Here is a 71,163-nt window from a genome sequence, read left to right on the forward strand (position 1 = left end):
AATAAACATCGATCCAAGAACAGTGGAGTTTATATCCCCTCTGTCCCATTAGAACTGATGCTGTTCACAGATGTTATTGAGACTTAGACCATCAACATTTACTCCATAAAGGCTGATATGTTGTTAGGCAAGACTTATCTTGATTATATAATTCAATCTTCAAAACTGACATGATAATAAAAAAAACTGACTGTTGTGCTATTGAAATCAAAAGAATCACAAAACAGAACACTCACTAGAGGGCGCATAAACCCTCAGTCATACATCAGTACTGACAATTCTCAATGAACCACAGTGTAGACAGTGTTTGTCTTTTTCAGGCGTTTATTACTAAAAAATAGTTTTTCTGTTGGGATGTGAGTTGCTTGTTTCATGTAGAGTGTAAAAACGTCAGCGGGAGGGGGATTTGGGAGGGCTTTTGTAAAGAGTTATTAGAGGAGTTCAGCTGAAACGGACCCTGCGCATGGAGCCCACAGTGCTGCTCTGAGCGCCCCAGTCTGAATAGTTGTTGTAGTCTTTCTTCTCCAGGATGAAGTGTGGTCCTCTGTAGTTGGGCTCCTGGTACACCACCCAGCTACACATACAAACACAAATACAGACACATAAATACAAGCAAGTTTGAAAGAATTAGGCACACCCTACTTACATATAGACTGTAGCTGGAAAAATAGAAGTTTGTAGAAAAAATATGTAGACCTACGAGGCTAACAAGTAACAGAAGAAGTAATATAAACTTTAGAAAACTCACGCTCCACCCAGCACCCTGATTGAAGAGGCTCTGTTGAAGCTGTATCGGGTCATCATGTTGGGAATATCATCCTGAAGCTCGACCTTCTTCCCGGAGAAACCCGACCTTTCAAACAACTGGGCACGGGCAGGGTTTGTGTCCTGCATTGGTCACATGGGTTTGTTTGTTAGTGAGGTCAAGCAAGTCATCGCTGTCAAATTAAAAACTTGTAACTGCATCTTATGTTTTTTAAGGCAGCTTTTTCTTACATCATTTTCATGATGAATGGACTAATAGAAATTGTCCAACATTTCTTGGAAAGCTACCACTTTGGAAAAGAAGGGTTCAATATGAGCATTGACACTTGCAGTTGTGATCACATATCATTCGCACATTGGGTTTTTGTCAGTAGGGTCTCAGTATTTCTTCCACAAGTTTTTAACATTCAAAAGAAAACCAGAGCTATTTTTTTACATCTCACCTGTCTCACGGAGCGTACAGAAGAGATGCGGTCACCCTGGGCAGACCACTTTTCTGTGCAGTTATACTCTCCCCTGTCTGACATGTCCCACAAGTACTGCCGCCCACGGAAGTTCTCATGCTCGTAGCCCACCCAGCTACTCACAACAAACACACACCCCCACACACATTATAGCAGTTTATAAGCACTTCAGTAAATATGGCTGTAATGGCTCAGAGCACTCAACCTAAGAAAGATCAACAATACAAAGGCAAATGTAGTATAAAAAAAAACAAGAGGAGCAATAAATAAAAACAGATCAGATCTACAAATTCATAGTCGTCAAGAGAGTTACACATTTCTTGACTTAACAAGTGATGTTGCTAAGTAATAACTGACTGAAACCTATAACATTTTATTAGTCCCTTAATCAAGTATTTGTTAATAGTCTGTGTACTTGTTTGGTCTGTTATGCTACATGTTATAGATATGATTAAATTCTGAACATATAAACAGTTTACAACTGTCAACAATTAATGTAAAATAGTCTGTATGAGTGTGCTCTGATTAGCCTATTAGCTTACAGATTAGCTTTATACATTTGATGCCGATTCAATTCAAGTTCAAGTGAAAATTTCATTTCAATTTCTATTAGTGATGTGAAAGCCACCTTCAAATGTATTCACAGCGCTCAGTTTGTTTGTATGTGTGTGCTGTGTACTCACGCTCCACTCTCCACTTGCACAGAGTTGCATCTTTCAGGGAAGTTCTTGTCACTGAGTTTCTGACAGTCCGAGTTCAGGTCCAGCCGCCGGCCGGCAAAGTTCCTCTGCTCGAAAAGGGTCACCTGACACAGAATGCACAGAATTAAGTAAAAAATACTCCTTTCAGTAGAAATCAAGCCACAAGCTTTCTGAGAGTTCTAGGATCAGGATTTTATGGTATGTTGAATATGCACATGAATGACACCACAGCAAAATGTTTGCCTAACTTTAAGTCAAAAATTAGGAAAAGCAGAAGAGCCACACCACCAGGCATTTAACTTATGCAAATATAGAGAGATGACTCACCCTCCCGCTGGACCCGTAAAAGGCACGTTGGAGCACAGACCCCAGCTTGCTGTAAGACACATAAAAGAGGGACACAAATTAGTGCCAGAGCACATTCACGCACAACACCATGCTGAAACATATCTTAGAGGGACATATTTATCATTAAGAACAGAGTTTTACAATCATAGAGAACAGGATCGCATAGTATTCAATGAATTTGCCACAACGGATGAACAAAAAGATCTCTGCAAGTTAACATTGTTATACTAGGATTTTTTTCATGAAGATTTGACAGAAGTAGACATCTGTGAAATTTATTAGGCCTCATCTGGTCATTTTATCAAATTCCTCTGAAACTACGATAGTTGATCAAATTGAGAGGTCAACATTGTCAACATTGAATGAAGTAGGAAAGCGCAGATCACCCATACCAATTGTTTAAAGGTTTGGAAGTATTTTGGGAGATTTTTAGAGATTAAGAGATTTCAGAGGTTTGTTCAGAACTCAATATATAGCAACGTTTGGTGCTGCTGTTGCTTCCTAACACAGTGTAAACATACCTGGTTTGTTGGGCTAGTCCGGGGACCTTAGTAAAGATGTTCATTTCAGCTCGTGGAGGGCACAAAAATGCCCCTTAAATACAGCAGCTTAAGAGAATAAGGGAGTACTAGAACGCTCATTCTGTTTCGGCCTGTCTCTCTGCAGCCTCTCTCTGCATTGATATGCTAAACACAGTGCACAACACATACGGTGAACTGTGTTTTTGACAGAACCCAATGACCAGTATGAGCACACACACAAACAAATAAGGTACTGCATGCAAAAGAATTCACTCATACATACATTTACAGGCAATGGTGTATATTCCATAACCCTTTCTACACACGCACACACACATACACACAAGCCCACAGTTACACACCCATACAAAGCAGGGAGTGCAGTGTAAACACTTTTCCTCAACAATTCAGCATTTTTTCTGCAGTACTACAACAATGCTATCCTCTCTTCAAATGCACTAACAGTATTCAGTATGCACTGACACAAACTCAGTACTAACCATATTGGGCAACTCTGAAACATTATAGTATTACAGGGGATGCTCGTTTCACTAACAATATATCCACACTCATATGAGCAGCTTAGAGATGAATCAATTATTTAGTAATGAAAATAAATGCTTATGAGAATCAGACCGAAAGACCCTGGCCTGCAAGAAAGAAATGCATGAACGCATGATCTCAAATTGAGTTGCTTATGATGCTATTTGTCTTCCCTCTACATTTTATCTACTAAAATGCATTTATAATAGAATCTCAAACACAAGCCATTTTGTAACACTTCAGCAAGAGATTTCATATATGGAGTTCTGTCCCAAATACTCATAACATGTACCATTAGGTTGCTGTCAATTAACTCTATTTCACTGGGCAGTCCTGATTTCAGCTTTATGTAAACCATTTTATTCCAGCCTTTATTTTTGTGGAACATATTCATGAACATTTTCTCACAGATACCCAGGCGACTGACAATTCATAAAAGAACACTGTATGTGCAATATTAAAGTGAAAATTTGGCAGTGTGATTTATTTAACGCCCCGCTTACCCCAAGACATGTTTGGTCTGCAGTTTCCTTTTATAGTTTTACACTGGTGCTGCATGGCTAGCAGGTAACAGAAGCTTATGCTCCAACGAACTAAATGTGAAACACTTTACTTGAATTCTGCTACAAAACATTGACAAAATCATGTCACAAATATGTCATAGCATATGTCGTAAGCAGTCATGAATTATATGAGTCAGTACTACATTCAATGTTCAGTAATATGGATGCTAACACTTAGCAAAAATTAGTCTGTGATATAAACTCAAAGGCTAAGGAGTAAACTTCAGACACCAAACTTGGCTGATTGACTAAATTTTGAATAAGGGAAAAACACATTTTTATTGAACCACAGAGCTGTATCACAGAAATCAGGGGATATTGTATGTTATATCATTGTATACCAAGTGCTTCATGCTAAGAGTATTGCAGTATGACTTATTTTCAGTAGTTTGTATGTTTTTAGGTTTCACCTCTTGCAGGCCCCAAACATGGATCATCCACACTAACATTAACTTTGCTTACAGAGTCAAATCTCTGTTTCTATCGAACCTGTTTGCTGCAGCACTTTTTCCCTCTCACTCCATTGAGTCTGAATGGGGGGTATTTGTGGCCGTGTGTGGGTCACGGGGGGTCCTGAATAGGGCCCGTTGCTGCTGGATGCTTCGCTGCTGTTTTGTGGCTGTGGAACAGCGCCTCTGGAGAGCATTGTGAGGATGAATTAGGTTCAGAAGCTTGGACAACCTTCTGGTATTTTGGAGCAGATTCCAGTAGGGACAAATGCAAGGCGTGGAGCAGGTATGGCTGTATATGTGTTCAGAGTCGTCTGGGTCAGGGAGAGAGAGAGAGGGAGAGGGAGAGAAGGAGTGGAAGGAGACAGAGAGGAGATAAGACCTGGATACTGCAGTGACTGGAGTTAAAAGGGGACACCTAGATAGTCTACAAGTTATTTGTCCTTTTGATTACATCTAAAATTCCCTTGTTGAAGGATAAATACTTTTTGAGATGTCGTTCTTATTGGCTGCTCTGGATAAGCTCACCTACTTTCTGTCTCTGATAGCGTTTTGTGTCAGCGTGTCATACAGCTGGCTGAAATGAGAACTCGTTCACTTGGTCTAATCTGGGTTTGCAAAATGTATACCTCTTTTGCGCTTTTGACCGATTGCATATGAGAAGTGCTGGCCATTTGGTTTGGGATGTGTATGCCTTACACCTGCATGGTTTGGAAGCTGACCACTCTGAGTAAGTTACATAACTGAAATATATATATATATAGAGAGAGAGAGAGAGATAGATATATAGATATATAGATATAGATATAGATATAGATATATAGATATACACACACACACACACACACACATATCATGAGCTGCTTCAAATGAGAAGCGTTTCTTTTTCGGACAGCAGTGATATGTATGATTTGTGCTCATGATGGAAAAGCTACCAATAACATAAGATATTTAAAGTAGCTGTCATTGTCGTAGTAAAATATATCTCCAAAATCATAACTTTACCTTATAAAGTAATGACTTCATGAACTCATGTAAATATTTTGGGGCATTTCTTTTGGCTCATTTATCATGATGTGTTCACTCAATGTTAATGTAATGAAGTAAAAAATGTCAGAAAAATATTTTCATGCAGAAATAGTTAATCAAAATAACTTAAAAATAGAAGTGTAACTAGAGAGAATGTATATTAATTGTACAGGTTTAGCAGGAACAAAAGAAAACCCTCGGAAACAGTTTTTCTAAATGTGGAAAAAGATGCCAGGCGAGACTGTGTTGACTGATGAGTTGCAGCTCATAAGAGGGTGTTTTACTTCTGCAGACGTGAACAGTAAGGAGTTATTTTAACTTTGCAGGTGTAAATGACTAGAGATTGTTTTTACAGTGCTGTATGGAGTGCTAAATAGCCATACCATATAAACGTCAAGATCGTGTTAAATTAAAATTATTTAATTAAAAGATAAAATAACTAATGAGAGAAATACACAAAGAAATTTGATTTATTGAATGGTCTGTATACAGTCAAAAATCTTTCTTACAACAGATCTAGGCTGTTATCTTCTATGCAACAAACAAATATTTGTTAATAGATAATAAAAATATGCTTTTACAAAAATGTCCATGCAGTGTGCATGAGCTAGCTATAACCTGGGTAAGCTGTTTGAGCTGGGAGAGTGTTAGTCTATTGGAGAATGTGTTCATTTGTAAGCTTGTTTTCTGCTGTGTGTAGTAGCAAAAATTACACAGAGATGTTGGGGAATCATATTGGAGATAACATTTCAACTTGCAACAGAAACAGAAATCACACCAACTCCAGCAGAGTAAAGTACATCTATGTATTTCTGCTTTGTTAATATACGTTACTGCTGTTTTACTGTGTAGGTAAAATGGTGTTAATGTAAACAGCCACACATGTAGGCTGTTTCACCTGGGCAGGTGAACTGGTACAGTAGACTGTTTTACCTGTGCAGTTGAAACTGGTAGGACAGACTGTTTTACCTGTACAAGACAGGCTATTTACTTGTGCAAATGTAACTTGCAGGACAGATTGCATTACTTGTGCAGGCAAAACTGACAGATTTTACCTGTGCACATGTAACTGGTAGAACAGACTCTTTTATCTGTTCACTTGAAAACTGGTAGGACAGACTGTTTATCTGTGCAGGTGCAACTGATAGGACACAGACTGTTTGTTTTTTTTACCTGTGCAAGTGTCAGTGGTAACATAGATTTATTTACCTGTGTGTAACTGGTAGAAAACATTGTTTAACCTGTGAAGGTGTAAATGGAAGTCAGACATGTTTATCTTTGCAAGTTAACTGGTAAAATACACTGTTTTAGAAACTGTAGACAGACTTGTTCACTTATGCAGGTGTAACTTGTAAAACAGACTGTTTGTAACTGGTGGAACAAACTGTTTTACCTGTGTAGGTATAACTTTTGAGTGACTGCTTTACCTGTGCAGGTGTAGATTAGTGAGAGACTGACCCATATAAGAGGAAAAGGATGGCACAGTGCAGACTGCTGAGAGTGTGCCATGTTCTAGTGCTGGCACTGTGTGTGTCTGCTACTGAGGATTTTGACTGGACAAGGAATGAAAAGGGATCCTTCTACTATGGAACCTTCCCCACTGGTAACACACTCTAAGCTAATCATTACACTGTAACCGTAAAGACCGTTACTAATTATATAGTATTGATCTGTCATTACATGTTTTGTGATACATGAACTTATAGCACATAGGGACCATGTTAACATGTTTGATCTGATTAAGATGCTCAGTGCTCAAATTAGTAGTTGTTCTACTGTTATATTTGGATGTTAAAATACTCTTTGGCTCCCTCTGGTGGGTGAAGTGATATTTATCATCATATATCTATGATGTCAGTCAAAGATCAAATGCATGTTACACTACAGGATTCTCTTGGGGTGCTGGCAGCTCAGCGTATCAGACAGAGGGAGCATGGGACAAAGATGGCAAAGGGATGAGCATCTGGGATGCATTCTCCCATAAAAAAGGCAAAATCTATCTGAACGACACCGGCGACTCCTCCTGTGACGGCTACTACACAGTCAAGGTGATATGGCCTATAATGTATTAACATGTATACTGTATAATGTAACATTATCAAGGGCTTACTGACATTCCTACATTTACATTACAAAGACTAACATTCACACAAGCAACAACCCAAACGCACCTTAACTGCCTTACACATTTCTTTCTCATGTGCATCTAATGAGATTAGAAAAAACAGGAAATTCCAAAAATGGAGTTAAACATTTTTTAAGAAGTCACTATAAACGGTCAGAGAAAGAGTAAAACAGCCAAAATAGTAACTACAAGAGAATGCAAAAACACGCTTACCTTTTAATGTAAGTTGATGTAAAGAGGTTTTTATTCCAATTGATGTTAGAGCATTTCTATCAGTTCACTTACCATAAAAGTTTTCACACAATGTAAAGGACAGCTGGTGTGTTGAAATGATAAATAAAAATAAAAATCGACAAAATGGAGATACACTTTGGACAGCAACTAATTATATATAGTATAATCACAACACAGCTACATTTACAGGTGTATGCGCAAGACATTCTACTATAATGAATGTATTTATTTTTTTCTTTGTTTTCTACAGGAGGACATCAGGCTAATGAAGGACATGAAACTGAACCACTACCGCTTCTCTATTTCCTGGCCAAGGATAATGCCCAAAGGAATAAAGTGTGAGGGGAAAACAACTATTCTATCAAAATTAACTTATTATGTAATCTATATAATGTAATCTATATACGTATCAAGCCATTACTGACAGATTGTTCTGTTTATTAGCTGACCAAATCAATGAGAAGGGAATACAGTACTATGACAACCTGATCAGTATGCTGCTGGAGAATCAGATTACCCCTATTGTAACCCTCTATCACTGGGATCTGCCCCAGGTAACATTTTACAATAGAAGAAAACTGACTTGCATTGGTTTATCCAGGCTAATAACCATACACACTTTGAAAAGGTGCTGCAAGAAAAAGGTTTTTAAACATAACATTTTTGGTTCTTTAAAGAACATGTTTGAAAAAGAGATTTGTGAGGGTATCTTTTTAAAGGTTTATAGAACCTTCACATAATGTAAAGCGTCTATGCCAATTTAATGGTTAGTCCTAGAACATTTACATTCTTCTGAGAACGTTTATATCTTGGAAGGTTTTTAAGCTTTGTTTAAGAATGTTCTTCACACTCACTCATGTCTTGTGCAAAATTAAGTGTAGCAGTTACTTACTCAGTCCCTTCACTATTTGTATATACATTTTGGCTGGGAATGGAGATGATATTTACATCCAGAGCTCTGATTGCTTCTGAATTCTTCTGCATTCCCAGGTTCTAGAGGAGAAATATGGTGGGTGGCAGAACAGCAGCATGATCAATTTCTTTAATGATTATGCCAACCTGTGCTTTGAGAGATTTGGCAGTCGTGTAAAATATTGGATCACGTTCAACAACCCATGGGTAAGACTATCATTCACCTGAATGTCGACATTTTAGCTATCAGCTCCTTTATTGTAATCATTTCATTAACCAGAAACTGTAAAGGTGCCTAAGCATTATGTCTTGTATCATGACTAGCTTTATGCTGTGATGTGTTTGTCATGCTTTAGCTTCTGTGAAAACAAAGATGTCCAGCACTCAACAAAGAGCCAGTCATACCATATAACATGAAATACCCAAATAGCCAATCTCCTCAACTGTAAAACTAGTTGTTTACAAAGGATAAGGCTTTCAATGGACTGATACAGGGCCATTGTCTTTGTAGTCAATTGCAGTTGAGGGCTATGAGACTGGTGAACATGCTCCTGGACTGAAACTGAAAGGCACTGGCGCCTATAAGGCTGCCCACAACATCATTAAGGTAAATAATGATCTTTTTTCAAAGGAGGGATGCAATCAACATAAACTGGAAGATGGTTATCACGTTGTTATAATAATGTCTGATACTTTGCACTAAAGATCAGCTCACATTTCCTGTTTTTAAACCTACAGGCACATGCAAAAGTTTGGCACACTTACGACACCCAGTGGCGAAGCAAGCAAAAAGGTAATGGCCACTCAAAATTAGGGATGTAAATCTCAGACTTTAAAATAACTCAATTTAATTAAGATTCTTCATGAAATGATTCCTTGCGTTATACAATCTCAAATTTCACAACCATTCAGTTTGATTATTTTATTATTATCAAAAACACAACAGTGGAATATAGACAATGTGATCAATGCATATTATAACAGTCGATTATTATTAAACAATCAATGCATTTCTAAACCCTTCTCACCAAGCAAAGCCCCACTGTTAAGGCAAACAGCAAGGATACAGGATTCATTCCTCATTAAGATAATCTGGGTAATTGCACTTTCAAGAAAGTTGAAGGGTCTACCTGATTGCAGGTATGGTGGGCATCTCCCTATCTGGTGACTGGGGAGAGCCAGTGGACATCACAAACCAGAGGGACATTGAAGCAGCAGATCGATACATGCAGTTCTACTTGGGCTGGTTTGCAACACCACTCTTCAATGGAGACTATCCTCAAGTGATGAAAGACTATGTAGGCAAGTTAATATACAGTTGTATGCAAGTTTGGGTACCCTCAGTCAAACAAGTTAATGCTACAATACAAATTTAAGTATGGCAATTTTCTGCAAATGTTAGAGTATAATTTCTATTTATCTGCTAAAAAAATGACATAATGTATTATATGTGTCATAACCTTTGTACACGGCACATTTTAAAAGTGCATTTAAAGTGTGTTCTCTGAAAAGGATGTTCTTACATATTTTCACTTAGAAAATCAACAAAATATGTCATTTGAGCAGAAGCACCTAAACTCTTGCATATGACTGGATTGTAAGCCCTGTAACTAACTACAATGCTTTTTACTAACTACAGTGCTTTTTATTATATGAACATCATGACCAATCACAGTTCCAGATAAGTGATTATTTTGGTAAAAAAATTATGCAGACCTTTAAACATGTCATATGCCATATTGTGCACCCCCACCTGACAATGATTGATTAAAAGTGTTTTGACGATTGGCTCCATTTCTCCAGGCAGGAAGAGCGCTCAGCAGGGCCTTGGCAGCTCCCGCCTGCCCACTTTCAACCCACAGGAGAAGAGCTACATCAGAGGCACCTGTGACTTCCTGGGCATCGGCCACTTCACCACTCGCTACATCACACAAAAGAACTACCCATCTATCCGCGGGAACAGTTACTTCACTGACCGGGATTTGGCTGAGCTAGTGGATCCACAATGGCCTGATCCTGGATCTGAATGGCTCTACTCAGTGCCTTGGGGCTTCCGTCGCCTGCTCAACTTTGTGAAGGTACTAGAAATTATCAACGCCAGACACATGTATATATAGATATACATTATATTTCACCATATAATGGACCTTACATATGGGCAAATGCTATTCATCACTGCCTCACTGCTAGCTTGAGACTTTAGAGAGCAGCAGGGAGTAATGTTTGTTTATTTGAGCTCAAGCTGTTTCTTTTGTCAGTTCAGAGTTATTAAGTTTTGGTAACTAAAAAGTAAAATAGCTAATCAACTAGTTTGGCCATTTTTGGTTTATAACAGACAATTAACCTCTTAAACCCCGGGTTTATTACATACTAAGGCTTATTACTCTATATATTTTATATATATATACTTTATAACTACAGGGACAAACTGGTTGAGCTATTCTTAATTTAAAAATTCATGATCTTGACAGACCTAGTTGAGACTGGTCCAACACCCAAAAATATTCAGCCAAGAGCAGCTCTATGGTCAGAAACTGGGCTAGACTATAGCTAACACAAAGTATACATCAACAGATGCCTACAGCTTCTAACTGTACACAAACAATGTGACACCACCGCTTAAGAGTTTCTAATAAAGTGGAAACTGAGTGTTGCTCCACTGAAGACCTGGCTTGAACAGAGTAAAGTCTATGATTTAACCAGAAAAGTCTTCAAAAACAACTTTCTTTCTTTTTTATTTTTCTTAGAGTCAGTACGGAAACCCTATGATTTATGTGACAGAAAACGGCGTCTCAGAGAAGATGGTGTGCACAGATCTCTGTGATGAATGGAGAATGCAGTATTTTAAGGATTATATCAATGAAATGCTTAAAGGTCAGTGTCAAGCCTCAAGACATAGACCATCTGTTATACAATGACGGCCTCTAAAATATGTTCCAGTTTCACTAATTCAAGTGAATAAGCAGAGCAAATTCTAACTTCTTATCCCATCAGCGGTTAATGATGGCGTAAATGTGAAAGGATACACTGCGTGGTCTCTGCTTGACAAGTTTGAATGGGACGAGGGCTACTCTGAAAGATTTGGTCTGTATTATGTGGACTTCAGGAGCAAAAATAAACCACGCTACCCAAAAGCCTCTGTTCAGTACTACAAACGCATCATCAGCTCCAACGGCTTTCCCAATCAGAGAGAGGTATGGGTCTTGGTAATGGTTACTAACAAAATAAAATAAATAAATTAACACTAAATGTAGATGTAGCCATAAAACTTTTTATAATTACATGTATTTTTTGTCCACTTTTCAAATTAATGTTTTATGTATATGCTCTGTTTAAACTGTATTTATGTCCACCACAGATTGAGAGCTGGAAAAGGAAGGCAACAGAAACATGCACCTCCAGTAATCAGCTGCTAGCAGCAGGTCAGAACACTTTAGCAAACTTTAGCACACTTTGTAAGGTCAGTAATGCTCTAGCGGGGGCAAATAAAAGAAAACTCAACAGAGAATGGTGTACTCATTGGCAAATTTAGGTGGATAGTTGCCAGGAAGAGTATCAAGGATGGATAGGAACAATAAGGGGAAATCCTTGCAAAAAGTGCTAGCGCAACACTATATTTGAATTACATATTAGCATGTTAAGTGAAAAAGAGCTAGGGACTAGACATATAATTTAAAGAACATTATAGTCTAGATGAATTTTAGATGTCCATACACTACAAAGAGCAAAATCTCTAACAGGAATTTTCTTTTGTTTGCCCCTCCAGCTAGAAGAAAATCCAAGGAAAATAAGGAACATGCAGAAATGCCAAAGGTTTGGCCAGTGCATGATGAAGTTTAGGTACTAGGGACTACTTTACAGCATTTCACAATTTGCTTGTGCCAGAATTCAATCATTTTAATGCCTTAAAATGTTTTTCAGTTGTATGCTTTACTGTGTACTGAATGGTTTTTTTCTTTTTTAACCAAACTAACATATATATATATATATATATATATATATATATATATATATATATATATATATATATATATATACATATATATACACACATCCAGTGGATATCTCCTAAGTTTAAGTCTTGCTCTTATCTTCTCTTAGATCCACTGACCAGCCACATGGAGATGGTGACAGAGATTGTAGTTCCCACTGTGTGCACCCTCTGTATTCTCATCTGTGCTATTTTCCTCATGTTCCTGCTAAAAGGTCGCTTCTAAGCCACGTCTCCTCTTCACAACTGTTTCTATATCTCTTTCCTGTCTCTTCAGTACCTTCCTCCCTTATATGTGGTCTCTGAAGCTGAGTCCTTAAGCTAAGTCTTAAGTTATGCGTGATTCTGGTACTGAGACTGCTGTACGCCCATCAAGCAATAATGTCTTTATATGATATTACTGATGGCAAAGTAACGACAGGAGGCTACATGTGTACATGTTAATGCATTGCTGGAAAATGTCCTGTTGGAAAACAACCACAATACACTCCAGTTTCTCAGTGGATAGTTAGAGGTTTGGTGATATGAGGTGAAAATGGGTGGATGAACTAAACTGCATACATTAACAGCAAGTCTGTTTTTTGTTGTAAAGCACCTGAAGCACAGTGGGGAAAAGCAATTCTGTGACATAACACTGATAGTGGATATAAGTGGATGTAATGCATGGTAAAACATAATACTGGTAATAAGAAAATATATATCATCAATAAAGGTCTTAACCCTGTGATTCACTTTCTATGCATATGTATTGCATGACTGGACACAAGTGCACCCACTCAACGTATCCTTCAATCAGTTGGGTCAGTTATGACAGGTAGGCTACATTTCTCGGAGTAGTCTACACTGAGAAGTCCTGAAAATGGAAAATCCAAATATACCACGATGTTTACGTTACGTTTGCTTTAATAAAGGTAATGAACCCAATGCTTCTTGAGTGCAACTATTCTATGCAATAATAATGTCTTACAATCCAAACATAACTTGTTTTGTTCTTTTCTGATTTTTTTCTGTTTTATTTTTTTTCAACCTAAAGCGCTATCTAAGTTTCTGTTACCGGTCAATTGTTTTTTTACCACTGTGGGAAGGGACACTGTAGACTTACGCCATCTGCTGGTCGCGTTGAAATAATTTTGAGTCGCAAGACTTTTTGATAACTTAGTAAAGTTCACTTAAAGATGGAACTTTTGCGAAACAGACATTTTTCAAACATTTCAGACACATCACCAACTGATATAGAAAAAAAACAGCAGAACATTTCACTGAGAAATATAATTGTAAATGTCAAAACTACGATTGGACTACAAACCCCATGGCGCTATATGAAATGGGTGTGACGTTCTACGTGCGGCAGGCCGCTTTAGCAAATAGGAATAGGCCTATATTACACATTAAAAACAAAACTCCAAAGGAGTGTTTCAGCTCTAGTCCAGCTCATTTCAAATTTTCATTATTAAGTGCAGTCATACCCTTAATACCCTTAGGTACTAAGTCATTATTTTGAGATATTGTGTCATTAATAGGTGACGTTTTATCTTCATTTTGAGAAAAATTGTCGTTACTTTGATATGCTTTCTCACAATTTATATTTGTATATATATTTATTTGTATTTTCATCTCAAAAAAATGTTTTGACATGGAAATTTCTCAAAATAACAAAAACGTTTCTCAGAATAACGATAATATATATATTTTTTCAAATAATGAAAGTGCATTTTAAATTCATGAGAAAGTATCTCAAAGTAATAATTTAGTTACTCAAAATAATGGCACAGGTATTCACTTGATTGCGAAAAAAATAATTAGGTGCTGTATTATCCATCCATCCATCATCTTCCGCTTCTCCGGGGTTCGGGTCGCGGGGGCAGCATCCTGAGCAATGAAGCCCAGACCTCCCTTTCCCCAGCCACTTCCACTAGCTCCCTGGGAGGGATTCCGAGGCGCTCCCAGGCCAGCTGGGCGATATAGTCACGCCAGCGTGTCCTGGGTCTTCCCCGGGGTCTCCTCCCTGGTGGACTTGCCTGTGACACCTCCCAAGGGAGGCGTCCAGGAGGCATCCTAACAAGATGCCCGAACCACCTCAACTGGCTCCTCTCGACGTGAAGAAGCAGCGGCTCTACTCCGAGTCCCTCCCGGATGACCGAACTTCTCACCCTATCTCTAAGGGAGAGTCCAGCCACCCTGCGGAGGAAACTCATTATTATTATTATTATTATTATTATTATTACTTTGTTGTGGAAAGGGGGGAATGGGCTTCCGCAAGTCCAACAGGCTACATGCTTTTCTAAGAAATAGAGGAAAGCGACTTAGCGCTGTGTGGCGCTAGGTGGCGCCAGGTGATCTGGAAACCCAGTAAACGGCAGAAAGGAAGCAGCGCTGTCCTGTGTTTTGGTTGGCTCTGATAAACACCGACAGAAACAGGGAGGCCGATTCGCTCCGGCTCGGACTGAGGTAAATACAGTTTGCACTTTTCAAACTTGTTAAAAAGTTCTCAAGACAGTACTGCGACGAGACGGAGCAGGGCGAGATGGTTAAATCCCGTTTGTTTTTAATGCTTACCTTACTGGAGCCTGAGCGGGTGTGCAGTAATACGAATGAGGCTCGCTGCTGTTAGCTTACGTGTGACTGCAGTCACAGCGAAGTTACGGAGCTAATGTGAGAAGGAACGGGCTAAAATACACGCTCCCCGCTTACATATACAGAACAGCTGCCATTAGGAATAAAAATATAAATGTCTCGGAAGAACTCCAGACTGACCGCGTCCTGTCCTCTTAGCTCGCGCGTGCTGCTGATATTGGCGCCAAACAGGACTGACGGCCTGCCTTTGTATTGGACCAACGCTGAATGGGTGTTAGTTAGCTAACTTAGCGAGCTAACCATTGTGGTTAGAACGATTACCCATCATACAAAACTAATTACATTAAATTAAAACATAAGACGTACAAATTGTGTTGGTTCAACGGTTAACGTTAAGGGTGGGAAGGATTTCACAGTAACTCGCTAGTTATGTTACTACATGCTTACATGTGCATACTATACGAATAGGTTAAGCTACTAATATACTACATTAAGCTCTTTTTTTTTTTAATTGAGATTCATTTTTATATGATATGGGGCCTTTAAAGCTCATGTTATGAATGTCTTTAAGTTAATGGAAGATGGATTTCTCTCTCCAGGCTCTGTGTACTATGCTTGATCCATTAGAAAATGGTCTGTTCGACATCCCAGACTATGATCAAATAGAAGATGAAGCTTTCCCCCCTCTTCCGCCACCCCTGTCCCCTGGGGACGGTAACCTAGAGCAGGATCCATTTGCCAATGGAGAGGGTAAGATGTGTGCAGTCACTGGTCAGGGCAAACTTTTTATCATGACTGCTGAACTTTGTCATTAAATGTGCTTTGCATTTAGGTGAGGAGCAAGGAGAGGTGTCGAAGTTACCCGAGGTTCCAGTCGCTAAAAGGCGAACAGTCAGGAGACCCCAGCCTAAACTAGACTCTCAGAGGTATTATTATTTTGGAGTTGTCATTACTTTAATCAGATTTTTTATGTGGATAAACATGAAGCCTGATATACCAACTACTTTACCATTTTTTTTTTTTCTTTTTGTTATTACAGACTGCTATCTGAAAGAGGACTTCCAGCGTTACGTACCTTGTTTGATAATGTCAAGTTTAAAGGCAAAGAACATGAGGTGACTGAACAGTGTGGCATACTAAGTGTTTGTTGATTTGCCTTATTTGTCTTGCCTTATCTGTGAATAACAAGCATTCATACAAACGTGTCTGTTTCATCCCACTAATTTTTTTTAGGCTGAAGATCTTAAGGTTCTCATGCAGAAAATGGAGAACTGGGCGCACAGACTATATCCCAAACTTCAATTTGAGGACTTTATCGATAAACTAGAGGCTCTAGGTGGCAAGAAAGATGTACAGGTGAAGCCTGCTGACTGCTAGAATACCTCCAGATCAGTAGTAAATTTTCAGCAGCCTGTTTCCTCCAGTGTAACCCTTCACTCACATTGTCTTTATGAAGATCAGGGATCTTAAGATCTTCTTTTCAAATAATGTCATTATTGAAATTGTTTCAGTCAGTGACGCAAAAATTGATGTCTGTTTACCCTTTTCTCCCTAGACATGTCTTAAACGAATACGACTGGACATGCCTCTGATACATGAGGATTTCATTGGAAATAATGTTGGTGAGAAACGTGATGCTATGTTGTTAGCATTTGATTTTTACTAGTAGTTAATAGGAATGTGTTGTGGTTTGTGTTTTTCTGATATGTAATATTATTGCTCCTTTTAGTTGAAGCTGAGGACCACTTGCAGGAAGATGTAGAGCCGTTTGGAGATGGGGGCTTCTCTGAAGATCCTTTTATCCATTCCACTCCTGCCCCTGCACCTGCCCCAGTCACTCTTACTGAGGAGCAGCAGAGGCGCATTGAGCTCAACAAACAGCTGGCTCTGGAAAAGAGGTTGGCCCGGCAAAAAGAGCAAGGTGACTAATTATAATATATGCATAGAACTTGCATTATGTATTAGAAGAGTAATATAATGTAGTTGCGTTGCTTGTAACTAATATTGTAATGTTACAGTTATAACTGATGGTCTACTTTTAAATACATTATTGTATCAGATTACCTTGTAGGCATGTTATGCTTTATCTGATCTGCAGTATGAACATCAGTCATCTAAATTAGCTAGTTTATTGCTTGCAAGGCTGATTTGCTGATGTACTGTATGTTCTCAGAGTCCTTGCAGTCTACTTTACCTGACGAACCTGCCGCAAGCCCCCCACAACATTGCCTCAGCCAAGAAAACCAGGAAGACTGGGAAGAAAATACAGAAAAAAACGACATGCCTATAAAACAAGAACCTCCCGCATCACAGAGCTCCCCTCTGTATGACAATGAGAGCGAAAGCCCAGTTCCAGAACTGACTAACGGCAGAGATGATAATAGCAATTGATTCCTAGTCCTTGTATTTGTTCCAGCTTTTCTTATGTGACTGCAAAGTGACTGCCAACAAATCTTTCAGAGTTCTCTAAAGATTTTACCATTACAGCTATTGAATGGTGACATTTGCATTCTTTCTGTTAATCATGTTCAAGATAAGCCAAACATTCTGTTAAACTGTGCTTCTATTGTTCTTGACATTTAGTCGAACCAATTCCTCTTCATCCAATGTCAGACTTCAGCAGCTCATGGGGAGCTTTAGAAATGAGCCAAATCAACCAAGTCTGAAGTTCCCCTCTTGTGGCCTTAGAAATATCTAGAGTGTACCTGTCTCTTCCTTTTGACCTGCTTCTGAGTGTTGGTTTGCATAGGCCTCTGTCCTCTGTGAGGACCTGTATTTAGAAAATACTCACCTCCACTCCACCCCTCCACCATTCCTGTTCATCATCTTCTTATATATACTGTGCAGAACTCTATAAAGAGAACCAGCTGTACTCTTGAGGCTAGAGTTCAGCTTCATTCCCATTTGTGTAGTTCATAGTGATGTTACTCGAATGTCACATAACTGGGTTTCATTTATGGCATAACATACATGAAATGATACACATCATTTCTTTGTGATGTACAACAATAGCTAACAGTCTCCAAGTGCATGACCAGGGTTAGCGGCAAATGGGGTGTAGCACATGGTCATACAGGCAACTGATCCCCAATGTCAGAACCAACAGGAGGTCACTCCAATTCCATGTAAACATAGCCTTAGCTGACCATCTGGGTTTGAAGCCTAATTTAATGGTCATTGGTAGCTCTGAGAACGTTATTCAAGCCCATGTGAAAGCCTTCTGTCAAGTTTTTCTGTTTTCTATGGTTTTATCATTCTTGTTCACATGGCTTGCCTCAAGCACACTTTGTGTGTTAGTCATTTCTCTTTTTATCCTTTCATTTCAGTGTTCAAAATAAAGTGTTAACATACTGTAGTTTATTAAATATGCCTGAGTGTTGTTTATGTAACTCTTTGCTAGTCTTATATTGCCAGATGTTGAGATTCCGTAACGTTTCAGCATCTGGAATTCTTTACAAAGAAACTGTATATCTTTTATGGTCCAAACTCATGAGTCTATGTAAATATATAATCGTAGCCACTATCCTTCAACAGCTGCTTTTCTCCTAAACATCAGTTTAAGAGTTCTAAGGTCTTGCAGTATGACTTCCAAGCTCTATCAAAAGAAGCAGCCATCACCTGTTTTAAAAGAACCTCCTTAAAGCAGTCTTATTCATGGCATTATTTGATAGAATAAAATGGGTATGATACGAAAAAAGGCAGCAAACCTCTAAACGCTTCCATTTTTAGCTTTACAAGTCAATGGAAGGTGCCCTGGTCATTATACAAGGTTTTAACATTGTCATAAATCATTAGGGTTGGATGATATAAGTAGTTAAGTACATTTTTCATAATACAGGATAAGTATTCAATATTTAATTTACCTGAGGTTTGATAAACTGGAACAGAAAATAGAACCCACATTTAAAGAATACTATGCAATTGTTCAGTGTTAAGCACTGACGATATCTACAATATGCTCAGAAAAGCAAACTGTGACAATAATTTACCATAATAATGATGACTATTGTCATATTGCCCAGCCCTAGATGCATAATGATAACAGAATCATACTGGTATTGGCATTTCTTTGGTTAAAAATATATCAGGCAGGTGTTTAGAATTGACTGATACTTCAACCCAATGCTTTATGCCGTTTCTGGAAGAACAGAATGTTTAGGTGACGCTGGGCTAAAGTGCTTGCAATTCATTCCTTTCACTGCATCTGTAACTCAAAAAATGTTAAATGCCACTCTAGGTGGAATACAGTTTCTACATTTTATATATGTTTATGTATGGGCATTTCCAGACATGTACATGAAATTCCCACAACATTTTATTCCTACAAATTATCTAACATTTCAGCAATGATCTCTGACAGGAATCATTTGTGTCTGGTGATCCAATAGGCCCAACAGCCATCCATTCACTTTTGAACTTTTAAAGAAAAAATCATTTTTAATTCAACTCAGCAAAAAACATCTTAAAAATCTACAGTTTATACACCTTATAAATATACCTTGAACACCACAGCTAAACAAAAAAACAATATTTTTCTCGTTAATTTGATCAGTCTCTGGTTTATGTAATTCTCAGTGCAACTAACTGAGAGAATCAAACTAATTTAGGGAAATTCCTTAGTTTATAGGCAATTTCTGAGTAAAACATTGGCCGAAGGAGTTGAGTGATGAAGTGGATGTGCCAAATTTTAGAGTAAACAAAAATCATGCTCTGTAATGTTGGAGCAATGAAATCCACTATCCAAGTCTCTAGTAAACTAGCCCCAAGGGCCATTTCAACAAAGGTTTTGAGATCAGATACGTGATTCCGATTGGGTTTCAATCCTTGAAATAAACCTATGCTGAGGTACTGCACGTCTGTGCTTCAGTGTTGGGTAAGTGACAGACAGACAAGTCCAGCAGGGCCAGTTCACTGATCTCTTGCAGTAGGGAGTAAAGATTGGGCGTTTTGCTTTGTCTGAACTCCCTCTCTTCTCGGCTCAGTTTGGGTCTCCTCGCCTTCTGCTCCTCTGCTTGGAGGGATGCCTTCTCTTCCCTGCGCACCACCTCCTGAACCAACTCAGACTGGCCATGACCAGCAGGATGAGACTCAGCCCTTGCAGCCCGATGCGGCTTGTTACTGATGAGCTCCAGATGCATGCTGTCAGCATGGCAGCGGGAGGGCTCTACAGAGATGCGCACCTAAGAATTGATCAAGAAACAAGAGAAAGGAATATAGAGCAAAAAAACACTTTATAATTCTATATAATGTTTATATGATGCTTGTAGTCATTCCAACAGAAAAGACAATACAGAAATCACCAGAATCAACTTGGCTTCCATTGTTATGCTGCAGTAGAAAAGAATAAATCTGTATTTGCACTGACAGACCATAGTGGCAACAGGGGAGGAATTGAAAAACACCTGATCATCACCCATACACTATATTTCCAAAAGTATTCACTCATCTGCCTTCACACGCATATGAACTTGAGTGACATTCCATTCTTAATCCATAGGGTTTAATATGATGTTGGGCCACCCTCTGCAACTATAGCAGCTTCAGATGATCTGGAAAGGCTTTCCACAAGGTTTAGGAGTGTGTTTATAGGAATTTTTGAAGTGCATTTGTGAGGTCAGACACTGATGTTGGATGAGAAGGCCAGACTCGTCCATGGATTGCCAGAGAACACTTCTCCACTGCTCTAGAGTCCAGTGGCTTTGCATTGCGCTTGGTGATGTAAGGCTTGGATGCAGTTGCCCGGCCATGGAAACCTATTCCATGATGCTCTCTATGCACTGTTCTTTAGCTAATTTGAAGGCCACAAAGTTTGAAGGTCTGTAGTGATTGACTCTGCAGAAAGTTGGTGACCTCTGCAAACTAAGTGTCTCAGCATCTGCTGACCCTGCTCTGTCATTTTACACAGCCTACCACTTCGTGGCTGAGTTTCTGTCGTTCCCAATCGCTTCCACTTTGTTAACTGTGGAATATATAGTAATGAGGAAATTTCACGACATGGCATCCTATCACGGTACCACACTGCAATTCACTGAGCTCCCGAGAGCGACCTATTCTTTCACAAATGTTTGTAGAAGCAGTCTGCATGACTAGATGCTTGCGTTTATACTCCTGGAGCCAACGAAGTGACTGAAACACCTAAATTCAATTATTTGGATGGGTGATTGAATACTTTTGGCAATATAATGCTTGTTGGGCATCCCATTCCAAAATCATTGGCTATGTATATGGAGTTGGCCCCCTATCTGGGTGTTCTAATTCATTCCAAAGGTGTTCAGTGGGGCTGAGTTAGCTCAGATGCAGTTAGATTAATCAATCAAATAATAGTTGATAACCGATTATGCTATAGAAATAATATTTTCTGTTTAACATGCTCAGCATAAAGCATTAAATACATGTTACTTTTTTTTCTTTTTAAACATTAAGTACATGTTACATGTTAAGCATGGTTATGTCTTTCTTTGTGGGACAACAGGCATCATGCATTCATACATGTATTTTAGAGTGCGTGTACTCACAGTGACATGGTCAAACAGGTGAAAGGTGTGCGTCCCTATGGCAGTGAAGGTGCTAATTCTGTCAGGATATCTCTGTAGTGTCCCCACCTGCCACTTACACTTGCCATCATCTCCCACACTGATCACCTGGCTATCCCGATTCTTCAGATATACTGCTCCTTTCATTCCATATCTGAAAGCACATACACATTAAGACATAGCTGAGTGTTTCTAAACTCTTTAAATGGCCTGGCTTTGTTTCATTCACACCAAATGTATGACTTTTATTGAGTATTTCTTCACCAAATATGTTTCTACATATACTTCTACTAATACACAACTCATAATATGAAACCGAATTATAACCGTGGCAGGAAGACTAGCATTCCATTGGCCCTGATTGCATAGATAATAGCATCAGCCACACAGCGCTCATCCATTAGTGGGTCCTTGTCTCGGAAGTAGAGGCACTGGAAAAGCTCTGTAGACTGCTTTTGTGCATGCTGGGCTGCCTGATGGTCACACAGAAATACAATTATAAGTACAACATTCTGACACATTCTGAGCCTCATTTTTTCTAAACAAATACTATGATCTAATAGTTACTGTGTAATGTTTAGAGATCATAAATTATAAAGAGCAATAAAATGGTACCAGAAGATGGGCAATGGCTCCATTACATCACAAAACTTCCCCAAAAAGTGCCACTACACAAATGTCATCATAGGGATGGTTTTGTTTTACAGTTGACAAGATCTTTATTCTAAAATATTGCTGGGGCACCAAACATAAGTTTCTAATCAAGAACCCTACGTACTCTGTTCTTGTTGTTGATGTGCTGTGCCAGTTCGTCCAGTTCTTTGTTGCTGGCTAAGGTCTTATGAAGGTACTCATCTTTCTCAGACTGGATAGCAGCCATGAGAAGGCGGTGCACTATGATGTCAGCATAGCGCCTGATTGGAGAGGTAAAATGTGTGTAGCGATCCAGAGCAAGACCTGTCAGTGAAACACACAATCGGGCTAGTGAGCATCAGAGTGGAGTTTCTGCTCTGTTTTCAATTAAGGCTTTTTGGAAATGAACTGAATAGACAAATCTGGAGGCGAAATGAGAGTTATGCATTGTCCAGGGAAATGTTTAGTATCTTTTTATTTTATATAGCCCTTGATTCTACTGTGTGGAACCTGAATTGCATCTCTCATATGTTCTTGAAGAATGCAGACCCATGGAGGAAGACTAAAAGTGACAGTATACCATAGTGATAGTACTGTTCTTCTGGGCAGGCTCCAGTTGAGAAGTACAGGGCATTAGACATGGCTTGGGTGGCCATCATCCTCAGCAGCTTGTTTACCAGGGCGTCTTGAGGATCCACCGCCCAGTCCAGGGATTCAGCCAGTGCCTTGTTTGACCTGTCAAAGAGACAAATGATGTTAAACAAAAGAGAAAAAATGACCATAGCAACTGGTATACTTTTTATTATTATGCTAAATACTGGCTTTAGCAGTACCAATATTACAATATGTAAATCGGCTCTCTAACCAGTCACAATGTTCATGAATATTTTTGGGGGAGTTTGGATGGATCAAGGTGTTCATGTATTACATGATACATTACTGTTCTTTTTCAACTGTGAGAGCTTTTGAACTACAGATCTTTTTCATACCGTGTATCAATCATAAAGCCACGACTTTTGGCGCTGTCAATCAACTGATTAAAGAACTCTTGTCTGGGTGGCGGATGGTGCCTCAGCAGTGCCTGGTGGGGAAAACTCTCCTGGATCTTGCGGGCCACCCAGTGGTTGGCGTAAATCATGCATTCTGCCACCGTCTCGTGTACCTCCAGAGGCTGTTTTGGAACGAGAGCAGCAATGTTCTTGTCCTTGTCCAGCTGTGCCCTCACCTCCACCCCTTCCAGCTCCAGAGCACCCACTTTATCCCGCTGTGCCCGCAAGAGCCTGGCCACCCGTGTCAGGGTCTCCAGGGCCTGCAGTAGCTCAGCCAGTTTCTGACTCTTGTCAGAGCTCTTGAGCTGGGACAACTCTGGCACCTCAACCTCTTCTCCGTTTAGCAGGCTCTGAGCCAGCTCATAGTGAAGCTGGTAGGAGGATCGGATCAAAGTGCGGCCATACCACACATTACACAAAGCCAGAGTTTCAACATCCAGTTCCCACAGTACACTCATGGCATATCTATGAAATGGAAAATGAGAGGTTGTCTTAGGGGGAATCCTTACAAAGTTCCAAGAACATTCCCAAAGTCTTCCCAAAAATCCTTACATGGGACATCTACAATGTAAAAATCAATAGTTGACCATTAAAGATCACCTGCTGGTGTGAAGGTATAGCATGTGGCTTACCTGTCCACTCCTCCCAGCAAGGAGCAGAGGTCAGCACTCAGCACTGCCGGCAGCATGTCATACCTGCGGTCAGCCAGGTAATAGGTGGTAGCCCTAGAATGAGGGAGATGCATGAAATGATAAAACAGTCCCATAAGCAATATAATGATAGTAATTGCTATCATGCTAAATTACATCACAATACAGGGGTGATAGTGGGAAAAATTCCTGAGCCTGAACTTTTTTTCTCTGCTCGGGAGGTGAGCAGAGTGGGGGTGCTATGTATGCGACACACTTAACACATAACTTGTTGGCCCCTGGGCGCAGATATATGTCTATGTATAAACCTGATCTTCATTACTGTCAAAGAATTTAGTCCCTTCAATGATAGATTGTGTTGAATTTTGTTGAAATACATTAACAACATTCAACATTCAGACATGAGATAAACAAATCCAATATAAGCCTATATTTCAGAAGCTTGTGCAGATTATCAGAACTCTTGGGACTAGCAGGCCTGCTCAGGAATCCATACCTGTTTTTAACTAGTCACATACCTTATTGCTTCTATAGCATAGGAGACTACAGATACTACAGCCATACCAAGAACGGTCAGCAGGTGGCAATAACAATACTCCAAAGTAAACTAGGAATTGATTAGTAGCCTAACCATTGACTAAATGACATGAACAAGGACACATTCATTTCTTTTAAAAAATATAATAGCAAACTATGCACCATTTATTTTAAATATTTTGAAACAGTTACAGTGCAACAAACTCATAAATAATACTACAGCCCAAAAATTACTATTCAGTTCCATTTTCCCCAGGCTTAATATAGTTGTGTTCCATGGCTGAGTTTATACGTTTCGCGTTGACAGTGGAAAAAATTTTGCACGTGTATTTCCCGGGATTTCCTACTGAATCTATCAATTTGTTTGGTCAAAGCAAGTCCCGCCCCCCCTGTTTCTGACTGGCTTAATGGCTAGTAGGCTAGGCCTTGGTCTTGGTTACAGTGAAACCTGCGCATGTCAGCGCATGTCAGATCAAGAGGAGTGTCAGATCCTATGGTCAGATCACTAGGCCAGGGGTCGGCAACCCGCATGCGGCTCTTTGATCCCTCTGATGCGGCTCAGCTTTTGAAGATAATTAATTTAATTAACGTATATTATTTTTGAAACTTGTTCGGGCGGAATATCACAAACGTCCGGTATTTAGTTTCGATTCGCTTGACTGACATGTCGGCGTCGTCAACCCCACCCCCCGTTCGCTAGAGTGAGATGTCGTCGTCGTTTTAACATATTATGTGGCTCTCACTGAAATACATTTCCAATTATTTTGCTTTTATGGCTCTTTGAGTCAAAAAGGTTGCCGACCCCTGCACTAGGCGAACCTTTTTTTTTTCTCGCAGACACGTCGGTACGCCGGAATTCCGGCGTGGCGCCTGAAAACTATCAGGCCTGACAATAATCACTTTTCTGAGCATATCATGTATATGCTCAATATAAGGGTACTGACAGACTGCATGTTTTAATAAAAAAGAGCATGATCAGGCATGCTTAATTGGAATTAGATTATTTGGTTTTTTTTGTTTCTGCTTTTTTTACATTCATACTAATACGTCATCATGACAATTCCAGCAGCAGTCACAAGTTTAGATGAATCTATACTGTTATTTGTTATTCTCGATCTTGGCTTGCTCATTTGGAGCTTGGACTAAGGCTTTCTATAAAGCCGTCTTGTGACAACATCCAATTTAAACAGCACTATATAAAGAATCTTGAGTAGAATTTGAATTGAATATGTGTAATTTTAAATTAAAAATCATTGTATTCATAGGTTTCGATAACGTTTTTCAAATGTGGCACTACTGGGGCTTTTTTGTCTGTTAAAACATAAATAATTAGAAAAACAATATTGTGGTGAACAGATTACTGCATACTGTTAAAATGTCAATCGTTAAAGTGTCATGATGTTATTTTTTTTCCACACTGCCCAAACTCATTAACTAGTAATTAATCAAATATTGAGGACCTCAAAGCATTCAGAGCTTCATGACACTGCCCAAAACAACAAGCCTCTCACCTACTGCGAGCCTCCAGATCAGTGAGTGAGCCCTCTTTAACAAAATGTGTGACATCAGCAATGTGCACGCCCAGCTCCAGCCGCTTGCCTCCAGGTAGGGTGCATACAGACAGAGTGTCGTCCACATCCTCACAGCCCAGTGGGTCAATGCTGAACACCAGATGTGTGTCTCGTAGGTCCCGACGAGAGCTCACTTCAGCTGGGCCCATTTGCCATGGCTGCTCCTTAGAGTTCACAGGCATCTCTCGCAACTACAGAAACACACCAACAAGCATGAATTTAATGAACAGTCAGAATAGGAAATAGTGAAAAATGCATTTATTCTTCATTTCAATTGGTTAAATCTATTTTTTGATTATACCTAAAATTGCCTGTGAGGATAATTAAAGATTAATTGAATTACTTTTTTCTAGTGTTACTCACCTGTGCTTCAGAGAATGGGGGCACATGGATGCAGTTCTCCACCAGTATGGTCTGAATCTCAGCTTCCAACTCACCTGCCTTGCCTAGTACTCTCACAGTGTGGCCATTGGGGTAGAGAGAGGTGCTATCCCATGAGTCCACACGCACAATCACCCTATGGTCCTTCACACAGCATTCAAACACATTAGTACTACGTTCCAAATGGTACAGTTTTTAAAAGGCTAAAGTCAACACTAGTATTTTATTTTTTGTACAATAAGCAGAAAAAGTCCATCTATCATGCATCACATGCTGACATGCCCAATATCTGAATGATTGGTATTCAATTATCTACACAACTTATAATTAGTGTAATAAACACAGCATGTGTTTGTGCACAATTTCTATTTATTTGTGATTTTAATATGTTGGAAGAATACAATGTGATATATAAAAATGTGCTGTACCTTCTCAACAAATCTTATTTTATGTTTTCTTTCATAACATGTTAAATTGTGTAAATAAACAGTAATCATATCTTAAAATGCAGAGGTGTGTCCTCTGTATAGCACTCTGAGAAAACATGTAATTTTACCAGGGGGCCAAAACCTTTGCTTATGGCAGTGTATCATTTGGATGTTTAAGATTTTTTGAAAGAGCAGAATACATAAAAATTTAACTTAAATTCACATTTTTATAGGAAGGTTTGTGAAGCGGTAATAAACTGATTCCAAGCATTACAAGTCTCCTTGTCTTAGATGGCAGCCCTAAGAATGTCCACATGAATTCAGAGAGTTGTACCTGAAGTGCTTCAGCCTGCTGAGTGCTAATTCGGATTTTTGGGATGCGATAGTCCCAGGGAATGACCAGAATCTTCTGGGAGTTTCGGCTCTGGGACTTCAGCTCCTCTCTTGGAGGAAACGTTACCACATAGTCCCTCCAATTCCTCTGCACAATACCCACCACCCTGCCTACCGAGGGAGGAAAAGAAAAATCACACTTTGTTAGACTATCTAGTAAGTCTGATGATTACTTAATATTTTTGAAACAGCTTCTAATACCAAGAGTTTAGTAAATTTCCATTCATTAGTCCTGGTCCTGTAACTGTTCACCCGTATCATCTGGCTGTGGCTCAATACTCTTCAACACAGTAACTTAAACTCTAAGTATGTCCACTCTTCCAGAACACAGTACCCTTGTGAGAGGTAGCTGAGGTTATCAGTAGGCATTGTAACACTGGGGACTCTATGTGAATTTGCTGCTTTGTGCTGCCACAGCCTTTTGGTTTACTATGATAAACACAGCAGTGTGACACCGCTGGTTCAAAACAATATTTGGGAGAGTTTATGATTTTTGTGTGTTTGTTGGATTTAATAACACTATCCTTCCCATGAAATCAGTGCATATTTTCCCAAAGACACAAGTTAACTGAATTAATCTTCCCAAAAATCACTAGTAACATAAACCAAAAATATTGCCAAGTAACTTCACTTAGCTATGCTCTTGATTTTGATTTATATTAGCCCGTAAAAAGCCAACAACGCTAACTGTAGCTAACAAATTTGGAAGCTATTTTCATACTTTTTATAAATTACATTTTTCTGCGTCATCTTAGAGTGGTTAGAGTTAGAGTCGTTGCCTAGTGGTGACTTAATTACCGCAGATTTAAACAATGTTTACTTCCATTCACTGTAGTTTTCTGTACACTGAGGCTTAACTTCTTCTGGCCCCCTTTCACCAATTCAGCCTGTGGAACGGACATTAATGCTGAATATGATCAAATGAATTTTTTCCCCTGTTACTCTGTCTGTGCGAGAGCCGCCTGCTGTGAAAACAATTCACACCTCACCATAAAGGCAGTCGTGCAGAGATAAAACAGCACAACTGCAGCTTTCTTCATATCACAAAATTGTGTACAACTGCCACAGTAAAAATAGAATTTAAGTACAATAAAAACACTTTTATAAATGTCAATTTGCTTGATCTAGAAATACAAAAATCCAGTTCACTTTCAGTGTTGTAAATTGCACACATTTGCACCAAAATATATTTCATTAGTGTTCTTGAAGAAAAAAAATCCATTGTGCTGAAACTGAGAGACCTCTAAAACAGGTAGAAATTGCATTTTATGGCTACTGTGAAAAAGGGTACTAAAATGCCCACTGTTTGAGTTGCTGTTACCTGTTGGCATGGGCTGGCTCTGTGTGTCCTCTCCTGCCCTCTCCTCCCCCTGCCCCTCTGTTAGCGCTGTGGTCCGGCCTTTCCATTCACTGTGCGGCAACAGCTCCACAGCTACTACATCTCCATGTATTGCACGGTTCCGATGCTTCCCACCACTGATCAAAATGTCACTATTTAACTCTGGGGACAGGGTCAGAGATCAAAGTTTAACAGTGAACTTGCCTCATGCAGTATAGCAGGAGCCTAGAAATTGTGTTCGTAATTGCTGACCTGTGTTCTTGTTTGAGGAGCCCTCAAAACGCACAAAGGCCTCATGCTGCGCACGATGCTTGTTCACGCTAAGTGTGCCCTTGAAATGAGAGAGGCAGGAAATGTTTGATTATCAAGGCCTCAAAGATTCCAATGAATTAAAAAGAAGCACATTTTCATACTGAAAGGACCAAAAAGCTTTATTTTTTTCTGTCTGCATTCCCTTTAAGAGACATAAACACTTATGAGCAGTGAAAAGGCTACAGTTCAGAAACTAATCCCCAATATCAGAGACCACGGGCCTCATTCCTAGAAGAAATGTTTTAGTGATTTTAACATAAAAAAATCTGGCAGATTCTGGTACACTCTGAGACTGTGGAATTATTTAGTCCATTGTGTGCAATAACTGTCCAAAAAGTCCAAATATTATGTTTTCTAGGCATTTTGACTTGCATTTTCATGTATTTTATTATATTAGTGCCCACGTAAACTAGTCATAATTTTCCGACCTGGCTATCTATTACAATTAAACAGGCTGTTTTTGTTACTGTGCTTTCAAGCCTGATATATTTATGTTCTGACTGGCTGTCCTGTATTGTGCCGCAGTCCAGGCTGAAACACTCTTTACAACTTCAGTGTGAACTGGTGGAGTTAAAATGCTGGAGACTCAATAGGTGGATATATGAAAATGTGGTATATTTATCTGACATCATTAAAACAATTAATTAAAATGTGCAGTTTCTGCAGCTTAGTTTCAAAACCTGGACTGTATGGACTGGAGAGCAATGTTTTAAAACTTTAACACTCTCTTATTTATTTAAAAAATTGAGAAAACCTTGGTTATCTAAAGCCCTATTCAGACAGTAGTAGTTTTCTATGGGGAGCAGGGGTAATCCAAGTTTACCCTGGATGTCTATAATGTTTATGAACAATTCAAACCGGAAAAAATCTCAGTGCAAATGACAGAGACACCGTCTTTATTCCAGAAATGCACAGAAAAATCAAAACATTGATTTAGCCATTATTTAATTTATCCCAACCATCTGTCTTGCTGTTTTATATGAATGCATTGTGTCATTACCATTAATACTAGCTTGGGATTTCACAGCTAACAGTCATCATCTAAAAAGTTTTATACATATGAGGAAGGACAGTACGTACTATTAAGTATCTGCTTGATTTTGACTTCTTTGAGTGCCTCCATATTTAAGTTACTTTTTTTCCACAGAATATGATGGCATATTTACCAACAACGTCAATTTGTACAAGACTAATATTACCTGGTAAACATTAAACTACTCAACCTCTCAATATAGAACTAATCCTGTCAGAAGAGGACTTAAGATATGGACCATTTAAAAATCTGTTGCTTATCATACAAAGATCAAAATGTCAACAGTTACTAATTTGATTTCTTTTGCAACTCCATATGCTTTGTAAATTGCAGCCACTTTGCTCTATGAATCATCTGTTTACTGGTTTCTATATGGTACATCATGCTTTGACCCCAGTGACCACTATTTATGTAGCCTGTAGACAGCCGATAGTCCACAGAAGTCAACAAAATTATTTTCAGACAAAAATGATGTGGCAGCTGATTGTCTTGGTTGCAAGCAATGATGCTTCACACATATTAAGCCTCATCTAAATGCTTCATTCACACCCACCTGACTAAAAGGGTATTACCTGAATGTATCTGCCAGATTTGATTCCTGCCTCCAGCACCTCAGCAGGCAGGTGCTCAGTGTATTCCTTCTCTGCTCCTTCACTTTCTCTCTCCTGTAGAGCCTGAGCAATGGACGCATAGAGCTCCCGGGCTGCCTGCAGGTCTGGCCAAAAACTTTCCAAATATTCCTTAAGATCAACAGATATTCAATACAAACTTTCAGCATGCAGCACGCTAATGTTTGTTACTGTATTATTACAAAATGAACGGCACTGCATCTGCATTATGCTGATGGTAGTTGATTTCACAATGGCTGTTTGAATTAGTATGTAATATGACAAGTAATAAAGTTGAGGGGTAGAGATGGGCAATTAACAATATAATTTTGTATTGTGATAAATCAAGTGATAAATGCCACAATGCTTTCTTGAGCTTATTGTGAATTTCAGTGCTTTAATAACACTGACCAACTGCATGTTTTAAATAAAAGAGAGCATAATTAGTCCTGTTAACTAGATTTATTACAGTGCAGTATGTGAAACACTTAACAAAAATCATTGTACTCAGTTTTTGATAATATTATTTAAATGTAGCAATGCTGGAGCAATTCTGTCAGTACCAACTTCACAAACCTCAGAAAAACTACTGTGCATGGGGAAAATGTCTTCAGGCATTGTGATATTTTATTTTTGCCATATCACCACGGTGCTTTTTATTTATGAGCCAATAAGAAGTTGCTAAAAGTCTACACACATACTTGGGTCGAGATGACATAAACTCCACTGTTTTGACTGCCGTACTCTTTGATAGCATCCTCATCTTCCGTAATCATAACTACTGGCCTCAGACCAGCCAGATGGTTATAGTACCACACTGCTGCATGGTACACACACCTGGATGAGTTTAAATGCACAAAATCACCCACCCACTCATCAGACAAGGTTAAAAACCATTACATATGAACAAACCTTTGAGCAAATATGCATCTGTTACCTTGTGTGCCATTTCTCTTGTGTTTCTCCTTTCTCTCGGGGGCAGTAAGAATACTGCTGAAACTCATTAGCAAACAAGATACAGTCATGGCGTGGGTCCTTTAGGAGGGCACGTAACCTGTTGTAGTGCCTGTAAAGTGCAATAACAGTGAAACACAAACAGACCACAATGAGAACCTGATTGTACACTATTAAAATCTTATACATTCTGCACTTGAGTAGGCACAAAATTAATATAAAAAATGTTGTTATTTTAAATGTAGACATAATATTATTGTATTAAAATCACTGTATTAGCGGAATACCTCCGTCCACGTGCATGATGTGCAGCCTGGCAGGCCGTTTGGGTGAACACAATCCCCTGCAACTCCCTAAACTCCAAAACCTCCAGGAAGTCCCGGACCACTCCAGCGTCTGGCACCACATAGTGGGTCACATCTCCAGACAGCAGCTTGCCATCTACAAGAGTACAGTCACAGCTTTAACCGTTATACCTCACAAAACAAAAACATTACTGTCTTGCATGATGGCATTAGCCAGAATTATTAAACTAGTTTCTTCAATCCACTTTCCATCATTCTACTAGTTAGTACACGAATGTTAAAATTTTCTGAACACAGAAGTAAATAATAGCTCCTTTCTAGAGTTTATTTTATGTTCTTGAGGTCCACTTATGACATTTGTGTGATTTTTCTGTTGTTTCAAAAACAAATGTAATTAATTTTTGCGTGACCATATATGAAAATGACCTCTGTGCTGACTCTTTTGTGCCTCATTCAAAAAGCAGGTTGAAAAACTACTTATAACGTAAACAAAAATGAGTGGCACTAAACTGCACTAGATTCACATCCTACATGGCTATATGCTACATTGGTTTTCATAACCTCACAAAAAATGTATCCTGCATCAATAATTCTACAAAATAACTAGTTTAAGGGGAATTCCACTGATTTCTGCATCATGCAATTGTGGAGAAACAAAGTGATTCAGATTCCTTATTATTTGGCGATCAGATTGTGCTGTTGTGCAATGTGTCTAAAATGTAAATATAGCTATTTTATTTATTATCCATGTCCAGTACATACACACTTCTTTTTTTGTTTGTTTGTTTTTTTTTTATATCTTGAACGTACAATATGCCTCACCACTGCTATTGTTTTTACTTTTTAAAACCAATTTTGCATGTAACAATAAAAATATATTTTTGGCCCAAACGTCATCTTAGAACTATTTTGGGAATCAGGCAGCAACTTTCTGAGAGGTAGCTTGGCCAGACGCGCATTTCGCATCAAAACACAAATGACTGTTTTAAAAGTCAGTGGAATTCCCCTTTAATGACAAGTCACAGAGAAACTGCATCAGTTAAGGAAAACAGTAAGTCAGGGAGAGAGAGACGAGGCTGAAGTCAGCTTCCTATTCACTCGCTTCTTGATCGAATCTTCCCATTCCACCTTCAAAGGTGAGGCAGTTTCATTTAAGGTGCTTAACCGGGAGAATTCGAACAAGGGGCTGGCGAGTAAGAATCTGACTTACTATTTTCATTAATTTGTGAAATAGAGAGCGAGAGAGAGAGAGAGAGAGAGAGAGAGAGAGAGAGAGAGAGAGAGAGACAGACAAAGAGAGCGCGTGAGAGAGAGAGAGAGAGAGAGAGAGAGAGAGAGAGAGAGAGAGAGAGAGAGAGAGAGAGAGACTGTATTAGTTATAAACATGTCATAGTCAGATAAGATGTAATAGTGACGAGTAAGGTTATAGTAACAGAGAGAAGCAGGGAAGTAAAGACCGTTAGCTATTCCGCTCTCACCGCTGACACAGCCCGCCTCACACAGCCAACTGCCGCACTCCACCTGTTCTCTCACATAGTGCTCCCGAACAACACGGACTTTACCACCCCGAGAACTCTTTAAATGCAAAACCTTCTCAGTTTTAATCATCTGGAAAATCTGAGTGGAGAACGCTCTAAATCAAACTCGCATCAGGCACAACTCTGACAACAACAACCAGGACACTTCTACTGCTCTTCAGTACATGGTGGGCTGCCAAGCAACGTATTCGTATATCGCCACCAACAGGCCTGGATGTGTTTGAGAGTAAAATTTGGACTGTCGTTTTTGTTTTGTTTCGTTTTGTTTTGTGGGCTGTAAAAGTTATTAAAATATCAATAATATAATATACCGATATTTATATTTTTACATATTAAATCAGCCTCGAGATTTTAATTTTATTCTAACTTTATTCTTGATGCTATTCAGCTTTTTCAGTCTGCATCATTCATCATTCTCCACACACTTAAAACTTTGTTTATTTTCTTTTTTCTGCTTTTTTTGCTTCCTGAAAGCACATGGAACAAGTAAATGGAAACAAATTGTAGAAATAATTAAAGAAAATAAGTAAGAAAGAGAAAGAAACAAACAAAGAAAGAAAAACATATACAGGACCAGCATAATAGAATATTTTAAATGATTAACAAAACTTGATTCCAACTTTTAGAGAAAGTTGTAGAAGTTTATGAAACTTTGTTTTGAAAAAAACAATAAACATACAAAACATAAAAAGTTTACATTTTTTATTGTTACTCTGCTCTAAGATGCTTTCATTTGCATTGAATGAACCATAAACCCATTTTGTAAAACATAAATCTTTAGACAGAAAGACTCCACAGTATATACACATATAGATTTGCCCTTTAGTACATCGGTAGCTGCTGGAGAGTTTTGGAACAACATAAATGTATAACAAAGTGCGTTTGATTATGACATCAAGTAGAGCCACATCATTAAAAATGAAGCACTCTAAATTCACACACATTTTCTCAGAAGCCCAGTTAATAGTGTCTGTGTGCTCCCTCCTGTGGATTTATTCATAACCTATATATGCTTTTCTCTTAATTAGTTTATCAGCTGTTATTAAAATGTGCTGGTCTTATTCATTACATCTTCACACCTTACATTCATATGTTTCTCACACAATCCAAATATTTCAATACCAACGTTTATACTATTCATAACAATATTCAAACTACCAGGCCATATAGCCTTGATATAAATTTGGATATTCAACCAGTTTGATTATATTAACATCATTTAAGTAATAATACCTATTCATATTATACTTAGTTGTGTTAATTACCTGTTCATTACTTCATTACTGAAAAAGAGCTATACATGATTTCTATTTATCAAATGAAAAATATAGAGTGTAACAGCAAAACATTCTCCAGTCTGTTCCTTCCAGCAGTCTCCCTGTCTAAAGAGTTCAGATGGAAACACAATTTTAAAAAGAAAGGAAGAAAGAAAGAAAACCTAAGCTTTGGTCCTTTTAAAGTTCATTTGGCAATTTGCTTTACATCGTGTCCGTATGTCTGTATGCGGAAGCTTTTATTATTTAGGTTCTTTAGGTCAGATTCAGAATAGCTAACAGCAAAGTCCAGTGTATGAGATCAGTGTCTTTGGCTTGGCAGACTAATCTTTAGTTTGAGTGTCCTCGTGGGAAGCTGGTCATTTGAATGTTGTCTCCTTGTAGCCCAGGGTTATAGTAAGCACGTCCATCATACTTCAAATCCAGAGGATCACCATTGTCCAGCCGGAGAACTATAAACAGGAGGCACAAACAAATATTAAGGCCAGACAGGCAACAAAACAGATGATGACTCAGGAATTCTTTCAGAACACATTCAGATCCACGACACTCCCCATGTGCATTTATGTCCACTGAGAAAAGAATACATTAGCATGATCTCTGATGGTTTACACTCTTAAAAATGTGGTTCTTCAAGGGTTCTTTAGTAAATAAAATGGTTCTATATAGAAACATGAACACTTGAATAACTCTTTCTGTGATGAACGTGTTCTTCAGATTGATGGAGCAGTAAATGGTTCTATATAGACCCTTTTTGAAAATTGTTTAATATACCTCCAAAAAAGGTTCTTCTGTTGTTAAAAGCTTGACTTTGTAACAATACAATTATTCTTCTTTATTCTATTATCTTTACTAAAGAACCCTTGAAGAACCATGTTTTTAAGTGTGTACCACAAGATGCCAACCACTGCTAAAACCTCAAGAACCGAAAGGCCAGGTTTCCATTAAAACACACATAAAAGGCATACAGTCTAATGGACAGTTGAGATGAAGTGAAGTGAAGTGAAGTGCCGAAGTGAAGGAACAAAGAAAGTGTTGAGAAAAGCATAAGCATACCACCACATTACACTTACAAAAGTAAATGACCAGGCTGCTTTCAAATCAGGATAGGTATGTCTTTAAGTTAGAGGGTCATTTTTTATGTATTTTACTCTGTTTATATCTGATACCTCCTATATGATGTTTATGTAATCATATATATCAAAAAAATCTGCATTCCCTTTCTTTACCACTTTCAATGAAACATTTTTGTTTCCCTTAAGACCGATATATGTAAATGACTTCTGTTCTGATTGGTCCTGTATTGTGCTTCGTTCAGAAAGCAGTCTGGGCTGAAACACCCCTTCTAACTGTAAAGGAGGTGTTTTTTTTACTATTTTTGAAAGTTAGTTTGCACAAATGGACTGTATGCACTGGTGAGTAAACAGTGGTATGTTTTGAGGTTTGCACACAACAACACACTCATTAATAACAAAAAAAATGATTTAGTATCAAATAAGCAAACAAACAACTCTTTTTTTATCACTTGAATACATAAACTGTTTGTTTGCCCAAATATTACATTCCCATGAAATATGGAGTGTACAGCCATATGCAAAACTTTGGGTGCCTATGGTCAAATGAAGTTTTGTTGAGTTTCAGTAAAAATAAGTTTATCGTGATACACATCCTCTACAAAGAGCACACCTCTGCACATTTATTGCACACTAAGTGTTTATTTGCTGAATTGAACATAATGGGGAAAATTTTAATATAATATGTTTATATAATATGTAATATAAAATGTTACATTATAGTTTATGTATAGTTTATATATTTTTCCTAATATGTTGTACATACATAAATAATTAAATATGCAGAAAACATTATATATTAAAGTTGGTGCTCTGTAGAAGATGTGTTAACTTATTTTCACTTAGAAAGTCACCACACCATGCAGTTTGACCAGGGCTGTTCAAACTTTTGCATATGACTGTATGTTTTAAAAGGACTGTGATTTCTACAGAGTTTACTTAGAATAAAGATTCTCAAAAAATTTAAGCTGACACTGTTGCACGTTAGCCCTGTTGATTCATTTCACCCTCAATATTTCAGCATTTCCTCCACGTAGATCTGCATATAAAGAGGTTTTTTTTTGCCTTTTTTATGTTTTACTAATACAGACAGTCATGAAGAGGAGCATGTTTACCTGGCTCAGGTGGCATCTCCTCCACCAGTTTCCTGTGTGAGAAGTCCCTGTGGCTCCTTCGCTTCATGATGACATAGACCACCAAGGCAACAAATCCCACTGCAACACCAACACCCACAATGGCTCCCCATGCCTGATTTTTGGCATTCTGCTTAATATCTGAAGCAACACCTGCAAAGTCATGATGATAGCTCACGATAAATGACACCAATCAATGCAACCTCACATCTGCTCAAAAGACAAAATGATCACAGGAGAAGTGAGAAAGAAGTATATTCTTGAGGCAAATATGTTGGTGGGGAAAATTAGGTTTAACCCAACTCTATGGGGAAATCTAAAGTAGGAATCCCCCGACACAGATTTCCTCTCTAACTCAGTCTCTTAAGATTGCAGCAGTTCAGCCACAATAAAAGAATGAAGTTCTGGAGCCATGTTTAGAAATCCTCTCCAACGATTAGCTCAGCTTCAAATACTGTTGCATTACTTTACTGAAATGTTTTCCAGTAACGCTCATTGTTTTCAATGCAGGTTGAACCCACTGAACCAAAAACTTAATTTCTTAGTCAGTGTATAAGATCTATGAAACTAACATGTAAGTTAGACTACAGTTCAAAATCTCAATAATTATTACTCAATAATAATTTATATAGGGTAGATTAAAAAGGACACCAAAATGTAAACTGATAGTTTATTCAAAAATATTTTGGGAACAAGTAGTTTAATAAATAATGGTAAATAGTAATTATTTGTTTATGATAACTTTATTATTATGTAATAACTATGAATAGCTAATAGAGCAGGAGATTTGTCACCAGTTTTTGAATAATGAGGGATTCTGGTTGTCAAATTTATTGTAAGCTCATCCTCAATGTTATACAGCTTTCTGGAAACATCTACAGATCTGTTCGTCATGAAAAAAATCTTCCCACATAATTCAAAACCAATAGACTAGTAGAAAATTTCATGTATCTAGAACAAAATCATATTTTCAAATGGTGATCAAATGGTGATCCCAAACTTTGTAGTGAGAGTACAAGTGAGAAAATGTGGGCCCAGAATTATTATTTGAATTATATTTGCATTTTATCATTCAAAATTTGTTTTACTTGATTAAAGACAGTAAAATGACATGTTACCACATAAAGTCATTTTTAGGTTACAGTACCTCTGACCTGTGTATAAAATTTCAAATCAAGAGACACATTGTTGTCCACCCTGGGACTTATGGGCAAGGTTTGAGAGGTTAGAATAATGCTGATTATGGGAAATCCCTCTGAGCTTTCAATACATGAATATGCTAACATTAGCCCAGAGGTGAGGTACTCATACACTGGTCTGCTCCTGACCTGGGGACACAGCTCCTCCCAGAACGTGCTGAGAGAACACAGTGCTTATTGTGCTGTTAGGTTAGGTGTCAGTAACCAGAGAGCCTGGCCCAGCACAGGGGACAAACCAGCCCCGAAACACAACCCCACACACAGAGCCACTGGGAGCTTTAGAACTGAAATAAGATACTGAAAATGTGGGACAGCTTGAGGGTGGAATTGAGGAGATGTGTTGTTTAACTATGGATGCACATTGCCTTGGACTACTTAAAAAGCCAATGCTTATGTTTCTGAATGAAACCTGCATCACAATACTTTTGAAAACAATACTGTTTTTCCTTTTTTCTCAGTTGTGTCAATGCATACACAAGGTTAATGTTAAATTTCACTAGCATATATATATATATGCTATATATATATGTGTGTGTGTGTGTGTGTGTGTGTATTATTATTATTAAAAGTAAGTATGCAAAAAAATATTCTTTGGAGGATGTCATAAACAAAGCAGATGGTCCAAGTTCAAGTTCTTGCTATAGCCTACATGCAAAGATACAGACAAACAAACCTGGACCATCTGGGGGTCCCTGAGGACAAGTTTGAGAACCACTGTCAACTATATTTGAAAATGAGATGTATGAGTGCAAAGAACCTTTTTTACATCCAAAGGACCATACATCCAAGCCAAGATCCTCTATCAATCTATGCTTATCTCCATTTGTCAATTCCAATTAACACTGAATAATACACTGAACACTGAAATGATTTAATAAAATTTGCAAGTGTATATCAGGATAAAGGATAAGAAGTCTAATTTGGATCCATATCTTTTGAGGTCCTCCAAGTAGACTAATGCTAATGTTCTTGGTTCAAATTGCTGTGTGTAACTGTTCATTAAAAAGCCAAAAACCTGAGCTTGGTGTAACATGATACTTCTGTGATAAGCACTCAGATGTTTGATAAATGCAGGTCCTGACTCAAGCATGACCTTATGCTCGAACTGCAGTTACTGATGTTACTTTGCTCAGACTGAAAACATGTCAGTTTTAAATGTAATTGTGTTTTATGTTGGGGTAACAATTTAAAAAAGTATAAAAAAGTAAAAAGAAAGGTTCTTTTTAGAGCAGTCCTATAAATGAACAGAAATTTTTAAATGCTAAAAGTCTCAGAGTACAATAAATACATCATCAAATACTGATATATAATATTGTTCAATTATTATTTTTAAAGTAAATATTTTTAAAGCAAATATCTAATGATATTAATGAGAATTAATTACTTCTAGGAATTAAATTAAGTTCCTTTCACCATCTTTTGAGTGTTTATGAGAATGTACACTACATCTCTTTCTCACCTCGGTCTGAGTTGCCCCTGACATCAAATGATACCCCAGTTTTGTTCAGTTTTGTGGTCTTCACAGCTGTGGTTGTAGATACAGTGGTAGGTAATTTGGTGGTTGTTGTTGGAAAGGTTCCATTAGTTGGACTTTCAGGCAGAGACTCTGCTGTTGTATTTGTGACCTGCGGTGGATGAGTAGTCGTAGAGTTCACACTGTTGCTTGTAGTTGAATTTTGATTGTCAACAGCTGTTTCATTTGAAGAAAAGCTTCCAGACTCTGGCTTTGTGCTGTTGGTATCTGGCCATGGTGTAACTGTGTTGTTTAGGTTAGTTTTATTGGTCATAGGAGGTGTTGGATCTGGCCTGGGTGTAATTGGACTGCTCGTGTTGAATTTCTGGGTTGAGGTTTCATTGGTTTGTACTGAAAGTTCTCTGCTAGAGTTGAGGGCAATATGAGGTGGTGGAGCTGATGTGACAGAGTCTGTGTCATTAGCATCCAGTTCATTATCTGTTACTGGAATGACAGTTGAATCTTCTGAAATGCTTGTGCTGTAATGATCACCACTTATTGAGCCAAATGTACTACCACTTATTAAGTCTTCAGCATCATCTTCTGAAGCTGCAGTAGCCTGTTGGAGGCACTGGAGTGTCAAGAGTAGAGCAAAGACAAGGCCTAAAGGCAGTTTCATTTCTATGGCCTTTTCTTCCTGAGAAAAGAAACATTGGTTGTGTCATTCATTACAGAAAACAATATTTTGGGAAGTAAAAGCATCTAAACTGTAGGAAAAATAGCTGTTATATGTCATTATGATGTTGCTTTAAGAATATATTAAAATTAATGTATTTCTCAACATATGTATTTGTTTTAATGTGCTGGTTATAAATAATGCTTAAAAAGAGTACAACTATGAGCCAGTGCAATGAGATTTTCACTATTTTGGGGGTGGGGGGGGGTGGTAGGGGTGGTTAATTGTAGAGAAACTTAATAGTAACCTTTCCTTTATAGTGGTGGTGATTGTAAGGAAGGGTCATTGTAACCAGGTTACTATGCAAAATGGTTGTAAATCTAAAAAAATATAGTATTTAGGGACTATTTTACCTTATAAATTCCTGCATGTACCATTCCACCATGTATTTTTAGGATCAAACCTTCATAAAACCAAATCAGTCACCTTATTCATAATCTCTTTATGTAAAAAAAATCCTGCAAGGTGGCTTTTTGTGGCATTAATGTCTCCAGACATCTGGTTTCCTTTTACCACCACTGTGAACAAGTTAAGTTTCTCTAGAACAAAGCATATTTTGTCTATGGCCATGTATAGACATTTTTAATTTAGTGAAATGGTTTTGTTAATAATATATTTTTTTTACTTTTTTCAAGATTTTGAACCCTGCACGTAGTGTGTTTTCAGTATTGTGTTTATTTCCCTACCAGCAGCACTCTCTGCTTGTATTTTTGTATACTCTGAACTATTGTTGACACCTTAACTATGTGATTGTGCAAACAAATCAGAAAATCTGTGGAAACTTTCCCTTCAGTAAGGTCATTTTAAGTAAAACACATCCAAAACAAGATTGAATAATCGTATTATATCTTGCAACAGTCTCATAAAATGAAATATTAGATGTATTGTCTACATTTAAGATGCTTTCACTTGAAAACAGTGTTGGACTGTTATTGGTGTGATCAGTTATTTTAATTACAACCTGAAAACACTGGTTTTGCTTAAAACTGGCAATGTTTTTGTTCATATTCACTTTGATACTAAAGGTTTATATTAAAATTATTTTTCTACAACTATTTAAACCATTTTATAAAGGACGCATAAAACATATACCAGCAAAGAGGATGGTTACACAACATCGCAAAGGTGATGCAAAAAATCTCATGTGGCTCAACAGACTGTTGTAATGATACATCTCAGGAGAAACCCTCGACCACAAAAACACATCTATAACAAATAATCCTCCACCTTTCACAATCAAAATTACCCTTGTTGCATTGCTTCAACACCACACCCAAACTTCTTACAGTGGCGTGATTAGACTCAGTCTTTAGTTTTAAAGTTTTTTTAAATTGGCATTTCACCAATAATTAAATGGCGAACATGTGATCAAAGTCATTCAGAGTGGTTTGTCATGAAATGTTATGTTCTAGAGAAACTTACCAAGAAAGTAGAGATGATTGGAAACAGACCTGCAAATGGTTTAGTGCCTCTAAAAGTTACCCCACAGACAGTTATTAAATGAAATGGTTAGTTTGAGATGTTTACAACATTGGTCTTCAACATTGTTTTAGAAAAGCCATTCATGGTGATTCATTCATGGTCACAGTTACATGTTTCAATTCACCACCATTTTAATATTATCAACATGTCATATAACACTGAGTAGTTTCACTGACCCTTTTGTACAGTAAATAAAATGGCTGTATTCGTGTTAGATGTCCCTGGTTGCTATCACCACCACTGTAAAGAAATGTGAGTTGGTAAGTTTCTGTACACTGCATCATTTCAAATTAGACCACTCTGAATGATTTTGTTTACATCTTGACCTTAATGGAATATAATGGAATTGTGGAAAAATCGATGGAATGCACCTTCAGGCAATACTTAATGAACTGAGTCTAGCACTTCACTAAACTTTTAACCAACACTTAAGCATTTCATTACCCCAGTGCAGATTATAGAGCAGAGAGGGACACAAAAGAGTTATGACATTTTAATAAATGGAATTGAGCCAAAGGCAAGCAAACTGGTTAGGCCTATATAATTAGTTTCAGTTATAGTTGGGTAGTTACAAAGTCACACCCATGTAGTGATAACAACAAATAACCACTGGTTTCTGCTGTGCATTGTCTTATTTATTACGTCATGTTCTCTTTAAACTTGTGTATTTTCTAAATCCAAAATGTTAAATATGGCTCTAAACAGAGTTTTGGATGAGCATCAAGCTAAATTTAAACACTTAACTAATCTTTCGTCGGGAAAAAAATATCCCTAGACCAAAAAGAAGGGATTACTTAGTGAGCAGCAGCGGCAGGTTAAAATTTATCCTTGTTTGAATATATGGAAATCTACATTAACCTAATATGCTGTCTGCTAGACACAATAACTCTTTTTCTTTAAGCTACAGTGACAACATAAAAGTGAAAGAACATCAAAAAAGTCTTTTTTGACTTTCTCTCACCAGTAAACTCAGACACAACAGAGCTATATATTACATACAAGTAGATGAAGGCTTCACAATATTCCAGCATGTCAAATACGATACAAGTCAAAAATGGGGACAGTGCTGACAGGTAAGGAGTTAAATTCCAGTTGTCTCATTGATGTCAGTCAAATATACATAATTCTATTATATTTGTAGTACATTTGCCAGTTTTAAATTGATCCACCTGTTGAGGATTTGTCTTTTATTTTCAATAAGGAGAGAAAAGGTGTCATACCTGTTTCTGTTTGTCGTTACAGGTGAGGCGATGAGCAGGTGAAAACAGAAAACTGCTGCTGCTCCTGTGAATAGAAACAAAGCAAAGGGAGTGGGAGGATCCTGAGGTTATCCAGGAACTGACCTTACCTGAATTTGCACCTGCTGGCCACACCTCTGTCAGCCCCCTCACAGACGTCATACCCAGGCATGGAAGAACACTCGTTTAACTTTTTTTTGGAGGTAGTCACACATGTGACTGAGCTTTACAGACATGTCCCACCTGCAGAACATGTTTCAGAGTAATATTTTAGCAAATATTTGAGCATATGATGATTCTTCAATGTGAGGCGGTCCTGCCTAACAGGTCTCTAAGGCATTCCAACCATGCCCTGTCACCATGGCAACCCACGGGTCACACAGATCCTCTTTCCTCTTGCCTATATGTGTTTGGTGTATCTGATAACAAAAGGCAGAGGGTTATTTTTACATAGAGTGCGTCACAAGCTAGCCCTCCGGTAAGTGTTGCACTCAAGGGCAGGACTGCAAGGAGCCATGCCTGGACAAACCTTCAGCCTCAAAGAGAGAAAGAGAGAGAGAAAGAAAGAGAGAGATTTGTTTCATTTTTTCTGAACCAAAAGAGCAAACCTATATCTTTTCATTTACAGAGGTTTTTTTTTTTTTTTTTTTAACCTGTCATGTCTGGCCATTTTTGCAATCGGAATGGTAATCCGAATGTACTGATGTACCAAACATATTTGTTTTCACAAGAAAAAGCTCTATAGGTTACTAAAGCCTATTCATGTTAAAGTTTTTATTTTATTTGTTTGGCCAGGCCTGACAGGCAATAAAAAAGAGGACAGGAAAGAAAGAGAAGAAGGGAGGAGAGAGAAAAAAAAAAAATAATAATAATAAATCATAATAATGATAATTAAGTAAGTAAATAAATATATAGGAAAAAAATAATAATAAAAAATAAATAAATAAATAAAAAGAGAAAAAACAAATAAAATAAGTAAATAAACAGACAACTAAATAAAAATAAATAGATAAATAAGTAAGTAAATAAATACAAAAATAAAAATAAAAAAGGGAGGGGAAAAAAAACAATTATACAGATATACATACATATACATATTCACATATACATATACATATATACACCCAGACATAATTCTACTATTTGCTGCTACATACATACACATGTTTACATATCTATACATATGCCTCTATACATATACACCCACCCACCACACACAATTCTACTGTTTGCAGCAATGTGTATATGTGTGTATAATGCGTTCACGTGTCATGTGTCATGGAATGTGCTCAGCAATGAGGGCAAGAAGCCGCAACCATGCCCCCGTGGTCCAGAGACAGATAGGGAAGGACCCGGGGGACCCGGACCATCCACAGCCCATTAGGAACTCAGGAGACCTGAGGCCACATGCTCCGACGGCCACCGCGTGCACGCCCCAGAGGACGAAGAATGGAGGCCCCAGACAGAGCGCCCACAGACAAAGGGCAAGTGACCGGAGAGCCAGAGGCAATGAGCAGCCCACCCCCCCGGCAGGCCAACATCCCCAGCATGAGCCGAGCATGCGGCCCCCGAGGGCCCAGGCGCCCGAGACCGGCCGACCCCCGGCAGGACCCCCCTCCCCCATGCCAGAGAGGCCCAAACCACCCTCAGGACACAACCGCCAAGGGAGCAGGGCAGGGACCACGCCAAGATGTCCAGCCATGCACCCAGGGACCCACAGGACACCCATACCCCGGGGGGGGCGGAGTCGGCAAGCAGCGGGGAGCGGTGGGGAGGGGTAACTCCTGCCCACCACCATGTACCACAGATGTCCAGGCTCAGCAAGTCATAGACCCAGGCCCAGCTGTCCACACACACATGTTCACATGCACCCACACACACCCACACCCACACTCGCACACACCAGTCACCCACACATGCATACACACGGAACATACATGGACTCACAGTATCGGCGGGCGGACACCAGCACGGGTCAGCGGTAACCCAGGGAGGCAGCCACCCCGGCCCCGAATGACCGGCCGGTCCCCCCACCAGGCAGGGTGCACCAAACCGGGGTGTGAGAGGACCCGCCCCCCACACTCAATATGTGTGTGAAATGAAATGAATGTGTGTGAGCTACAGTGCAATTAAAATTGGAGGGACAGAGGCAATGTAGTACTGAATAACAGCACACTGCCACACTGCCCCCCAAGGCCCTCAATGTCTAATGTGTAAATAAAATTGAGGGGCAGGTAGCAGTGAGCAGATAAGTGAGGTCACATCAGCAGCGCCACCCACCATCCACTGAGTGACACCTGCCCCCCAAAGCCCTGTGTGTACTGTACTGTGTCATGAAATGTGTCATTGTAAGGGGGGAAAAAAGGGGAGGAGTGGGACATCACGCATCACAGCGAGCAGAGCCAGGTAGGTGGCCCTACTCACTGTAGCATGGGCCCCCCTCCCCCAGAACCCCCATGTGTAGTGTGATGTTTGACTGAGTGGGAGGAGGGGAAGGGTCAGGATAAGAAAGACCGAGAGGCAGAGAACTACCCCTCGGAGGAAGAGAGCCAGCTGGCGTTTACAGAGGTTAAGGTAAGGATTTGGCTTAGGGTTGGGCTTAGAAAATCCTTTTTACATGTTCATACTTACATAAAAAAATATGATGTACTATTACTACATATAGGTACTTCTACATATACCATAAATACATGACAATTCTTATGCCTTATTGGTACATGTACATATAAGTACTGCAGGTGCATATGCTACATAGAGGACACATTCGTATTATATATTGGTATATAAATACATATAAATATGTATAATATACTGGACAAATTATTACTACATACAAATACTGACATATATACAAGCATGTGAGATATACTATGGTTAGTATGGTTAGTACACACACACACACACACACACACACATATATATATATATATATATATATATATATATATATATATAATGCGTATGGGACATTTTATTATTATTATTATTATTATAACATGTAGATGCTTACATATAAGTATATGTGTGTGTGTGTGTGTGTGTGTGTGTGTGTGTAGGACCTAAGTATGTGTATGCTTGTAACTCAGTGATCTGTAATTTTTTTTTTTAATATTCTAATCTAGTATGAGTGAGATTATGGGCACTGTTTATTCATTCAGAACAGAATTATTGAAAATTGACAATGAGATAAACAAAGGCTACCTGTTGTTCCGAGGTCCAAACAGCAGAGGGCAAGGTTTACTATTCAAACTCTGCTCATTTAAGGTATGTCTAAGGAGTCAGGCTTTAAGGCATCCAAAACAGCTAGTAATATTTTAAAACCATATCTGATTCTGTAGAAAATAATGGATCTTCAATGAACCTTTGTTTTTCCTTTATGATTGCAGAGAATTATAATAAAAGGAAAAATGGTGGAAGAGCCCTGCGTATTAAAAGTGCATGCTTTGGCAACCATTAAAAGCAGTGATTTATTAAGCAATGACTACCTTGAGTCTTATTTGAATGTAAGAGGTCTGTTGTAATACTTTTGAGAACAGCAGTATTCGTTTCAAAGTTTTGATTTCACAGAAAACACAACATCTCTGGAAAGTTGGATGAGGCTGAGTTTTTCTCAACTCCTTAAAATTCAGTTCTTGAAATGACACTTGCATTATTTTTCAAACCAGATGTCTCAAATCCAAATATACACTTTCCAAAAATATTTAAAGGAATGGTTAATTTAAAAGATTCCTCTTTTGGCTAAATGTAGTGGATCAGCAAAGCCATATTTGGTCTCTGAAGTTTCTGCATCTCTGATTTTGTGCTGGAGCTACAAGACTAATGTAAGTAATGGGTGACATGGACTTCTTTTATAGCAGCCTCATAGCTCCACTGCAAAATTAAAAACTTTGGGCATCAAACACATTTTTGCCGATAAACTTGGGGATTTGCAAATTTGTAACTTTTTCTTTAACAGGCCCGTCATTGCATTGCGTGTCAATATATCATGTTCCTACCTTTATTGGAAAGAAAAAACATGTACAATAACATTTTTGGTCACATTAAAAACATTTATTCATCGCATATATAACTTTTCAGAATGCTACACTTTTATCATGACCCAATTTTCCTCCACTTGCCTGAATGCAGTAAGTGACTCACCGTTAACTAATGAACGTATGCAGCCATTATTTATAAAAGAGAAAATGCACAAGCTGGCAGCATCAATAAACAGCTGGGCCTAATCATGACAAAAGTAGATGTAACTAAGAACAATGGTACAATATGAACTCATAAAAGAAAACTTTGGCCTATGTTATGCAATGAGGGCTGCAGTATTATAGTATTCTGGGTGCTTCCAATTGGAAACATTCTTTTAAAAGGCCAAACGACACCACATTTGCTTTCTTCACTTTGTTGACCCTTCACAGGCAGCATTGGCCACTGACGTCTATCCAAGGCTTTGCATATAACACTTTATATGGGCACTGGGCTGGTGTGGTGTTTTCAGAGGGATTCTGTTCAAATGAATAAAACGTAATTGAGCCATAAACTGCCTTTTGAGTATAAAAGCAAAAAAAGCCTGTTGGCCCAATGATTAAACTACAAGCCTGCAGACTATAAAACTTCAGCGGTACAGCGAACAAAGTTTAGATTACACAGAAAACACTCACGGCATTTATAGAAAGCTGACTGAGGTTGAATAAACCATAAAGCGGCTACGGCTGAGCATGACAACATCCTCTAGGAAAAGGTCAGGCTTTTTGTTGAGGTGCCATAGTGAATCTGTCAAGTTGTAATTTATGGCCATAGTCCAGCCAAAGTAGTTGTTTTTAAGGGACTCGTTCAGTGGTCAGATGTAATATAAGACCTCAGAGGCTCTCAGAGCTAGATTTGATTAGAAAGCTATGATAGATGGAAGTGATGCAACAGACAGAGGCAATGCTAACCTAATGGCTGAGCTTTTCAATGAACTTCACTGTATTAAATTTGACTGAACTGACCAACTGAAGTTAGGAAACATGAGCATTAGTCCCTGAGCCATCAGTTTTCATTGCAGGAATCAGTTTTCATTGTAGACCTTCCAGTGAAAAGGTGAAGCCAGAACATTCATTTAATAAATATGGTGACCTGTGAAGGTTTTTCCAATGTGTTCGGTTACTTTGATGAAAATCACAAACCATTCTCTGTATAAAACAAAAATGGTGTTCTTTTCATTGATGTCCTTCTCCTTCAGTTGTAAACTGATGTACTTTTCCAATTTTGATTGTTGTTTTCCATCCAGACGTCCAGATCAAGAATGGTTTTATTTGGTCCTTGGCTTCAGTTTAGAGTATGTGTTGGTGTTACACTGGAATTCTGGCCCAAACAAACTCTCCCATAAAACTAAAATATCTGTCCCTGGAGTTCTGCAGAGTTGCTTGAATATGTGCAAAATCGATTTAATAATTAAACACAGTGCTTCTGAATCTGTTCCTTTTCTGCCAGACAGACTATGGAAGAAAACAGATTCTCAATGGATGTCTCTGTTATTTAATTATTTTGTTGTGAGAGACATTGTCCCAACAGAAGACATTCATCATGTGCATTACATTCTTTTGGAGAATGTAATCTTCTTGTGCTCTGTAATGCAAATGGCATATTCAATATGATCCAGCATCTGTAATGTTAATCCTTCACTGAGAGAAGGCCCTTTCCTGTTCCAACATGACTCTGCCCCTGTGCACAAAGCAAGGTCCATAAGACATGATTTCATGAATTTGATATGGAGGAACTCCAGTGGCCTGCACAGAGCTCTGACCACAACCCCCACTGAATACCTTCGGGGTGAACTCGAAAGATGAATGAGAGCCAGGCCCTCTCATCCAAAATCAGTGCCTGACCTCACAAATGCTCTTTTGACTGGAAAAGCCCGAATTCCCCCAGACACACTACAGAACATTGTGGCAAGCCTTGGCTGAATAATTAAGACTGTTATAGCCACAAAGGGGGGGACGTTCACATTAATACCCATGGTTTTGGAATGGATGTCCAGCAAGTTCACATTGGCATGATGGTCAGGTGTCCACATACATTTGGCCATCTATGTAAGTCACATTATCTGCATTATGTCACGATGATACATTCTAAACTACAAAATATTTTTTCTAATATGTTAGGTCATTTTACCCAAAAATGTAAATTAAATGGAAAAAATAATACCATTAAATTTGACAAAAGCAGCTTTTATGAAAGATTCCTATTGGAAAAAGTCTCTTTATTTGTTTATGCAGGTTAATGTCAGTTGTCATACCAAGCTTATCTAGGTGTTATGTAGCCTTATGAACACTGCCCTTCAGTAAAGTGTTACAGATTCTTTCAAATTATGTTTTTTTTAAAGAACCATTTTTGCAAATGCAATGTGAATGTGACGAAGAATGCTAAAGCTTAAAGAACATCCACATGATGTAATGGTTGTCCTTAAAACTGTTCAGAAACCTTTATTTTAAGAGTGCATTAAACATTTTAGAGAGTCTGACATCACTTTCAAAAGCTTCACTTAAGCTAAGATGTTCGGACAGAATGAAAATCATTCATACACAGTTGCGCAACATGTGTTTTATGGTAAGTGGACACAAGATGATTCTCAGTCTTTTGGCCAGGCAGGCCTTCCTGGCTAACCATCAAAACCATCCCACCCCTACCCCCCAACCACAGAGAGACTTTCCTCATTTCCCAACACTCCGTTTTTCTCTCCTTATTCTTTTTTTGAAATGCTTACAACAGCTGGTTTTCCATTCATCCCTCTATTGCACAAAGTCTGGAAAAATGTAGGAGTAGAGAGAAGCTCTCCTGTCAAACACTGTCTATGGTTTCAGATCTTAAATATCCCGCATAACCTCAAATTTAATCCCAGGCTGTGTTGGTATCAGGATTTCCTCGGTCAGTGGATATTTGTGCTTACTTGGGAACTGCAGTAAGTCTTGCACAATAATGATGAAGGGCTAGGCTTTGTGTAAAGACAACAAAGCTAATTGGAGCCTTAATTAAAGGAATATGCCGCTGTTTTTCAACTTAATTTTCTTGTATTTAAAAAAGAAACGAAAACACATTAACTACAAAAACGCAAAAAAGAACTCATAATAAAAGTCCATGTACAGGTGCAGTCAGAAGTTAACAATCGGATAGATAGGACAGATATAGATTGCATTGACAAATGCTGGAGTATTTCGATACTCCTAGAAGGGGAGTAATAGAAATAACTAGAAGGGGAAATTTTGTGAATAAACTTTACATTGGCAAAGCCATTGCTGTTTTATCCCGGGTGGTTGCAGAGGTGTTTCCAGGCCATTGCTGTTTTATCCCAGGTGGTTGCTGAGGTGTTGCTAGGCTGTTGTGTTGATGTCCCAGGTTGTTGCCAGAGTATTGCTAAGCCATTGCTATGTTTTTCTAGGTGGTTGTAGAGGCATTGCTAGACCATTGTGTTGATGTCCCAGGTACTTGCTAGGGCGTCTCTAGGCCATTGACGTTTTATTCTAGGTGGTTGCTGAGGTGTTCTTAGGTCATTGTGTTAATGTCCCAAGTAGTTGTTAAAGTGTTGCTAAGCCATTGCTACAGTGTCCCAGGTGGCTGCTAAAGTGTTGCTAGGCCATTGCCATTTTATCCCAGGTGGTCGCTGAGGCTGTTGTGTTGATGTCCCAGGTAGTTGCCAAATTGTTGCTTGGTCAATGTCATAGCGTCACAGTGTGGTTACTAAAGAATTGCTGAGCCATTGCTATGGTATCCAGGTGGTTGGTAAAGTGTGAGAATATATGTGTGCTAGCACATATGTGAGTGTGTAATGTAATGTGTATAAGTGGCAGTCCTTTGTGAAATTATTTTTGGCAGTTAAAGTAGAACTTTCTTAGCATTTCATCATTCATTTGGGACAAAAATATGTTTGAATGAATGCTCTATGTAAAGCACACATCCAATTAGTCCCAAACAGACAAGTGCATTATTCCCATATAGACTCTACAATCCTGTGTACAAATCACAGTAATTTGGTTTTGACAAGTTAGCTTGAAATAAACTAAGAGAAAAACAGAGTCAGAAAAAAAGAACAGAGTTTTCTTTGTATGCTTATGCAATTTTACCACATGCAAATGAAATATGCAATGATGTTGAAGAGGCTAGTTTTGTAACTGTAGTTTTGCACATGTTAAATGATTTGTAAATCCACCTTAAAAAATCAAGTCTCAAAGCCATAAATCTAGCCTACACTGAAGTGCTAGCAGCTCCCCTACTGAGTACAAATGATGCACTGCTCTGCAGTCTTTTGTATGTTCACAGACCTTCAGAGAGTGAGAGCAGGAGGCCATGAATGTGACAGAGAGGGATGGAAGAAATCAGGAAAATTCCTTTCAGATTCTGAAATAAATGTCCAGATTTAGATGGACAAAGTAAAAAGCACTATTGAGCTGGATTAGCAGAGGTTCTGTAGTGTAATTTGTAAGAGATCTGACTCTCCAATTCATATAGAATAAAATATCAGAGGTAATTCTGGGAAATGAGCAACGTCATAGTCTGGATGTATACAGAGGTGTGCAGAAAAATAGAAGCACTACATGAAGAAGCACTACCAGAAACATCTACAGATTTACTTTAGAGGTTTACAGTTACTGATTGTAGCCCATCTGTTATTGAACAATTTATCAGCTGCCTTCTATCCATACAAAGGAAAGGGGCCACCATAGGACCACCCATTTGGTTGGTGGACCATTCTCAGCATAACAGTTATGCTGACATGATAGTGGGAAGACAAAAAACTAGTTTTTTCATGCGATTGTTCTGTCAGTTTATATTGCATAGAATGGATCGTTTTTTTGTCCATTAGGTAAAATGCCTTTCATTGTATTATTTATATATTTAAGCTGTCACATAACCAGCATTACTTCACTGTGATATACAAAGTCAGTTATTACAACATTATATGTCATTTCACCCAATCAAATTAAATAAAAGAACTGAAATCACCTGAAGTAGGTGTTAAGTGAACTTGACATCTATGTTGGCACAAGTAACCTTTATGATAGACAACACATATTGGAATAAGTTTTTGTAAATGTTCATGTAGGCAAATTTTGTCATAACAGTCTTACAGCTGCTGTCTAAAGAAAAACAAATATCTCCAAAATGACTTCACTGGAGAAGGTTGTGTTTTGTTTTGTTTTGTTTTGTTTTGTTTTGTTTCATTTTGTTTTGTTTTGTTTGCAGTGTTATGTAGGTGCTACTGAACCTTTCAAAGGGTGATTCTTTACAAATCTCCAAAGCGGGTGTGACAATCACAAAGCATTACAGATGTTCATGCCAACATGACAGAATGAAATTAAAGGTAAAAATAAGAATGAATAACTAAGTGTTATTCTAACTGAAACATAAGCAAAAAATACTGCCATTTGAACATACTCAAGAAAGTAAAAAAATCTAAGGTATTCCTTAAGTTCACACACTTCAAAGTATCAGTAATCATTTAAATTTTAGTACCTCCTCAGGCAGGGATGTATGTGCAAATGAATGAATAAAATAAGTGAAGGAATGTTATCTGCTTTCAGATTTGACCTGTTTTCTGTGTTCAATTCAGTAGGAAAAAAACATACAGCAGATTTGTGAATTTTTTTGGCCTATATTCAGTTGAAAACAGTACAAAGGCAAAAGATTGAATGTCTCAACTGATTAAATTTTTGTTTGTTTATATATGCTTAAATTTGATGCCTGCAACATATTCCAAAAATTACTTTTCCTTTTAACAACATTCAATCATTTGGGAAGTGAGGGCACCAATTGTAGGTGTGAGAGTGGATTTTTTTTCCGTTCTTGTTTGACATAACACTTCAGTTGCTCAACAATCTGCAGTTTCTGTTGATGTATTTTGCACTTCATAATGCAACTCATATTTTAAGTGGAAGACAAGTCCAGACTGCAGGCAGGCCAGTCTAGCACCTACACTCTTCTACTCTGAGGCCACAAGACGTGCAGAATGTGGCTTGATATTGTCTTGCTGAAACAAGCATGGATTTCCCTGAAAAAGATTTAGATGGCAGGATATGTTGCTCCAAAACACGTGTGTACCCCTCAGCATTAATGATGCCTTCACAGATGTGCAAGCTACCATGACAGTTGCTAGCTTTTAAATTTTGCATTGGTTACAATCAGGATGGTCCTTTTCCTCTTTGGCCCAGAGAACACAATATCCATTATTTCCAAAAACATTTTGAAAGATGATATCGTTAGACCAGAGCAAAAGTTTAATCTCAGATGAGCTCTAGCCCAGAGAAGTCAGCAGCATTTCTTGATTGTTAATATATGGCTTCCGCTTTGCATACTTACATTTCTAGATGCAGCAATAACTTGTGTTTACTGTCAAGGGTTTTACAAAATATTCCTTAACCCATGTGCTTATTATATTCATTACAAAAGCATGTGAATTTTTAAAGCAGTGCTATTTGAAGGTCGTCTGAGAGATTGTTTGTGCACTGCTGGATTATTCTTATATATATCCAATCATGATAGCATTACCTGTTGCCTATTCACCTGTTTACATGTGGAAAGCTTAAAAGCAAGTCATTTTAATGATTCCCAAAAACAATTTGTTAAGTTTTTGATAAAGTAAAATATCACATAAGTTCTCTCTGTTGTTTTCAGAAGATACTGCATTACAAATCACTGCTCTTTAGCATTTTATGCTGCATTTTACCTTGAGGAATATTATCATTCTTTTTTTTGTTTGCCTCTGTGCTTTACAACAACACAATTAAAAATTGTAATAGAATAATTGTAATAGGACGTTGCACATTAATACATTGAATATTTATGTATTCTCAATATAAAAATATACAAATTGCTCAAAATGGACAATCACAGAAATATCTCACTTTCATGTCTTTTTTTTTATTATTTTATTATTATTTATTTATTACACAGTATAGTTTGATTGCAAGGGGCCTCCAAAACCCCTTGTGTCCAGGGTCTTCACAAGACTATAATCCATCCATGTCCTCAAGTAAAAATAACCCAGCTTGAAAAAAGCTAAAGAGAATGTGAGGGATTCAGTGCAGGACTCTGATGTCACAGAACTGATGGGTACAGGGACACAGCCAAGAACACAGCTTGGGCTTTGGAAGCAGGAAATGAACATTAGGAAGAGTGTTTGCAGCTGAAATGAAATGAAAATGGAGACAGAAGATTACTCGTTGTGAAAGTCAATGATCTAACTTCCCATCGCTGAAAACAACCTCCCTCTCAGACACCAAAACTGGGTCATTTGGAACCGGTTCTGCAGTGACGACTGTTAGCTAGCAGTTTGTGTTCTGAGCTCAGTTCTCCACAAAGACAGTTGGGAGATGTTGCTTAGAGACGTCACCCTTGGAATGCAATAACACACACCCAGACACAGACACTCACACAGAGACACATCATAAACATCATCAATTTCATCACTATCACTCTTCATACAATAGGCATGCACATTATTCAAAATGAAATCTGTGGAAATAATCAAAAAATTGGACAATGGGATTCTCCAAAATCAGACACTCACTCACTCTCTCAGTCCTAAACACACATCTGCACAGAAAAGCCTGACTTGGTAGACGCTTTAGCACATTTTCTAAATCCACAGAGAACTCTTGGCTGGAAGATTTTTTTCCAGCTTTAGTTAATTTATGGTCATCTGTCATAGTGACTCAACAGTCTTTTATTATTAATGCAGATCCACAGCCACCTCATAATGATTTAATGGTGTACCAAGAAGGCCAGCAAGTTGCAAGCAGGCACATTTTATTCTGCTTTGGAATTTGGAAAAGTTTATTTTGACAAAAGCGTGTGTGTACATGTGTATATGTGCGTTTGGAACATTGCTGTGAAGATTTGATTGCATTCAGCTAAAAGAGTATTGGTGAGGTCAGATATTGACAGAGGTACAGATGATTAGTTCTGGATCACCACTCTAAGTCATCCCAGACGTATTAAAAGGAGGTCCATCTCTCCACAGAATGTCGTTGTACTGCTTCACAGCTCAATACCAGGAGGCTTTTCACTCCTCTTACCAACACTTGGCATTGAGCATCGTGACCTTAGGTTCATGTGCAGCTGTTCCATCCATCCATCCATTTTCTAAGCCACTCCTCCGTCAGGGTCACGGGGGGAGGCTGGAGCCTATCCCAGCAGTCTTCGGGCGAAAGGCAGGATACACCCTGGACAGGTCGCCAGTCCATCGCAGGGCAGATAGACAGACAGACAGAGACAGTCACTCACACATTCACACCTAGGGGCAATTTAGCACATCCAATTGGCCTGACTGCATGTCTTTGGACTGTGGGAGGAAACCAGAGAAAACCCACACAGACATGGGGAGAACATGCAAACTCCACACAGAGAGGACCCTGGCCGCCCGGCCAGAGAATCGAACCCAGGCCCTCCTCGCTGTGAGGCGACAGCGCTACCCACCACACCACCGTGCCGCCCACAGCTGTTCCAGAGCATTTCATTTTATTGACAATCTGTGCTTTTCTATGGAGATTGTATGAGCTGTGTATAGGTAATTGAACATTTGTGACAGCATTTAGTGAACCTTACAGTAACTAAATTCACCTATTGGGGGTGTCCACAAATTTTTGGACATATACATATACAGTACTGTTTAACAGTCAGAGATCACCATTCGTTTATTTAATTTCCCCAAAAAACTGCCATTAAGTACAATCTATTGAGGCAATCTGTGGTGACCAGGCTATTGAGAATGGCAGCTTGTTTTTTGTTTGATTTGCAATTTTTTTTTCTTTTTTTGTCTGTTTGAAGAATTTAGATACAAAATACATTGTATATGATTAATTTTTTTTCTCAATTGTTTCTCAACAGAAATGCATACTTCCTGTGACTTTTTCTCTTTTTATGCAAGAAAATGATCTTATATTTAAATATCTCTTGAAAATTTATATTTTGTACTTAATGGCTTTTTTGACTGGAAATTAAATGAATGAAGGGTCTCTTAGTGGTCTCTTATTTTGCGCAACATTGTACGTGTCCCTTTAACTTGCATTTCAGAGTTAATTCTTACTGCTTGGATCACCATTTGACTAACAATGTGTAAAAACTCCTGAGCACATTTTGCTCACATCAACTTTAATTTCATGAATGGCTGCTCTCAAGGTCTTCATTGTACTTTTCATCCAGTGCATGCTTGATGAATAAAAGATGTTTCTCTGCTGTTCAGGTTCTTGTTCATAAAGCAAAGAGCATAGTATCTTTCAGCACTTTCTCTCAGCTGTTTGGCCTTCCTGATCAAATCTAGCAGATGACTCAGTCCATCTCCCTCCACAGTGGAAAGTCTTGTATCGTAGCGTAGCACATTTGCTAATCCTGCCTGGGCGTTCTCTGCTCTTTGAAGTGCTGCCTTAATAATGCACGGAGACCAAAAACATGTGCTGAAGTAAGGACCAGATCACTCTTTTCTTTTCCACTGTTGGGAATTTAAACGGATGGCCTAGTCTATTTCTGGAACGCAATACACTCCCATTAGCTAAAGCAGCATAAATCAACATGTCATGTAGCTGACGTCTAGGCATGAAGCTCGGAGCTTACAGACACCAATCACAGGAGGAGTCAACAACTTTGGGGTTAAGTGCCTTGCTCAGCTTTACATTGGCAGTAGCAGGATGTTATCAGTCAGGATCTAACCTGTGACCTCTGGTTGAGAGCCTGATCTCTGACTGCTGGAGAACCATCAGCTTTAAGCTGTGGAAATGGTAGTATCACTCATAGCTTCAAACTGATGGATTTACATCTGGTCTCAGTCAGTGACTCAGGAATAATTGCTGTGTATTTTGGTCACACCATAGTAAGTGGGCATTGAATCATCAAACTGACTAACGCATCTGGGTCATGGAATTTCAGTTTAAGTCATTTTGCATCGTGAGATGATGTATCATTGCTTAAATGAAAGGATATGGAAGCTAATTACATAATGAATGTCCTGCAAACATTTTTACATGCAAAAAAATAAAGAAATGAAAGATCTTAATAAGTCTATTTAAGTCAGCTTATTACAGCTATGTATGCTGTACGCCTGAAATATCATCAATTCTCTGTAACGTTACAAAAACCAGCAATGTCATTCACACATCTAAAAGCGGATGTCTCTCACTCCTTCCATGACGCATATGCCAGTTCTGGAACAATCTCCCACTCTGTGTCACCAGCATTTCAATGTCACCAGGGTCTGTTCTGCATTATGTGAGAACATCTCACATGGTGAGAAAACCATTCATTTTTTAATTAATAATTTCTCAATTTCTTATTGGCTCTGCACTTATGGCATGTCATGGAAAGATTGCTGTGCGGCATGATGTCCGCAAAGCTGGCACTGTGCTGGGCACAATAAGGGCATTTATGGGCTGCAGACAGAAACGGAGACAGCCCAGTCCTGCGGCAAGCCGGCTGGCAGACGGCTGGAGGTTTGAACACCACCGCAGCTATTCCTGCCCAGCACGCTCCAACCATTAGCACAGCAGTGCAGGCCCTGGACAGGCCCCAGCCAAGTGCCGCAGAAATCCCAACGCTTACTGCATATGGAAGGCATGTGCGATCCTTCTCCTCAGGCTAAAATAAGAAGAAGGCCACATGGCTCCAGACCAAGACATTCTCAACAGCTCCATTGTTTCAATGGATCTCACACCTGATGACTGTTGCTAGTTGTCTAATATGCATATATATCCAACAGTAAACATGTAAACACACGCAAATGTTTGCACACATTATGTATGGATGCATTGTTGTACATGGAGCACACTGTAAGATCTAAATTAGCCAAAGCATTACAAACAAAAAGCACTGCAAAAAACACTGATTATCTCATAATAACAGTGTATGTCAAGGTTTGGGAGATAGTAGATGGTAAGCAAACCATTGTTTCTCATGAACAACATGTTTGATGCAGGAAAAATCGGCAGGTGTAGACCTGAGTGACTTTGACAAGGACCAAAGTGTGTCAGACTCAGAGTTTCAATGCTAACCCCTGTCCACTGTCAAGAGCACCTACAATGGGCACACAAGTGTCAGAACTGGACATTGAAGCAATGGAAAAAGGTTGCTAGGTGGGATGATTTTCTTTTATATCATGTGAGTGGCCAGGTATGTGTGTGCCATTTACCTGGGGAAGTGATGGCACGAGAATGTACAAGCCGGTGGAGGGAGTGTGATTCTCAAGGCATCTCTGGGTTGAGCCGTTCATGTGGACTTCAATTTAGTATGCTCCTCCTACCTAAATATTACACCCCTTCTTTGGTAATGATATTCGAGAATGGTTTGAGAAATGGCCAACAATTTCCTCAGATCTCAATCTGATCAAGCATGTGTAAGATGTGCTGGAACAATATTAGGTATGAGGAGGTCATGATGCTTCGGCTTATTTGTGTATATGCAGTATTTGCAAAAGTCACTCTTTTTAAATTAATCTCCAGTCAAAAAAGCCACCTCAAACTAAACATATTAGCATTTTTTCAGCATTCAGTATCCTTTTGTTCAGTATTCCCTATTCAGTAGTTTTGCTTTTGTTTCTGCATACATTCTTTTCATGACAGTTTTGGTTTTTAGAAGAAAAAAAGGGTTTTCAGTTTTTCAAATAAATCCTCAGGGATATTTTTCCACAACTCCAAAGTTCAGTCTTTTTGCTTCTCACCAATACAGTAACTGCAACATCACATCTCAGATGTCCAGTTTCAGTGTTCTAGTGCAAATGTGCAAATTTCCTTTTTTCAGGGAAAGCTATGCATCCTTTCAGAAAGCATTGAGTTGTCATCTCACAGTGGAAGAATGGACAGAGACTTGTGGATTTTTTCAAATCTGAAGCAAGAATGAAGCTTGATTTAAGTACTGTTTATCAGATGAAGACATTTTGTTGGTCTAGCAAGTCTTGTGCGATTGTTAGGAGTCACGTTTTCACGTTTTGGTCTAGCCCACGTGTTCTTCGTTTTGGTTTCTTAGTCCGGCCCCTTGTTTTGGGACTCCGCTCTTGATTGTCAACACCTGTTTTCTGCCTGTCCCTCGTTATCCCTGTGTTTTATAAGCCCTGTGTTTGCCCTGGTCTTTGTGTTGTTTGATGTAAGGCTTGTGTGCGTAGTACATGTATTATTTGAAGAGTTTTTTGTTGAGTGTTTGGACTTCTGTGTTCCTTGTCTGTCCTTGTCTGTCCTTATCTGTCCCTCCTGCTCTTCGTGTTGGTTACCTGAACCTGGACTGTCTTGACCCTGATTTTGGATTTGCCCTTAATAAAAGCCACTTATCTCTGCATATGCGTCTGCCTCCTCACTCCCCAGCATTAGATTATTAGTATGAGTTTAAGTTTTGGATACTCCTTTTTTCACTTTTTCACTTTTACATTCTGCTTTTTCATTTTTACTTTCTGCCAGTGGATTATCATATTTTTCCTCAAAAATATCTCCTGAAAACAAATAACTTGTATTTAACAGTTTTGACAGAAAATTAAATAAAAGAGTCTGACTTTTGCACTGTATTGTATGTCTGTTTTTAGGGATCTTGAGGAACACTTGTATAGATTTTGTTGCATTGGTTACACATGACCCTAAAGAGTCATGACACACTCCACACCCATTCTATAACCATTCTCACTGCTAGATTTGTGCTCTTTTGAGATATTCTAAATGCTTTCATGAATGCTCATAATTGTGTGTCATGTATGTACCACGCACACAAATATTGCTCTTACCTTCTTAAAATCTTTAACCCCTTGAAGCTTTTTTAAAATTTAGTTATTAATACGATTGCATCCTGCCTTCCGCCCGATGACTGCTGAGATAGGCTCCAGCAGCGCCCCCCGCAACCCTGAGGGAGAAGCGGCTTAGTAAATGTGTGTGTGTGTGTATTAATACAATTGCCTATTGTTCAATAAGTACTTTGGATTATCCAGAAAACTTAAATATAATTTATAATATAAGACATAATATGAAACAGTAATGAAGGATCCGCTCCTGACAGGCCGTTAGAGTTTACAGTATTTACCCACTGAACCTATGCTCATTATTCTTTTAATAATATGTAGACTTTCATAAGTCCTTTAAAACTATTATGTAGCATGGGCTGTCATATAGGTGGAGCTAAAATAGGCAATTAAAAAAGTTCATATTTGAAGTCATAACAGACTACACACACCCTTCTGTAAGTAGCAGAAAACTTGAGTGTCATTTCAGCGCTGGCACTGCTCTGGGTCATGTGTGCCAATGCAGTAAAAACCTATCCCTAACAGCAGTCATAGCCTTTTTCAAACCCACTCCCAGCAATGACATCACTCCTGGGTCTCTCCTGGGTTTCTCTGGGGCACTTGCCTGTTTCAGTGGGAGATCTTTTATTAAATCCAGAGCAGTTCAACACACAGCCTATTCGCTGACCTTGCCACAGCACACAGAGTTAAAACAGCACACCCTGACCTGCAGCTTGGCTTTTATCACTTATCTCTGACCTATCTCAAAACAAAAGGCTTTTAACTTAAAAGTTCAGTTGAACTTATAAAGTGATGCTTTGAAAGTTTCTGTCATAAAGTCATGAATCATCTAAGCCATAGTTTTTCTGCTTAAATGTTTCTGTAGTGATTCAACAGGCACATGCACAAGTTCCAAAGGTTTCAATTCATTGATGTTGCATTAATATGACAGAGTATACACCAGTCATATCAATATGCCAGTATACTGGAATAATGTGCAACCCCATTTCCAGAAAAGTTGGGATGCTGTACAGATATGTATTTGATTGAAAATAGTACAAAGACAACAAATCAAATGTTGAAATAGAGAAATTGTATTAGTTTTTTTTAATATATACCCATTTTGAATTTAATGCCAACAATGCATTCCGAAAAGGTTGGGACGGGGCCTGTTTACCACTATATTTGATCATGTCTTTGGACTGTGGGAGGAAACCGTAGAACCCGGAGGAAACCCACGCAGACACGGGGAGAACATGCAAACTCCACACAGAGAGGACCCTGATCACCCGGCTGGGGGATCGAACCCAGGCTCTCCTTGCTGTGAGGCGACAGCGCTACCCACCACGCCACCGTGCCGCAAATAGTTGTCTAAAATGCCTTTGTTTATTGTACCATTACCACTACCCTTCACTGGAACCAAAGGTCTGAGATCAAACTCTGAAAAAACAACCATTATCCCTCCTCCACCAAATTTTACATTTCAGACTATACATTCTGTTCTCTTGGTATCTGCCAAACTCAGACTTGTCCATCAGACTATCAAATAGAGAAGCGTGTTTTATTACAAACTCGTTTCCACATCTCCAGAGTCCAGTGGTGGCATGCTCTTGGTTTGCACTACTCCAGCCAATGCTTGACATTATGTATGGTGATCTTAGGCTTGTGTGCATTTGCTCAGCCATGGAAACCCATTTCATGAAGCTTCCAATGCATAGCACTTGTGCTTACTTTGCTTTCCACTGCGATTTAGAACTCTGTAGTAAGTGATCCAACAAAGTATAGAAGATCTTTACACGCTAAGCACTTTAGCACTTTGCAGCTCGCTCAGTGAATCTGCTGTGTGGCTTAGCTGTTGTTCCTCCTGAACAAAGTTAACACATTTTCTACAGGAAAGTTTGCCAAGTTTAACATGAAACAGCATAAAAAAACATAAAATGATATAAATATTGCTCAGACCACATTTTATGTTTTTTTTTCCTCCTGTATGTTAAATTCGGCAAGCAAAAAGTAAATGTGCATTAAAATATGCCAAAACTTTTGCATATGACTATATTTCTGTGTATTTATGTCTGTTATTGCATCATTTGCAAGGTTGTTTAGCTTAACCTTTAAAAAGTGAGTCTAGTCAGTCCAAGGCTGTTTTTGTGTGGTTATATATTCATTCCCATTCCACCAAGTGATGAATATACCTCTTTCTTGACTAGACTTAAATCTTCTGCCACTTTAAGACATTTCACAGCTAATGTTTTCTAAGAATGATTCTCTAAAATGGAGAGCAAGTACATGAATGGGAATCCTTTGCCAAATGCCTCACCAACAGCTCTTCACTCTGCTTCTTCCACATCCTATGAAACATCATCTGTTTAAATTAACATTTGGTTTAAAGCTTTCTGGCAGTGATAGAATACATCTGTGAGATAATGCAAACCGAGAAATTAGTCTTTATAAAGAAATTATCGCTTCAGCACCTAATTTTTTAAGGTAAACTGCCTCAGTAGACTTCTGCTTAATTGCAGAACTCCTTCAGATGTTTTCTTTTCCCCCAGAATGTGATTCTCTCTGTACTGGAATCCGTCACTGGAATGTTCTGGCTGAGGTTGTCTCAGGTCATTGATTCTCCAGGTTGCTGCACTCTCTTTCCAGCTAATCTGTCTGATACTCTCAGACACTACAGGTTCTGTGGCCAAAAAGAAGGAGCTCGCTGCTGCTTTTCACTATGGCCTAAATCCAACAGCACAGGTGGACGACACTCGGACAAACACACTCACACACACACACACACACACACACACACACACACACACACACACACACGCTACACAGCAAAAGAGAAAGGGACAGATTCAAGAGTTTCACATTGTTACTTTAAGGCCTTTTTCAGCTAATCTTCAATCCCATATGTTTTTAACCCCTAAAAATGCAGACTTTATTATGCAAACAATATTATTCTATCTTTCCTTCTGACACATATTATTCAGTAGCTATTTGAGTTGGGATGTGCTAAAATATAAATATTAAATATACATACTCAGAACACATAAATTTGTACTGAGTCCATGTTGTGACTAGGGAGTATTCAGAATTCACTTACTTTTACATTTTTAGAAGAACACTTTCAGAATATGTAAACACTGAACCCACCATCAATGATCAATTCAGTGACTATTTTAACATGCTCTGCATGTAGCAAACATGTTCATTAGACGACTCTAACAAAGAACTCAAAATTCCTTTCCAAATATCAAAGTCTATGCTAAAGCCTGAGTAGACTGATAAATCAATTTGATGAGTCAGTTATTAATTTCCGTGCCACTCAGTTTACACCTTGCATCAACATGCATTTTTGGTGATCAGATCACGTTTGGATTTCACTTGATCTCATGAAAAGCTCACAATTCTCAATTCTAGTTCATTCCAAAAGTGTTCAGTGGGGTTGATGTCAGAGCTATGTGTGGACCTTTATGGACCTTTGTGCACTGGGGCACAGGCATGCTGGAACAGAACAGCACACTCCACAGAATACATTTCCACAGCTCCGGAGTCCAGTAGCGGTGTGCTTTACACCACTCCATCTGACGCTTGGAATTGTGTGTGGTAAAATAAGGCTTGCATGTAGATGCTCGGCCATGGAAACCCATGCCATAAAGTTCCTGGTGCACAGTTTTTGTGCTTGTGTTAATGCCAGAGGAGGTTTGGAACTCAGCACAGTGTTGGTGACTTTTATGCACTATGCGCCTCAGCACTCAGTGACCCTGCTATGTAACTATGCGTTTTATGGCATAATGCTTACATACATCCTTAACAATGCATAAATACCCACTCTATAGTCTTATTTGCCAGATTTGGAACTGTCTGTGTAAAATACTTATTAATTAATTTTCTAATACCGTGAGTTTAACAAAAGTTGGACAATATGTATTTGGAATATCTGAAAAAAGTTAAAGTGCCTAAATGTGTTTATGGGTCTGTATTATCAAAATAAAAACATTAAATACTTTTTGTCACATGACCTCCGATGATCATGCCATTTGTGTGTATATAAACTCTGCTATTCTGATTAATAAATGGGGAAAGCCTTCTGAGTACAGACACTGTCTCTATCATTTGAGCCCCCCCTAGTTGTGCAGCACAACTACTAGAGCACAAGGTTTCTCTTAAAAGGCCCATATAATGGAAAACTCACTGGGCCTCATTCATCAATGTCTTCTTAAGTTTGTTCTTAAATGTGTTCTTTAAAGTTTAAAAAAGTCTTTTAAAAAGTCTATGTCAGATTCATGACATGTTCTTAAACGCAGAACTGTTCACACCTTTGTGCTCTTGAGTTCTTGAGTGTGTGTGTGTAGATTCTGTTCTTACTTAAGAACAAATCACAAATGAGAAAACACTGGTGAATGTCAGAATGTTTATGAAAAATGCATGATAGGATTCAAGAAGAAATATCTTCCTTAGATTGCTTGGTGAATGAGGCCCACAGTTTTCCAATAAAATGCATTTTTGCAGTATATAAAAATTTTTTACAGTTTCAAACTTAACATTCCTTCCTCTGCCCATTTAGTCTATACATGTCTATACATTTGCTATACAGACTGCTTTTTAACTGAAGCCCAAGCCAGCCAGAACAAAGATCATTTACAGCATGTCTGAAAGGTACTGTAATAAAAACAGACTGGAAAGTGATCGTGTAAAAATTTATCATGATTGTTTTTGATAAATAAAGGCACATTCATGTTGTAAGTGGACTGCTTGCAAACTGTAGCATATAGGCCCTTTAAAGTCTAGACCACTAGGGGATCCGGGTTAAGAGGCTACTTGCTTATTTCTTTTGGACTGCATCCTACTTAACACAGACACACACAAAAGCTTCAGTGACTCTGTGGAAAAACTAATTCACAACTATTCAGCTGGTTCAGACAATCCTGACTTGCTTGGATCCAAACAGAGCAAACACAAGGATAACCACCAGGATTCATGGCCAGTGAGAGTTCCTGCAGTCTAGCATCAGCATTTGGAAATTACATTAAGGGCTGTCATTTTACCTCAGATTTGGCCTCCAATTCTTCCATTTGGAATGGACAATGTGAATCTGAAACAGCTCTTCTGAACAACATGTATAATATATTCAACATATGTTGCGAGTGCACCGCAATGCTGGAAACAAACATTATCAATACGGCTTGCACCATAAATCTTGCTGACAGCAGTTGCTTCTGGTTGTTATGGTGAGATCATTGCTGTGGCAACAGTATTTATGTTTGGTGTGAAATGCTGCATAGCTATAATTTCCAGAAGGGTCTGACAAGGTCAGAAGTGTTTCCTAGAAGTACTGTCGTGTTGCTGTTGTTTCTTGTTAAGAAACAATAAGAAGATATTACATCTTCGCAGAAATGGAATTACTCTGTTGATGATTTGCTGCTGACTGAATCAAATTTAAACATCAGAAGCTCAAAATCACTTTCATATGAATTGTGTCTCAACTGGTTTTCTAAACTAGCTCTTTGATATCCCAAATAAAGTATCTCATTCCTGAGGCAACTCTTCAAAAGACCATTTCTGGTGACGGCAATTTACTGCTTCAGTCTAAAGCAGGAAGGGTAGACGTTGTTGGAACTGTAGCTGAATTTGTCTCTTGTATTGGAATATTGGTTTCCTGGAAGCAAACAGGAAAGGCATTGACAGGTGTGTGGAGCAGCGCACGCTTGTAAAGCAAATTGTTCCTCTATTAATTTTTTTCCCCTCTCTCTTTCACAGCCCCGAATGATGGATTGGGAACAGAAAGAACTCTCATGACTCTCAGGATGGAAAACAAGTGTCCTGCCAGATGGCTCACAACTTACCCTCTCTTCTGTGCTCCTGTTGGTGGTCACTGCTAGCTTCTTCTTTTTCTTCTTAAAGTCTCTCCTTGTCCATCCCTATTTGACACATCCTGGCACGGTCCAAACCGAAAATTTAAAAACAGTAGCCTACGAACTCCCTTTTGGGTAAACATCCTCTCTCTCTCTCTCTCTCTCTCTCTCTCTCTCTCTCTCTCTCTCACACACACACAGCAAGGTTTATTTAACATTAAAAGGATATAGAGCTTTAATGATAGAAACACCTAGGAATAGATACGCTACTGCCAAAGTTTGCTCGTGGATGGCGAAAGGCCTAGCTGTTAATAAAACATGTATAATGTCTTGCTAGTAATTAACTCTCAGGCACTCATGTTTGTTGTGGTTGTTGTCTTTGCAGGTTTTTTTATGTTGTTGATTCTCTTGTATCGTTGTTTTTCATGTAAAAATGATATAAGAATATTAAAATGATCATGTATGATCACTTCTTCTTCTTCTTCTTAATAATCTTATTCACTTCTGTGTTTAACTGAGCCTGAGCCACCAACCGATGTCATCTAAAAAGCATATATTTTCTTGTTGTGTACTCCAGCTCCCATAAATTACGTAATGTTAATTGCTGATTGTTTCCTTTCTCCCTTGCGTTGTATATACACAATTAAGTTATCGTGCAGTAATGAATGTCAAAAGGAAGAATACAGGAGTCCAACCGCTCTTCCACATGTGCCACATGTGCAGGCCATTACAGTTTAACGATGGTGGCTTTCTTCAAGCAACAGACATGAACGCAGCCTGATCTCACCAATACGGCATCAGCACTGCAAGACATTAACAAACAGCACCCCAGAGAGAGAAAGACACGTCCGTGTTCAGTTGCTGTAGAGACTTGAGTCACTTTCTTTCTTTCTTTCTTAATTTCTCGTCTTTCTTGTTATTTTTTTTTTCATTTCTTTCAGATTCTTTGTTTATTTGTGCGTTTTTTCATTTTTTTCTTTCCTTCTTTCTCGCTGCTTTGTGATTCTTTTTTCCTTCCTTCCAATCATTCTTTCTTTCTTTCTTGATGGTTTGTGATTCTTTCTTCCTTCTTTCATTCCTTCCATTTTTCCTTTGTCTTTCTTTGCTTTGGCATTCGTTTTCTTGCTGTTTTCAAATTCTAACTTTCTTTTCATGTCTTTTTCCTCCGTTCTCTTAATTGTTTAATTGTTTATCTCTCTTTTTGTCTTTCTTCATTCCTTTCTTTCTTTAGCATTTCTCAATTCTTTCTTTTTGTAATTTCTTCTCATTGCCTTCAGATTCTTAATTAGTTTGTTTCCTTTACTTTCTTTCTGTTTTTCTCTTTTTATCATTCATTTTCTTTCTTTCTGTCTTTGTTTCTTCTTTCTTTTCTTTCTTTTTTCTATTTTCTTTCTTTCCTCCTTTCATTCATTCTTTCTTTCTTTCTTTCTTTCTTTCTTTCTTTCTTTCTTTCTCTCTTTCTTTCTAAGTGGGACTTCTTTGTAACCACCCCTGAGTCATGCCTCTATCTGTCTCTATTTTCAGACAGGAAGGGACACAGCCCGTATCTGTCCTGCAGGCTGAGGACTGTGATTTGGGTAATCACATCTGCACTGTTTGTCTGGAGCAATCACTCTGTGATTACCTCTATGTTGTCTGAAGAGCAGCAGGTAACAGTGAGGTCTGACATGCCGCTCCATGACCTCAAGCTCAGACTCAGAAGGACAAAATTACACCTTCTGTGACTCAGTGCTGTGATAGAGGCTTTCAAAAGCTACCCAGTTAGCTTCTGTGTTGGATTAAATCTTTTCTACTTCTTTTAATCCAGGAATTCAACCCCAAAGGACCAGCAAAAATCCAAACAGACAATGATGTCAATGTATTATCCTTTGCTAAATACTTCGACTTAATCAGCTGATTATTGTTAATCATTCAATCACAAATAAAAATATCTGTTTCAAGTGTGGATTTTTGTGTTTCTTTAGGATATGATTACCTTCAATTTCAGTCTGCCAAGACTTGTCATATTTTACCAGGTTCTCATCTTTTGGTAAATGGCACATAAATTGGCAATGTTTTATTCCAAGCTGGATGGGATGTTCAGTATTCTGAGCTTTCATCTAGGTTTGGGTGCTTAGCTCTGGCTCCAGAGGGCTGGTGTCCTGCATTAGTGATTTCCCTTCTCAAACACACCTGGTTCAACTCATCTAATAATTGCCAGGTTTAGTAAGTGTGTTTGAGCAGGGAAATCACCAAATTGTGCCTCACGCTGGCCCTCTAGGACCAGAATCACCCTTGGTCTAGGTCCATGTCTGTTGGAGTGTGTTTGAGTGTGGGGCAGAGAGGGGTCTAAGTGAGTTAATTTGGCCTGACTAAGTTTCCATATGAGAAAGTGATGAAGCCCGACAATACGTAAGCCAGCAGAGGGGTTGGCGGGGAAGCTTTCGACCACAAATCAACTGGAAAAATCTCATAAGCACTTCAGTATGAACAGCTCCAACATCGTTGGGTTCTCCCTGTGGAGGTCACCACTGTGTTCCTTCCTCTCTCAACTACAGAAACACCACAGATATGCTCTGTGTTGTTCCATCACAGCACAAGTGACTACTGAATAACGGACTTTTAAGCAGGCCCATTACCCAGGCCAAATGGCAGTTTGTTTTGTGCTCGCAACCCGCTGGAGAATTTGCTTCACTTGGTTTAATAGTGTTCTTGAGGGTATAAACTCATTTAGTCCCCACTTGGTCATTGTACTCTCTATAACAAATTCATAGTAAAAGTCCCCATGATAACAGTGCCATTACTCATTTCAATTTTATATTTGTATAACAACTGTGGTTGTTATCTACTTTCCAGCTGACATCATTTACTTCAAACACCATGGTATGCAAGTGTATGTGTCATCATGGCTTCCAAAGCTTTGTCATAATAAAGAAGATTTAATTGCAGGAGCAATAAAAGTCTAGCTTTATAAGAGTGGGCAGCTGAGCTGCTATCTGGAAGCTTGTTTTGAGGTCACCCTTGGCCTGAATGTTGGGAACATGTGTGTGATGAAGTGAAAAAGGCTGCTGTGGGACTAAAGCCTTCATTAGCTCTCTGCTGCATCACTGCACCCCACACTTCAAAAGACCTTTGGGTCTTTTTTCAGACTAAATAATAGTTTTTTGGCTGTGTGTCTGTTGCAAAATATCCACTGGCTGTTCAGGCTAAATTATTGGCTATTACTGCAAGTGGAAATGATGATAAGTCTTTTAGCGCCTGAAGCTTTCAACATTGTGAGTGTTGGCAGTGCGTTTATTTTGAACGTCATTGGGTGGATCGTGCTCCAACATGTCAACTTTACTGATACACAAAAAGCTATGTTTTTGAATAAATGTGCTCTTTTTGAATAACAGGAGCATAAAGGAAGATCTAAAGTGTTTATATTCATATAGAACCTTGTGTTTGTGCACATCTGGGTGCAAAAAAGGGTTCTTTGAGCAATACCATAGAAGAAGAACATTAGATTCCCTAAAGAACATTTGGTAACACTGCCTCATAACAGTAACTTAACTATCTCATGAACATGTCATGGCTGTCATGAGTTGATTTGACATGTTTTGCTCAGTAATAAAACATCATGATATCTATTATGAAACATGGTACTGTTATATTACTACAAAATCTGTCATTCCAACTCATGACAACATGAGTTATGCAGCATTATTCAAGTAAAGTGAACATTTCAATGGTGGCTCATTAAAGAAATATTTCTCCACTTCTTGTAGATTTATTTCTGAGAGTGAATATATGAATTGGACATTGCATCCCCTCAGGGGACTGGTAGACAGGAAAAGAAAAACATGACACTCAGTTTCTTTTATATTTCTGATGGCTCTGTCCCCAGCATCTGCATCTTTTATGGTCTTCTTGCTCAAAAGCTTCAATAATTGAGACCTTTTCCTCCATGGAAAGTGCTGTGGGTCCAGTGAAACTCACGAGTGCTTTATCGTGCCTCTGAGAGGATTAATGATGAATCAACCACTTGTCCATAAATCCTGCCCTTTCAGATACACACTAGCCCACTAGTTCAGTTCATATGAGGTTCATGGCATTTATGCCAGTGCCCAGGTTTTTCCTGCCAAGCAGATGGCCTCAATTCAGCTCAACCACAACGTAACCGCACAAAGTTGTGATTTACTTAAGGATCTACCCACATATAACATGGTGACTTTAAGGCTATTTATGCTACATCATCTCGGTGAAGCATGTGGAAAGACAACAGAATCTTCAACCCGCAGCCCGGGAGTTCGTTCATTTACACGATTCAGCTATGCCATCAATTATGCGCTCACTGACCGCTGATTACAATGATACATTAGTTCAGCTAGACAGCTGAAAATGAGGGCTTTGTTTAAACTTTCATAGCTGCTATTGATGGCTAATAAATACATTCAGTACCTTCTCAGGAAAACGAATACGCTGAAATGACTCCGTCATTAGGAAATTTGACAATGATAAAAGTTCTTAAGGAGCTGGATGCAATGCCTTTAGAAGGATCTGAGACCACCTTTGAAATGAGCGATGAGAGCAGAGTCAGAGCCAGCAGCTTATAGTGCATTTCTGTAGGAGGAACCTCAGGGGAACCAGGTTCAAAGGGGTTCAGGGTGTATACAGAAGGTTCCTCAGAATTTTGCTTGGAAGAGTCATAAAAGTTAAAAGTGTCTCTGGAGAACGCAAGGTAGGGAACAACTGATCCTGACGTAGTGAAAACTGAAACTCTTCTACGCACACACATGCATGCTCTCGCTCAGTTAAGCTGTCTGCCGCTCGCTCCCTTTAGCTCACATGTTGTGCTCTGTTTGTGGTGGGTTTTTTATGACTCTGACAAGCATTTGTTGGGAACCTAAGCGGGAAGCTGTTTTTTTAAGCTGTGTAGGAGACACACCCTCAAAAGTTTCTCATTACTTCATTCTGTGTGACACACCAGACCGAATGCAGTTTTGTAAAAGTCAGAACGTTGACAGAACATGTGTGTAAGTGTGTGTCAGGAGGGTGTGTGTGTGTCAATATGGCCTTGCCAATTCTGAGAAAATGGATGAAACACAAAGTACGCTATATCAATCAGTCATGATCATATGCATGTTCATGACCACTACATTGACTCAGTTCTGGCCAGTTTTCACTCTTTAAAGTAATGCAGCCAAAAAGGCCTCTTTGGAGCAATGCTTTTAATGAACCAAATACAACAGGACGGAGAGCCATTTAATCATGCAAGGAACCATTTAACATTCAAATAGTTCTTTGAGTGGTCTTGGTTCCATATGTAACCTTCTCCTTTACCAAAGAACCCCCTTTTTAAGGGGTGGTTGCCTAAAGGACCCTTTAACTTGAGTAAGCTTTTTAAAGAACCATCCTTTGAGAGGTTATCAGGGAACTAAAATGTGCTCTTTAGAAGACCCCTTTTGGTTCCTTAGAGAACTTTTCAATCAGGTGGGCTCAGTTGGGATTTTAAAGAATTATTTTTTGAAAGAGTAAAGGAAGCAATGCCATAGAAAACACTTCTTTATTTCGCAA

The 71,163-nt window shown here is 38.7% G+C and overlaps 5 protein-coding genes across 10 annotated transcripts; 2 read left to right on the plus strand and 3 right to left on the minus strand.

Annotated features, from left to right (window-relative positions):
- Positions 1–366: 366 nt before the first annotated feature.
- On the minus strand, positions 367–15,544 carry crybgx (crystallin beta gamma X). The gene is made up of 7 exons (XM_017703504.1): positions 15,541–15,544; positions 15,202–15,256; positions 2,258–2,306; positions 1,913–2,034; positions 1,209–1,344; positions 749–888; positions 367–574 (listed from the first exon to the last, which is right to left on the minus strand). The coding sequence occupies exons 1-7, from the start codon at positions 15,542–15,544 to the stop codon at positions 442–444; spliced, it is 639 nt and encodes a 212-aa protein (XP_017558993.1). The 3' UTR covers positions 367–441.
- On the plus strand, positions 4,607–13,555 carry lctla (lactase-like a). Of its 3 annotated transcripts, XM_017703573.1 has the most exons (15): positions 4,750–5,084; positions 6,819–6,986; positions 7,271–7,431; positions 7,993–8,080; positions 8,187–8,296; positions 8,733–8,861; positions 9,166–9,261; positions 9,393–9,447; positions 9,795–9,956; positions 10,458–10,732; positions 11,402–11,528; positions 11,649–11,848; positions 12,013–12,076; positions 12,421–12,494; positions 12,756–12,823. In XM_017703573.1, exons 2-14 carry the CDS (start codon positions 6,860–6,862, stop codon positions 12,492–12,494), a joined length of 1,668 nt encoding a protein of 555 aa, XP_017559062.1. In that variant the 5' UTR covers positions 4,750–5,084; positions 6,819–6,859; the 3' UTR covers positions 12,756–12,823. The 3 variants fall into 3 exon arrangements, with proteins under 3 accessions (XP_017559061.1, XP_017559062.1, XP_017559060.1); XM_017703572.1 differs by lacking the exons at positions 4,750–5,084; positions 12,421–12,494 and adding an exon at positions 4,607–4,640 and having other exon boundaries at positions 12,756–13,555; XM_017703571.1 differs by lacking the exon at positions 12,421–12,494 and having other exon boundaries at positions 12,756–13,555.
- tipin (timeless interacting protein) lies at positions 15,013–18,584 on the plus strand. 2 transcript variants are annotated; one of them, XM_017703575.2, is made up of 8 exons: positions 15,013–15,093; positions 15,819–15,969; positions 16,052–16,145; positions 16,259–16,334; positions 16,453–16,575; positions 16,775–16,841; positions 16,949–17,140; positions 17,393–18,584. In XM_017703575.2, exons 2-8 carry the CDS (start codon positions 15,831–15,833, stop codon positions 17,608–17,610), a joined length of 909 nt encoding a protein of 302 aa, XP_017559064.1. In that variant the 5' UTR covers positions 15,013–15,093; positions 15,819–15,830; the 3' UTR covers positions 17,611–18,584. The 2 variants fall into 2 exon arrangements, with proteins under 2 accessions (XP_017559064.1, XP_017559065.1); XM_017703576.2 differs by lacking the exon at positions 16,453–16,575.
- Positions 18,585–19,512: 928 nt separating this feature from the next.
- On the minus strand, positions 19,513–33,641 carry dis3l (DIS3 like exosome 3'-5' exoribonuclease). 3 transcript variants are annotated; one of them, XM_017703577.1, is made up of 17 exons: positions 33,424–33,641; positions 31,928–32,081; positions 31,624–31,752; positions 31,388–31,523; positions 30,651–30,818; positions 28,986–29,064; positions 28,716–28,895; positions 27,336–27,505; positions 26,556–26,717; positions 26,133–26,383; positions 24,067–24,159; positions 23,375–23,899; positions 22,966–23,120; positions 22,531–22,709; positions 22,080–22,225; positions 21,735–21,906; positions 19,513–20,399 (listed from the first exon to the last, which is right to left on the minus strand). In XM_017703577.1, exons 1-17 carry the CDS (start codon positions 33,551–33,553, stop codon positions 20,055–20,057), a joined length of 3,174 nt encoding a protein of 1,057 aa, XP_017559066.1. In that variant the 5' UTR covers positions 33,554–33,641; the 3' UTR covers positions 19,513–20,054. The 3 variants fall into 3 exon arrangements, with proteins under 3 accessions (XP_017559066.1, XP_037390155.1, XP_037390157.1); XM_037534258.1 differs by having other exon boundaries at positions 33,403–33,641; XM_037534260.1 differs by lacking the exons at positions 31,388–31,523; positions 33,424–33,641 and having other exon boundaries at positions 31,928–32,068.
- Positions 33,642–34,170: 529 nt separating this feature from the next.
- muc15 (mucin 15, cell surface associated) lies at positions 34,171–43,404 on the minus strand. The gene is made up of 4 exons (XM_017703514.2): positions 43,054–43,404; positions 39,622–40,312; positions 36,946–37,116; positions 34,171–35,209 (listed from the first exon to the last, which is right to left on the minus strand). Exons 1-4 carry the CDS (start codon positions 43,231–43,233, stop codon positions 35,088–35,090), a joined length of 1,164 nt encoding a protein of 387 aa, XP_017559003.1. The 5' UTR covers positions 43,234–43,404; the 3' UTR covers positions 34,171–35,087.
- Between the last annotated feature and the right edge of the window lie 27,759 nt (positions 43,405–71,163).

Source organism: Pygocentrus nattereri, chromosome 25 (assembly GCF_015220715.1).
Source record: "Pygocentrus nattereri isolate fPygNat1 chromosome 25, fPygNat1.pri, whole genome shotgun sequence".
NCBI classification, from domain to species: domain Eukaryota; kingdom Metazoa; phylum Chordata; class Actinopteri; order Characiformes; family Serrasalmidae; genus Pygocentrus; species Pygocentrus nattereri.

Excerpts from the sequence above, each read along its gene's own strand:
- crybgx (XM_017703504.1), bottom strand. Across the intron at positions 2,307-15,201 it reads CCCGCTCAGGCTCCAGTAAG|CAAGCTGGGGTCTGTGCTCC; the intron begins GTAAGCATTAAA and ends TGTGTCTTACAG. Across the intron at positions 1,345-1,912 it reads GTGCAAGTGGAGAGTGGAGC|CTGGGTGGGCTACGAGCATG; the intron begins GTGAGTACACAG and ends TGTTGTGAGTAG.
- dis3l (XM_037534258.1), bottom strand. The coding sequence starts at position 33,553 with ATGATTAAAACTGAGAAGGTTTTGCATTTAAAGAGTTCTCGGGGTGGT. Across the intron at positions 32,082-33,402 it reads TGAGAGCGGAATAGCTAACG|ATGGCAAGCTGCTGTCTGGA; the intron begins GTCTTTACTTCC and ends GTACTCTTGTAG. Across the intron at positions 30,819-31,387 it reads TTTATGTCATCTCGACCCAA|GAATATTTGGAAAGTTTTTG; the intron begins GTATGTGTGTAG and ends GTTGATCTTAAG.
- muc15 (XM_017703514.2), bottom strand. The coding sequence starts at position 43,233 with ATGACGTCTGTGAGGGGGCTGACAGAGGTGTGGCCAGCAGGTGCAAAT. Across the intron at positions 37,117-39,621 it reads CAGGGGCAACTCAGACCGAG|GTGTTGCTTCAGATATTAAG; the intron begins GTGAGAAAGAGA and ends ATGACTTTGCAG. Across the intron at positions 35,210-36,945 it reads GGAGATGCCACCTGAGCCAG|TTCTCCGGCTGGACAATGGT; the intron begins GTAAACATGCTC and ends TCCTGTTTATAG.
- tipin (XM_017703575.2), top strand. The coding sequence starts at position 15,831 with ATGCTTGATCCATTAGAAAATGGTCTGTTCGACATCCCAGACTATGAT. Across the intron at positions 16,146-16,258 it reads CCTAAACTAGACTCTCAGAG|ACTGCTATCTGAAAGAGGAC; the intron begins GTATTATTATTT and ends TTGTTATTACAG. Across the intron at positions 16,576-16,774 it reads GTGGCAAGAAAGATGTACAG|ACATGTCTTAAACGAATACG; the intron begins GTGAAGCCTGCT and ends TTTTCTCCCTAG.
- lctla (XM_017703572.1), top strand. The coding sequence starts at position 6,860 with ATGGCACAGTGCAGACTGCTGAGAGTGTGCCATGTTCTAGTGCTGGCA. Across the intron at positions 8,862-9,165 it reads TCACGTTCAACAACCCATGG|TCAATTGCAGTTGAGGGCTA; the intron begins GTAAGACTATCA and ends TTGTCTTTGTAG. Across the intron at positions 9,957-10,457 it reads AGTGATGAAAGACTATGTAG|GCAGGAAGAGCGCTCAGCAG; the intron begins GCAAGTTAATAT and ends CCATTTCTCCAG.